Below are 71226 nucleotides of genomic sequence, written 5' to 3' on the forward strand. Positions count from 1 at the left end.
CGGTACAGCGCGACCCCAAAATATCAAGGGTCCTTTTCGAGAACCTCTTAAAGTTACCGTGGTTTTACTGAGAGTAAGTGGGTATTTATGTAACTGCATGGTTGGAAACATTTGCCACGCTACACGGTCACGGTGGAGGAAGCTCGTCAACTGTTAAATTCGCGTTATTTTTTAAATAACTCCAGCGTTCCGGAACTGTTGGTCAAACGAGGAGCGGGGAAATATACCTGCGCTCACGAGACACCCATGTTTTTTAAGCGTGTCTTTAAAAATGGCTCTTCCCGCCTTTCGCGCGTTCAAAGTGCTCACCGGTGTAACGGCGGCGACCAATCGCGTTCTGCCATGTTGAGGCGAACTAACCAATAGGAGCGCGGAGCAAGGAGGAAAGCCTCGTGCGGCTCACCGATTGGCATTGTGCCAGTCAGCGTTGAAAAGAGGAAAAAAAATAGAAAAAAAAAGAGGGAAGCTGTAGACAAAAGGCTGGGGGTGGCGCTCTCTCCTCAGCCAGGGTGAAATGACAGAAAAAGGAAATACATTTATATACACACACACATATATACATAATTATAGGCCTTGTTTCGTTCCCGCTCGCCGCCGCTGTTGAGACCCGGGTCAGACGTTCCATCAGGGTGTCGAAAAGCGACTCCCTGCTCTCCGCTGCCGATTTTCGGTGGGAGTGGGAGTTCTAGTGGGTGTGAGCGCACGGCGGCGTTGGCGGCTGATGTCAAGCGAATTTGCATGCGGACTTCCGCCCCGCGGCTCCAGTCGTGCTTCGGGCGCCGGGCAGCGAGGACACGCGTGTCGCCCCAACGCATGGACACCTCGCGACCGAGAGACGCACCCGCACGGCCAGCCCCGCAGCGCGAGCTCCACACCTACACCTCACGCGCACTTCCCGCGGTGACAGCCACAGCGCGTGGACGGCGCGCTCCCTGCTGACGCGAGCCCGGCGGCGCGGATCGCACGGATAGGGACACGTCTCGCGAGTGGAGGCGCGTCTTTTTCTTTTCGGCTCGTGGCTACAGGATCCGGCCGGCATCTCCAACATGGTAAAGTGAGCAGTGGCGTGGGCTCGCCGCGCGCCGAGCAGCTGCACAGGAGCGGAGTGTCGCGCTTTGGATACGACACACACACGCACTCCCCCCCCGCGGCAGTGTTACATCGTCTTCTCTCTCTTCGTACTTCAATACCAAGCTGGGAATTAAAGCTTTTATTAACATTTCACTTTTGCACTTTGGATTTTTGGAAGTTTCTCCCTCACTTTCAAACCGTTTTACGATAAAGTACTTTTTTTTTTTTTTTTTTTTTTTTTTTTAAGCCCACGAAGGAAATCGTTGCGACGTTTACACCCCCTCCCTCCCGGAGCCCATCATGGAGTATAAACGAGTATAAACGGGTGCGAACGAGTGTCAGGATGGAGTTGTGAACTCTTCACACACTTGGGATGTTGCGGACTCGCCACGAGCGCCGCTTTCTGAAGCTCCGCTGCTCCTGCCTCGCTGCTGCTGCGTGCGCGCGCGCCTTTCGCGCGATGTTTACACGGATCGCGCTGGTGGTGTAGCCGCGTCCCTGCCACGAGTGGCGTGTGTCCGCGCGCTAGGCTCACGGTGATGCGCGCCGCTCCTGCTCGTCCCTCAATAAAATTCTCTCGCGGTTACGTTGTTGTGTCCGCTTCCACGGGCGCGCGCCGCCTCGCTGAGCGCCGGGAACTGACTGCTGCTGGCGCGCGCTGCTTTATCCTTATTGTTTTCTTTCTTTTCGTTTCATCTTAATAATTTATTTCAATTTTTTTCCCCCCCGTTTTTCTTTCAATTTTTTTGGGGGGTTGATTTCTTTTGTTCTTGCCGGATTCTAAAGGCTCTCCCACGATGACTTACTTCTCCCACGCTGTGATTTTGCTGCTACGTGGACTCTTGTTTTCTGCGGTACTGGGATTGGAGAGCAGCTTCGATCTGCCCAATACGGCCGGCACCGTTGTGGCCGCAGGTAAGAGCGCGCGCGCGCGCACACGCACACACACAGAGACATATGTGTGTGTCACCTGCTATACACGATACACGCAAATACGCGTTTCATGTCTCTGCAGTCCCTGCTTTGTGTACAAGTGATCAGCAGTGAATGATCTTTCTAGAAAGACATCTAGAGGATGTGTGTTGCCAGCTGCCTTCCTACGGCTACGTGTGTTGTTGTGGAATGCACGGAGCCCCCCCCAACATGGTGCCATTGTGTAAGGTGCACCCATATGTGTGTGTGTCCGCGTTCCAGTGTGTTTTGTGTCCATTGATCGGACGTTGCCAAGTCCAGCTGTACTTCCGCACAGCAACAAGTATGATTGATAGGTGACTTGCCAGGGAAGAAGGACCCCCATCCCTCCCCCTCTCCCCTCCTTCGCCCCTGGCAGAGCGGACTTCTCCTCAGGATTTCCTTCTCCGCGAAGCGAGCCTGAAAAACCCCAGCGGATTTGGGGCGATGCGGTGCAACGCGATGACTTTGCAGTTTGGGGGGGGGTTGGGAGGGCCGTAGGACTGCTGCAGTGTATCGCGGAGACCGCGCTGTGCCGAGGATGGGGGATGTCAGGGATGCTCCGTGCACCGGAGGTAGATCCCACCGGTGTCTCCCTGCTACTGGGGACTCCCCCACGATGAGGGCATCCCCAGCGCCGGAGCGCGATCGTCCCGCAGCCCACGGTGGGGGCACCGAGGCCGTCGTGCCCCTCGTAATGTCCGCCTGCTCCCAGCTGGAGGGTTCCGCATCCTCTATCTGGGGGATACCTGCCTTTTTTTTTTTTTGGGGGGGGTGGGGTGGGAATCACATGACCGCTGGGTGCAGTAAGTTTATATGGTTGTGTGGTTTTTTAACTTGTGAAAAATTTCTACATATCGTCCTTTGTGAAGGATATTCGCAGGTTGCTGAAGAAAGTCGGTAGATGAATGAATATCGCTGACGTTTGGGCCCCGACTGATCTGTGCTTTAAAACAACAGAACGGGGGGGGGGGGGGGGTCAAATGAGGATAACCTGTCAAAATACACTGGTTTACTTTAAATTACCATTTGTGCATAGCTTGAACTCTCTAATTATTTTGCAGGTGATTGTCCATCATGTCCCTCATGGACAGTAGGACTCACACGTGTGAATATGGCTGAACTGTCGAGCCCTGGTGGAAATGGAAGTACTGTTACGTTCTTATGTGATGTTAGATTGATAAACTAACGGTTTACATTCCTGCTGCTCCTGCAGTGTGACAGTTATCATTCCATTGCTAAAGTGGCATTTTCCCCTCTTAACGTGCAGTTTTTTGAAAAACCGACGTGGAATTATGGGTCGACGGCCGCCGGTCCGTCGTGACCGCGAGCTCTTTGCTACGGGACGGGCAGCGTCCTGATGCTGGGACTCTGAGCGGAGGATTCCGACAGACGGGTTCGCTGGAGTGAGACGACCGGCTGGATTAACGAGCGGGGCTCGGGTCCCGGGTCCGAAACCGTTCGCCGCATTACTGCACCTTGGGAAAGTTCTGGAAAGTAGCCGTTTTCTCAGGGTAAACCAGAGGACTAAAGTACCTGGGCGCTGGTTCTAACATCAGTGCTGAGATTTCCTTTTCCAGCAATGCTTGTCATGTCCGTCGTGTGAAGCGGAAGGTCACCGGGTCAGCTCTCCGGCGGCGCCGTGGGAGAGCACTCTGCAGCGCGTCGCAGCTCGCTGCGTTTTACCCCATCGGAGTTACTCTGAATCACGTCATTTCTCGGTGCTCCGATTGGCACGATAGCCGTAGCTGGAGTTTCTCATCGTAACTTCTAACTGCAGAACGCGCGGCTTTCGACGCAGTGGTAAGAACCCAGCTAAGGGTTCATGAAGGGCGCTGTGGTCGGTGTTCAAGGCTCCAGTGGCACTGAATATCACTTACATGGGCCTGGCACTATGATCGTACCATGCTGTACCACACTTGTTTTCACAGAGTGAAACATCGTGTGATAATCAGTAAACGGGACCAAATTCAGCTGGTAGTGCACTGATTAGAGGAGCTGCTTTTGGACCCGAAGGTTGCAGGTTCAAATCGCACAACCAGCTGTTGTACCCTTGAGAAAGGTACTTACCCTAAATTGCTGCAGTAAAGTTATCCAGCTGTGTAAATGGGTGAGTAGATGTGAATCGCTTTGGGGAGCGGCGTCGGCTAAGTGAATAAATGTGCGTTCCTGCTAGAAATATAATGTGCGGGAATTTTATGAGTTTTTTTTTTTTTTTTTTTTTTTTCCTTTGAGCGAAATCTTGAAAAAGTTACGGGGAAAATTGTGCACCACTGGAAACCCTGAATGTTCACTCCAGTTGGGATTTTGCAGCCCCTCCAGCCCAAGGAGTTCCAGACATCAGTCATGTGAATTGGCGACTCCGTAGCGCGCGCGTGCGCGTGTGCGTGTGCGTGTGCGTGTGCGTGTGTGTCCTACCTCACACCCCGTGTTTCCAGGATAGGCAGCCCTGCGCTGGACAAGCACTTGATGGACATAGAGAGACAAGTATGTTGTAATGAATGCCCCCCCCACTCCCATCCTAGACCTCCTCTCCCTTTGGGAACCGCGGTGTCCGGAGGACTTTCGGCTGCGCACAATGGATGACGTCAAGCTTGCGTTCTCACGATGCTCCCTTTCCCCTGCCCTTTCTGAGCAGCTCCTCGCACTCCTTCCTCATCATTGTGTCGTGGCCCCGGACGCCGCCGCGCGATACGATGGCCCACGGACGGGACTGTACTTTCGGGCAGCTGTCCCTCTTCGCCGCCGAAATAGCCTCGCGCTGCGTGCCTTCGTTTCCTGCTGCATTGTTGCGTCGCTAAAATAGCTCCTAGCACGGAATGCGCTCTAAATTTAGGCCCATTGTTTTAAATTTAGTCGCGTGTACTATGAATACTGGACTCTCTCGTGGCGCTGCTGTCGTACGGCCTCTGGCTCGCTTCGAGCTTCCGAACACAACAGATGGTGTGTAGCTGCTGAAGTTGCTGACCCACATTGGTGAGGGATCCCTGCAAAGCGGTGCGTGTTCTTGGAAGGGTCCCAGTGCTCGGGTTCGGAGCCATCGGTGCCAAAGCGTCGGGTGCTGCAGGGCCGTGCCTCTCTAATAAGCCGTTAATAAGCGGAAATTCTGTGAGATGTTGCTCGACCGAGAGTCCATCCATGAGCTGGGTGTTAAGAAAAGGGAGCAAAACCCCACGTGTAAAACTGTGAAGATGAGGCCATGTCTTGGATTATATATTTGCATTAACATTTATTTATCAGATGCTTTTCTCCAAAGCAGCTTCCAATGAACCCTCTGTAGTGTCACCAGCCCACACACCTTGTTCACCAAGGTGACTTACACTGCTAGATACGCTACATCACTCATCCATACATCAGTGGAACACACAGTCTCTGTCACTCACACACTATGGGGGAACCTGAACAGCATGTCTTTGGAGTGTGGGAGGAAACCAGAGCACCCAAAGAACATTCAAACTCCACACAGGCTTAGCGGGGATCAAACCCATGTCCTCTCACACCACCCAGGCACTGTGAGACAGCAGCACTACTCGCTGTGCCACCCCGTTTATTGCTGTGAATGTTGCAGCGGAATATTTTAATGTAATCCTTTATGGCTCTTACCTGCCCCATGTAATTTGGACGTGTGAAAAAGGGGCTCTAATATCTGTCCTAACAGCGGTTATCCAGCAATAACCTGGTGGAGTAATTTAGCGATTGCTCATCATTCATCGCACAAACGGAACATGGGTGTACAATAGATGAAAAATGATACTTTTGTTTTTCTCTCATGCACAGAAAGAACGGGTCTGTGACGCACTACTGCTCCGCGTCTTTTGTTGACTGCATCGTCTTTTGTGCCAAGTTCTCGTCACTTATGCGGTCGACACCTTTGTCCGAGGCAGCTTGAAATGCTAAATTTGCATACAAAGCTGTTTACAGTCTTGAACGATTGATACATTGCGAGATGAGGTGCGTTGCATAATGAAGAGTAAATAAATTATTTTTTTTTAATAGAAACATCAGGGAGAGTTTTTAAAATAATTTTACTGCCTAGTTCTGTTGGGCTTTGGGTTCTTTTAGCCACAGTGACCTGGCAACTCAGGTGTGTGCTCAACAGATATGGGGCTGGTGCGTGCGTGCGTGCGTGCGTGCGTGCGTGTGCGCGCAGGTTTACTTTAGTCATGTTTCTCCAAAGTAACTTTTAGTGTCAAGTTACCTACAGTTAGTTACCTTTTTGTACAGCTGGGTGGTTTTTTTTTTTTTTTTTTTTTTTTTTTTAATTAATTGGAGTAATTCGGAGTAAGTACCCTGCTGAAGGTGGCATTCCAACCTGGGACCTCGGGGGTCCAAAGCCGGCAGCTCTAAGCACTCCGCTCCCAGCTGCCCCGTATGTTGAGTTGCCGTGGACTCGCCGAAGGCGTCTTCGGAGTCTCTTCGTCGGCACCATCCAAAGTCTTCAAGTAAAATTGGACACTTTTGAAAAGGCGTAGTGAAAAACATGTTGTACTCGGAGTACTCTGCTTTACTGTGGTTATTTTGCTGAAATGAGTCGCGAAGGACGACGAGGTCCATAAGAGGACGAGTTATTAAAACGCTGGAATTCTCACTGTCTGAGAGCCTTGATTATCGCAGGTGACGTTCGTAACTGATTCCCTCCTAAATTGTACCGGTTCACCTACATGTGTTCTAGTAATTATAGGTAAAGTACTCTAGTTGGGTAAACGGTGACCACACTCATTGATTGACCTTTCTGCATAGTAGTTAGAGGTCGTCCTGATGCATGTGCAATTTTTGTTATTCTCTTTAATTTTTTTCCTGCCTTGCTTTTGGAGACGTGTCGCCGGGTGACTCCTGGCGACCGCCGAAGGAGCCCGTCGCTCACCGAAGCTCTACAATGGCTGTTTCAGCGGAAGACAGCAGTCGCTGTGTGTAGCTGGAGATGATGTCGTTTCTGACCTCATCCTCACGAGATGCCCCCGCCTCTTCCCGCTCCTTCCCTGGCCACGATGTCGAACGCGCTCGTTTCGGCATCCGGGAGCCGAGCTCAAGGAATCTCGAGTCGTCTGTAGCTAGGGCAAGTATTTTAGAAGTATGAGTAAAGTTCTCGACTTATGCGCCAGATTCTCGTTTGTAACGCCGGCGCTCGGCAGTTTGCCGCGCTCCTAATCCGAGTCGGCTGGAACGGTGTCATCTTCCGGTTTGCGCGCTGACTGGGTGCGTGCGGAAGGGCCGCTCGTACCGTCGCCGTTTCCCGGCGCTGAGACGACGTGGACGCGTCACCCGATCCCGGATTGAGGGTTTGCGGCCGGCTCCCGTTTCCCGGCGTGCGGAGGATAGTGACGGGTGCGTTTCTGGAGGCGCGGGTCACGAGTCGAGCGTGACGTGGCTGCGGGCTCCAGCTAGTCGTCCTCGCCGGACGCCGAGGTCCGTTCGGCAGTGACCGTGTACGGTCAGAGTCGTGCAGTCGCTCCCCGCTCCGCTTGCCCGACTTTTGAAACGAGGCAAGGGATCCGCCGCGCATCGCTCGTGTGAAGCCTGACGGATCCGTCGCGCTGCAAAACATTAAAACCGAAAAGTCCGTTGTCGGATTTTTCTCCGGAATTCCTTAATGACGGGGGTCCTCCTTCGCTCACCCGCACGTCGGATCCCCTTCAGACAGGAATGCTCCTTCAGCACCACGATACGCCAATAACCGGTTTAATTTTTCAAGTGTGGCCTTTTTTTTCCGAAGCTACGTGTCCAAAGCCGTTTGTTGCCGCTTATTGAAATTCGAAAGAGCTAATGTGTCCGCTTCTCCAAAATAACTTATGTCCTTAAAAAATGCCTATTTTAAATAGTCTTTGTGGGGCAGTTGATTTTAGGTTTTGCTTATTACAAGACACTCCGATTCCCGCTTCTCGGTGTCCCGGCCGACTCTAATTGGAAGAAACCGAAATGTAGTTCGAAAGTGAGATTTACAGATCTCGTAACGCGTCGTCTTCGACTGGCCCTTCTAACACGCTGTAATCGAGTCGATAATTAGACGTTTAACAGGGGACTGATGGGTCCGCGATCACCGCTGTCTGCCACAAACTTAGTATCGGATGAGTGAGACGTCATGTAACCGCAATGGGAGACTAAACTACCACTAGTTCATGAGATACAATGAACAAACATTTAATCAACGAGTTATCGATTGCGTGAGAAGTTAGTGTACGTTGATAATTCGCTAATATTTCAGCAATTTTTTTTTTTTATTTGTATAATTAATCGTTTGTAGACTTATGATTACAAATTGCTGTGCACATATATGTATATAGTTGGTAATTAAGAAATAGCAGGTCATTGATTCAAAATGCAACATCGGGCACCAGATTGTAGATTCTTTTCTCACACCGCATGTTTCCACCTTTCGGGCTTTGGGTGGTATCAGGCTCTTTCAGTCCAGTGCTGCCCATGCCAACCAGAAAAGTGGGCCACTGACGTTAGTCCTCTGCACTCGCTGCTGTCCTTGTCCCGCTGTGGGGGGCAGCGGGGGGGGCGGCCACACGAAGTCCGCCGTCGATCCCGGATGTGCCGTGCGGGGATTCGTTCCCGTCTGACTTTGGGAGATGGCTACACTTCAAGGGCATGTTAGCACCTAACTCCAGCTGTCAGTAGGTGGTTGAGCTTATAGGGTTCCCTAATACCATGGTAAAATGACATGGTAATCCATGAGGTTTTCTCAGAAAGCGTTAATATTTTGGTTTCTCCCTCCGGAAGATCGCTTTGCGTGTATGAGGAAGGGCGCACAATGACACCGACGGTGTTAAGTATAATTTGCATTTATTTAATTCATAGGAAGTTCATTTCGAATGATTGGGACCAAATGAACCCGCAACTTATCGGTGTCTTTGGCGAAGTAAATGAAACGGATATCAGCATGTGACGTTGGCCAGCAGCCTGCATTTGTTTGACGGTCACGCTTACGCTGGACATGCTGATGAAAGGAGTGAGTTTTGCATTTTTTGTAGCTTAATGACACATTTATTTGAAGCGTCTTAGTTTTGCTCATTGTCTCCACGGTGCAGGTTTTTTTTTTTTTTTTCCCCCCCCTTTCCTAGTTAAAATCAGCAGAGCTAAAGCCATTCTGAGAACTAGACTTATCCCTGCTTGTTCCAAACTTGAGTTAAAGGGATTTCCTCTGTAGCGAGAGAAGGGGCCGACACGGTCTGGTGAGTGGCAGGTGAGGGGCTTTATTTCTTAGTGTTTGTCACACAGGGACTAGTGAGGGGAGCCAACGGGGGTGCGGGGAACGCGTGCGGATCAGGAGCGGTTGGTGAGGAACGTGGAGAACGGGGTCGCTGTCGCACTCGGCATCAGTCGCAGCCCGAGGTCGTCGTCGTCGCCCCCAGGAAGCCCTCAGACTCTCTTTCTTCGCTGTTGGAGGCCGGGAAAGAGATAGAGGTGTCGATTATTCTCCGCTGTCCCGGCTCCGCCCCCCCTTCAGACTACCCCGGCGTGCTACGTCCTCCTTTTTCACATCTTTATGAAACTCCTCTAGATGTTCATCTCATTTTCATATAGTGCCGCAGTGAGCCAGAGCACTGAACAAAGTTCCAGGAGAGCACAAAGATCCAAAAGATACAGGCATCGGTTATTATAGTAAAATATATAATGGGCTGTTTGGTAGGCCAAGTGGTAACAGAGGAAAGGAAAACAAAAGAACTCTCCACAAGCAGAGTGGGGAAAAAAATAAGCCTCTGGGGGTCCAAGTGCCAGTGGGCACCTACCCCTGCTGGGCATTGTGTGTGGTCACATGGGACCCGTGGGTATAAATCTATCATATCAGTCTAGGCAGAGCTGAAGATGGAGGGCGTGTAATTACAGTCTGTGTCCAGGTCTGTGGTTGTTGGTCCTTTTGCTGGTGGTCGGTGGTCGTGGGCTTCTGATGGTAGATCCAAAGTGGTGTAGTTGGTACTTATCAAGGCACGGCTTCACGAAGGGGAAACGGCATGGAGGGATGGTCTCGAAGGTTGCCAAGACTCCTCGGCGGAAAGAGCAAGAAAGAGCAAAAAAATACAAGTTGCTGGAGTCAGCTACCGAAATACAACGTTGGGTTTTGCATCTAGTTTTAAAGGCTGCAACAAAAGGGGCTTTACTGTAGTAGGAAGGAGTGTTCTGCATTTATGGTCACAATGGTTCATTGCTCTGCCGCCCACACTTTTCATATTTATCTCCAGAGTTGCAAACTTCTACTGTGTTAGCATCCTACTAACACAACAAAAAGCGTAAAGTCCCGGCTATATACGAGATGTAGCCAGTGAGGGGTTCAAAGAACTAGTGATGTGGCAAAATTTCCGGGAGCTGGTGACGATCCTGGCTGCGACGTTCTGGACGAGCTGGGCTGGATGACGGAGGCGGGGCTGCGAGATAAAGAGTTGCGGTGATCGAGCTTCCTGGATAAAAAGGCATGTGCTTTAGTAGTGCTCTAACTTGGAGATACGTCTCAGTTGTAGGAGGCAAGTCTTCGGGAACCGAGTCGACGTGGGGTTTGTAGGACGGCTCTGGGTCGAAGACGACTCCAAGATTCCTCGCAGAAGATGCCGAATGCTGAAATTCGGTCAGTGGGATTCACCCAAGAAAATTTTCTGCGTGGAATTTCTGGTCCCAGGAGCAAGATCCTCGTTTTTAATCTCTGTTTATCAAGGCAATATAGTTGGCGCCCACCCAGTCTGTGATGTCATCGAGACTGGTACTTGGTAGACTGCATATCTGAAAACTTGATAGACAAGCAGATCCGTGTATCAGCGTAGGAGTGGGAATTAATGTTGTGTTTTGATGATGTTACTTAATTCGATTGACAATGAACAGCATTGGTCCGAGCACAGAACCCTGAGGCATCCCGTATCGCACAGTGACGGCGGTGCCGTGGAGGAGGTTTCGTTAAGAGACACGGATTGAAATCTATTCAGAGTATAAGACTCGAAGGACTTGCGCACGGTGCCGGAAAGGCCTGCGGACGTGTCCGACGTGTGTAAGGGCTGTAATCGATGGTATCGAAGGCTGCAGGGAGATCCTGGAGGAACGCTGATGTGAAGCCAGCATCCGCTGACAGGAGGATGTCATTAGTGACTCTGACCAGGGCAGCGTCAGTACGGCGTAGCGGACAAAAACCAGATCGAAATTCCTCGACCGCACTGTCGCTGGCTGGATACGAATGAAGCTGGAACAGCCTTTTTCGAGGACGTGTTGATACTGCGAGCAGTTTTTCAGCCCATTAATTCAACTGAATTATTTTTAATGAGAAATACAGAAAAATGAGAGTAATAAAAAATAAATAAAAGCATCATTCCATTTTCAGATAAGATCGTTAAAAAAAAAAAAAAAAAAACCTTTTCTTGCCTGGGAAATTGTCATTTTCTTCCATACTTCTTGGAAGTGGCATGAAGAAGCTACCTCTGTTACTGGTCTTCAATACAAAAAGGAAACAAGTGTTTGGCTACGTTCTGCTGAGGGATAGAAGTGGTACTTATCTTTTCCGGAACTTTACATTACACGGCTTCTTCAGTCTTGAAAGCGCGGAAGTGTTTATATTGCAGGTAAAATGGATTTATAATTGATGATGTTAGAGCAGCCGCCTTCAGATCGGAAGGTCACCAGTTCAAATCCCACCTACAGCTGTCGTAGCCTTGAGCGACCCTAAATTGCTCCAGTAAAAATTACCCCATTAACATGGTCCTTGCTACTTTGCATCGCTCTCAAGGGTTCAACAGGACGGCCCGTTCTTGGATGCGCTGTCGAACCCTTGAGCGACGGCCTTCGCCAACGTGCCGTTACGGCGCTGTCGGGACGTACCCCAACCACCTTCCCTCGCAGATCCCCTTTATACGTTCGACTCGTGGCTCTCGTATGCAGTCGGGCTGCTAGGTGTCTTCATCGCATGTGGCGCCTTCTTCAGTTGAAGATGATTATATCTTTTTTTGCCCTTAAATTGCACAGAAACGTGTCTTATTTTGCTACAAAATGATACTTGTGTGTAAACCCACAGTGATGCAACTTAAATACAGCCTCCGATACAGCGTGTTCCATAAGTCCCTGTTGCTTTGGGCTTGTGCTTCTCACTTGGGCTGCGTGGAAGTTTCAGCACCTGCCCTCCCGTGTCTCCGTTCAGGGAGAGTTTATTTTTCCGCGGCTCCGAAATGTTTGCTCGATCGGCCCTTTAATTTCAGCCCCCGGGCTGAGCGAAGCCCCCGCTCTCTGCAGGTCCGTGTCCAAGAACGGGCCCTGCTGTTGAACCCTTGAGAGTGACGGAAAGTAGCATGGGACAGCTGGTAGTGTAGTGATTAGCGCTACAGCCTTTGGACCCAAAGGTCACAGGTTCGAGCCTCACCTCTGGCTGTAGTACCCTTGAGCAAGGTGCTTACCCCGAATTGCTCCGGTAAAATTTCCCAGCCGTATAAATGGGTAAATAATTGTAACCTCAGCACTATAAGTTGCTTTGGAGAAAAGCGTCAGCTAAAATTATTAAATGTAAATGATTACCCTACTTAATTTTTTCATTGCGATTCCTCACATGCTCACTTTTTATAGCGTTCCAGAGTTTCTTAAAAGCTATGAGCAAAAACCCGACATAGAAATGTCATGAAGGTTGTGAGGAACGCGGTACGGCGTGTCCTTTGGACGTACCGAGGTCCTGGGGGGTAAAGGGCAAGGACCCTGCCGTTTAAACCCATAATGTGCAGGTCGCTCCGGGTTTGGGTCGTGCTCTAAGCAGGGGTTCGACTGTGTCATCCGAGAGGCCCGTAAGCAGGTCAAGGAGATGGTCTGCTTGTGTAATGCGATTTCGGGGACTTTCCTGACCCCCCCCCCCCCTCCTTGGCAGGGGGTCCAGGGCCGGTGTGACTTTCTCCGACATGCCATCCGGCAGAAGTGCAGAGACGCCCAGCTGCTCCCAGTCAGATGAAGGACTCGGATTGAATGTGTGAGTTCAAGGGGCGTCTTTAAAAGCGAGGGGTAAGAGCACGGGACCAGAGCGCCTTGTCCACCAGGGAACTAGAACAGGAGGTGGGATTCAAACCCATATCCTTCAAGTCCAAAGGTGGCAGCTCTAACCACTGCGCCACCTGCTGGCCCACACTTATGTTTTTATTTGAATTTGTGTTGAAAAAGCACTTTTATTTTTGCTCATTTGATGCTTTTACTGTAGAGCGGCGTACAGTTTGACGCGTCGATGCAGCGGGATGTCCTAGCAGGTGTTCCAGAGCAGAGCCGCTCCTGGGATGGGAAGTGGCAGCGTTCTGGGCGTAAGTCGCTGTCAAAAAAAGGCCGCTCGCGTGGTAACGAACTGGGAGTGTCCCGCCGAAACGGGATTACCGCGGCAAAAGGTGCGCCCGGACAGGTAGAGAGGGACGGCCGCGCGCCGGCGCTGCCGACGAGTCGTGAAAAAGACGCTTTCTGGGCGTCGGCAGCTCTGAACCCGGAGAGAGGATATTCCGCTCAGAGGTGTCAGTGAGAGAAACGGAGAGGGGTTTTACCCCAGTGAGGCGTTTTATCCCGGCGCTGTTGCCTTCTCCGCGGTGGGACGGCGCGTTTGCGTGAGGAGGCCTGCGGACGGGGAGCGTCTCCAGTAAATAGCGAGAGGGATCACGGGTGTGGATTTACTGCGCTTTGTTTGACTTGGCTTAAGTGCCGTTGATACTCCCACGGGCACATGGGCGCGTTTCGGTGAAGCGTGTGCGAGCACAGCCTTTATTCTGTGTGTGTGTGTGAGCTGTGGGACTTGTGTGTCGTGTTTATGTTTACGCTTATTCACGCAGCAGATGCTTCTCCAGCGAGACACACGGTTAGACACGCTACACACGACTCCCTACTGTCGCTCGCCGTTTATACAGCAGGGCAACGAAACACACGCAAGCACTATGAGCAGTCTAGAGTCACCAGTCCACTTAAACGCATGTCTTTGGACTGTGAGGGGAAACCAGAGCACCTGGAAGAAATCCACACGCGGACTGCGATGGGTTCGAATCGACGGCCGAACGCCCGGCGCGCGTGTGGCGAGGCACCGGTGCTACCTGCTGTGCCATCGGGTCGCCTTTTCATAAGGATATCGCCAAGCGCGGCATCGCGGACGGTCGAGCGGGTACTCGGTCCTTGTTTTGGGCACCTGGAAAGTGTCGGTGAGGGTCATTTAGCTGATGCTTTTCTCCAAACCGACTCGCTGCCTATCACTACAGCTGGCAAATATTTAGGGGAGCAATTTTGGGAAGTACCTTGTTCTGTTCTACAGCAATAGGTGGGATTCGAACCCACGACCTTCGCGTGTGATGGCAGAAGCTCTGGCCGCTGTGCCATCGTTGACTACGTTGAGACCGTTGCTGAGTATAAAGAGTGTGGAGGAGTGAAACTGAAAGCTGCTCTGTATGATTAGACCTGCTGCCACGTGTGAGACAAACTGCGCGCTCACACACACACACACACACACACACACACACACACACACACACACGATCAGAAGCCTCTCCGTGTGTTTTACAGTGACGGTGTAAACTAGACTAGATACTTTTTTCTCTAGTTTCTGAATTGTTTTGATAAAGTAATTTAGAACAACTGTCAGTTTCAAGGCTCCCGGCATGTATCTTTGTCTAGTGTGTGTGTCAAATAGAAGCTCCTATACTGATGTGAAACACGGGCCCTTACTTGGTTTTACATGGCCGCGCAGGGGCCCTAACGCAGCGCGCCGCGGCGGGGGTCCGCTCGGGGACGTGCGCTCGCGTGACGGAGACGACTGAACGTGGAAAGGCCTTTTTTAGGGAAAGTAACTTTGTCCAAATTCCGCAGGAATAAATATTTTAAAGCGATCAGTTATGAGAAGCGGAATCTCCTCCTGCTCGCTCACGTCGCTCTTACTTAACGTCCTCCTTTCCCGGAACCGTCCCTTCCTTTCTGGCGAGGACCTCGTTTGGCGTTTCTCGCACTCTTTGCAGTGACGCTTTTATTGCTGTAGGTGCAATAATAAAATCCAATATAATATAATATCATAAATAATTGTGCCGCATGCATGGGGGCAACTGCACATTTGGGATGTCGTGTTTGAAACGGAATCCCGTGGAAAGTGCTCGGCGAAAGGAGGTGCGTGCGTGCGTGTTTTCTGTCTCGGTGCGAGTGTGAGACGTTCCTCACCCGCAGGACGTGTCGTGAGAAACGAGCGCAGTGCAAAGTAAACAGTCGCCGCACCACCAACTCGGCTCCATCTCTCGGGCTTCTGTTCCTGCCCTTCGGGTCAGCAGCCCCCCCCCCCAACCCCCACCCCATCGGCTCGGCCCCGGAGCAGGAGAACAGAGCGACCTTTGTGTTTGGGACAGCGGTCGGCCGCTCGCTGAGGTTCCTCCTCCTGGCTGCTGGCTGAAAGAGAAGGTTCTCGAAGGCCTCGTCCCGTCGAACCCGCGACCCGACGTCCCCGCATTTATAATGATCGCGCGGTGCAACGGAAATTTTATTCCATCGGCTTTGCTTTTTTTATTTGCATTTTCCATTCGGTTTTGTCGGATTAAACGTAACGTTGGCGTCAGTTCATATTGTTTGTCCGTTTGTAGAAAAACATGCCACCGCATTCTTGAAACTGGCAACATTTCGGCGAATTTCGGCACCGGGTTCCGAGCGCCGAATATTCCAGCACCTTTTAGGATCTGATGCCTTCTGGAACGTTTTGGACTTTCTACGCTGTTCTGGTGCCTTCTAGACTCTTCCACTGGCTGCAGTGTTTCAGGGCTTTTCTAGAACGTTCCAGTGCAGAATTTCTATGCACTTTATTTGTTACTAAATGGCATTTAAAATCTCCCAGTATAGTTTTCCTAATATGTGTGAGCAAAAAAAATCTCGATAAATTTCATAAAAATAGTGAAAGCGAGGTTCTGTGGCTCAAAGTGACACCGGTGGGTGATACATTTGTCATAATCGGTGCAACAAAGGACATGACTTTTGTTGCGTTATGAGCCGTTTGAATCGTTTCGCTGCTGTTCTGTTTATTAAGTTACTCGCCGATTTTACATCATCGGTTACGAATGTTTTTACGGCGGAACCAGAACGTGTGAGGGTGCAGCTGCAGGGCTGCTTGTGCGCATGAGATGAAGCTCCGTGAGAAAGTGGTGAACGCATCCCCGCCCGCTGGGGTTTTTTTTTCTATATATAATTTTTTTTTTTTTTTAAATTTTATTTGTACACGGTGTCTCTGATTCGCAGCTTGCCGTAACTTTGCACGCTCGGCCCCAACCCAAACAGGATGTCCGAGTTGGAACGCGCTCTGCCGGGCCTCCGGGACCTTTGAGACGGAGCTGTTCTCCGCGCGCGAAGGGCCGCGAACGCGTTTTCCCCCGACGGCTCAGGATCGACGCGAGTCGCATCGCGGCCGGAACCTCGGCAGGACGTCGGAGCCGAGGATCGATTCCCTCCGGCCGAGTCCGCGATCCGGAAGGCGAGCGACGCGACGGAGCCCGACGGCAGGAACGGGCGCGACGCGGAGCCGTCGGAAGCGATACTCGCCACAAGCACGTGGCGAACGTCACGATGCCGTACGAAGAAGATGTTTCGGAGCGCCGTCTCATGCAGGACGTGGAGCTTTTCGTGTGTGCGGACGGCTGGAGACGTTGACGTGTTGTGGGCGAAGCGTCTGGTTCGATCCCATCTGCCTCGCGAACCCATTTCGGCATCATCTCCTCATTAGTTAATAAGCTCCACCAAATGTTCTCTTTACACTTCTTTTACACCGTTTTTGCCGGGTGCTCGAGCAGACGGCCGTTTTCGGCGCCGAACAGCAGACGTATAATCGCTGATCTGTTAGAGACGACGATCAATCCACTGATTGACCGTAACGTCAGCGGAGTGCAGTTGGGATCACGGTGAAAGCAAGCGGCCTGCTGGGAGTTGACCCTTGACACCCTGCCCCATGCAGCCTGTTAACGCGGGGGGCAGGGGGCATGCAATCTCTCCGGTGGGATTGGAACTTTGTCCGGCATCAGAGCAGCCCCCTTAGCGGGCCACCGATTGATTGAGGGGTGAAAGAACTCGTATTTACATTAATTTTTCACCGTGGTGACTTACACTGCTAGATACAGTGCTTACACTGGGTCACTCATCCATATATCAGTAGAACACACACACACACACACACACTCTCTGTCACTCAAACACAGGATGGGTGAACCTCAACAGCATGTCTTTGGACTGTGGGAGGAAACCAGAGCACCTGGAGGAGACCCACCCAGAGAACATGCAAACTCCACATAGACTGAGCGGGGATCAAACCCACGTCCTCTTGCACCACCCAGATGCTGTGAGACAGCGCTGTGCCACCGTGCCACCCAACTCTTCACTCTGTAGTCCAGACCTTGGGCCCCTTTACCGGGGGTTCAGGCTAATTAGACGCGAGTTCCGAGACGCGCCGTGCTGTGGGGTCGCGTCCTTCCTTTGAACCGCGAGTCCCAGGGACACAGGCTTGCCTCGCTTTGGCTCCTTTTCTGGAAGTTCTGACTGTACCTCCCGGAACCCGTGCGCCGCGCCGTGCCTCCTGCTCCCTCACCCGTGCGAGATGTGCCTGTAAGGAGGCAGGAGCGCTGCGCCGTGTGAGAGAAAGCAGCCGTCAGGGTAAAAATGGTGTAAGCGGGAGGTTTTCTGCAGATGTGGTGCGGGCGCCTGGCGTACGGGGTGGTGATGGAACTGATGGGCGCCACGTTCTGCCACAGTGACGACTGAAATGTTTTTCCCCAGGACTGAAGGAGCTGCTTCTGGTTTCTCAGCATCTCATCCCATCTCATCATGGCCTAGATAGTAGATAGATGTTGTTGCGGTGCCTTTGATTGTCGACGTAGTCATGTATCTCTTGACTGTACCGAAGCGTTCGGGGTTAAGCGGGCGTGTTGACGTTCTTCTGCTTACAGCCCTCAAAACCAACACATCTGCTCCCCAGCGTGTTCGAGACCCGATCGCTCGCTGCACCCCGACCACGCTGCTCCACTCCCCTCCTCCGCCTCCGCCTGCCTGGTGGTCCCACGCGTAAGAGGCCCAAAAGCACAAAGGTTTTCAGTTCCGCACCACATGTGGTGGGATGACCTCCACCTTTCACTCGGAACTGCTGAATCCCTCTCGTTGCCCTTGAAGGGGCTCGAAACGCATCTGGACTCACTTCTGCCGTCATCTCCTGTGTGCTCTGTAAACGCGTACTATATTGTTTCGTAATTGAAACAAGCCCCGATGCGCTGTTGTGTTCATCTCTGAGATGCACGTAACTCTGGAGGAAAAGCATGTGCCAAATGAATAAATGCTAATAGCTCATAACACGGCCCCTCGTGAGTGCGGAACTGGTAGCCTTCAGGTTCCACAAGTCCAACAGCTTAACCGCTAACCCACCGTGCCGCCCTCGTGTAGCTCGTGTCGGATCACGGCTCTTTGCTTCTGCCAGCGGAGGCGTTCTTGGACCTTGCCGAATGTCTGGACGTTCGCCCTCTGCCCACCTTTCCTCCGCGAGCCGAGTCCCGAGCCAGGAACCGACCGAGCTGGGGGCAGCGTGACTTTGAAACCAATCTACCTCCTTCTGCCCTGCAACTGTGGTAACTATGCCAGCAGCACTAGGGTGGAGACTCGTGCGCTGCTGTTGCGGGCACCTTACCGTGCTCCCAAAGTGGCGCGCGTCAACTCCTGGTTGTTCCAGTGTAGCCGCAAGTTCAGCAGCAGGAAAGGGTTTAGCAACGTTTCGCTTGTGTGCTAATCTGCTTACACATTTATACCGATGGGTCATTTGTTTGAGGCGCTTCATGGTAAGTACTTCACTCAAGTGACCTGCGGCAGGTGAGATTTAAACGACGGTCTTCCAACTGCAGCGCAGTGGTTCTAGCCGGTATTGCTACTTGCTGCCCGTACGATCTGTATGTTTAAAAATTTGTGGTTGGTTGGTAGGTATGTGGATGGATGGATGGATGGATGGATGGATGGATGGATGGATTCATTTGGTTGGTCAAATGATTGGATGGACAGATGGACGGACAGATGGATTCAGTTGACTGATTGCTGGATGGATGGTGGATAGATGGACAACAGTATCGAAGCAACTCCCAGTGTTTGCTGTGCTCTCTAAGAACTGCACTTTCGCACAAGCGGAGCACTGGCCACCGGCACCGATTTAAAGGACGCCGACCCTCGGCTACCTGCCGGGAGAACCGTAACGGCCCCGGCCTGGTGGACTGCTGCGCCCGGGCGCCACGTTGCCGCAAAAGGACGGAAGCGGGGTCACGATCGCGGCGAAAAGGAACTCGGGCCTAAATTCCCCACCAAGTTTGCGTCTATAATGTGGGAAAGTAAACAGCCCCAGTTCGCTCCTTGCAGACCAGCCTGGTTGGCAAGGACTGGTAAACACAATAAATAGAGTAAACACAGTAGAGGAAGTTAAAGGGTAAAAGGATGAATAATCTACCGAAGGCTGAAACGCGAGGGTCTGGACCCAGTAACGCGACCGAGCGGTCGGCGTTGCGGTCGCGGTCGGTATGTTCGGCTCGGTAGCTAAAGAGGGGTCATCGACTCCGCGGCTCTAGTGCCCCACCGCTCGTCCCTCTCCTGGGGCTGCTGGAGGGCTCTGGTATTTGCGTCTTAATAGCTGCTGATGAACTGAAATACTAGCTGCCCGAGAATCTTTATTTACACTCTTTTATTAGTCGGCTGTTCGCGTGAAATACTGCCCCCCCCCCTCCCCTCGTCTTAAAGGGGCAGCATCAGCAACGTGGATCCTGGCTTCCAAACCCTCGGGAGTCTCTGCTGCCAGGAACAGGCCGTGGCCCCGGGGCGGTCGTACCACGGCTCCCTGTGCGTAACATCGCCTGGCTTCTATGATGATGATGATGATGATGATGATGATGATAAAGCTTTAGTGCTTATTTTAAAGTGGAATTCTCAGATGACCAGCTTAACTTTGTACAAGTGATATTTAGGGTCCCGCAGGGCCTCGAGCTGCTGCGCGACCGCCACCGATCGCAGGAAAAGGAAAGATCCGGAGAGCTTTGCTGTACTTTGCGGTGCTGCGGGAGCGCCGAACGCCGCCGGGGACGAATCGCAGCTCCTGCTATGGCTCATAGCTCCATAGCTGCAGTTACGATATGAAACTGCAGCCGTTTCACCGATTCGCTCGCGGCGTTCATTTGCTCGCTTTTCTGTTCAGCTGCACGCCGTCCTCATGTTCGTATCCGGTTAGGGTTGCGAGGAAGTTGGTACCTGGTGCAAACAGTCCTCTTCCGCCTACGGGGGTGATGTGCTCCCCCAAGACCCTTCGTGAGGTGAGATCTCAGAACTCGCACACCTAATTACCACTAGTTTCGGTGTTTAAAAAAAAAAAAAAAGCATTTGTTCCAGAGCTTCAAAACGACACCCATTTCTACTAAAATTTCCCTAAATTTAAAGGGACAGAACGTCTTCGGTGGTTGACACTAATTATCGTAATGCAACACAGCAGCGCAGTTTCCCTTCGTAAATCGTGCCACGTTACGGCACGGCTGCGGGTCCGCACCTCCTCGGCCGTTTCGTACGCATTACGTACCGTAACCGTACGCTTAACCCTAAATTGCCCTGACGGCAGGGCTGCGAAGTGGGTACGCGAAGCCTTCGACCCCGACTCGAGTCACCTAATGACCGCTTCCGGCTCCGCGACTCCGCCCCCGCAGCGCTGGCCAAAAGCTGCGCGTTATTTTGGGGGTCGACTTATGCGGCGAATAGAGGCCTAACCCGCCGGCGCATACGATACGTTTAGTCGGAGTCGGTACGCTTTCACGGGCTCCGACTCCAGTAACCCGACGATCGCGTCCGACTCCGACTGCACGGCACCGCCACGCGGCGCGAGTGTGTGTCACGACGCCGCATAAAGGCAAAATCCGCGTCGAACCCCGTCACCAAGTAACCCTAACGGGCGATTCTACAATAAACTTATTTGTATGAATGAATGAAACGCTTATAAAAATATTTAGGAATTTCTTGTGTTTGCACACACGTGTGTTACGTTCCCCTGCTGCGTGGACGGGGGGATGATCGTAAGGAGTCGAGCGCATCGTTAACGATAACGGTGTCGGCCAAATACGGGTTAATAATCGCCGCGAGTTGCTTTGGAGAAAAGCATCTGCTAAATGAATGAATGTCTTCAGCCGCTCGGATGTCGGGAGGCACGCAAAATCCAAATTCGGACCTCGTAAATGCGAAGAAATTTCGCGCTAAAGGAAACGCGTCGTAAAGTTCTCGCAAATGGGCGTATTTCGGGAATGACCTTATATGAAATTGTCGTTGCATCCGATTTATTCGCTCCCGCAGCAACGTGTTGAGCTCACGTTCCAGCCTCTGGAGCGCGGCACCTTCCGTCAGACCGAGGCGTATCTGGTCCTGTAGCTCGCGCCGTGCGGTCCCACCGACGCGTTTACGGCCTGGTGTCCGTTTACCCCCCCCGGAGGCTCCCTCCTCACACGCAGAGATTATTGTCTCCCCGGTGGACTTAGTCACCTGGGGCCCCTGCTGTCCAGGAGCGAGTCCAAACCCGTGAATCCGAGCAGGCGCCCCCCCCGCCCCACCACCCCCGGATCCGTGTCGTCAAGAGTCGCCTTTCTGAATTCCTCCCTGGAAGCGGGCGACTGTGAAGTGGCGCCGACTTCCTGAGGTGTCAAGGGTCAGCTTTGCACCAGGGGCCCGAGACGGCTAATTTGCCTCAAGACCGTCAGCGATGGGACACATTGTTGGACTTGACTGCTGTCCGGCCCCTCTGTCCATAGCTGCGTGTCGGAGGAGCCCCGACCGTGACCTTAGTACCTTAGTACGTCGCTCGCGTTTTTCGTTTCGTTCCGGTGCCTTGTAATAGATTCCGTTGGCGGCAGGAAGTGCGGCGAAGACACGAGAGCGAAACAGGAAAGCGTTTCGCTCTCAAGGTCGAACCTTTTTGCATAGCATGATTTCATAACTTGTCTCGATTAGGTGTTTCTTTTCCCCTCGTCTTGGGCTCGACGGTTTCCGAGTAGCTAAATGGGGAACCGAAAGGGCGCGAAACCTTCCGTGGAAACGGCCCCGGGACTTCCTTGCCGAGGACGGCGCTCGATGTGAATGTTTTCACCAAACAAGGTACTTGACCTGAGCTCTCTTTGGCGAGCAGCGCACTTGACTCGAATTTTCTCCCGCGGTTACGCTGCAACGTGAACAAATTAAATAGTGTTTTTGCGGGAAACGACCCGAAGCCGGTCAGACGAATGACGTCGCGAACGAACGGCGTGGCGAAGCTCGGGAGCGGAGCGCCGGCCGCTCTCTCGTTTCGGCTCCCCGTCCCCGGCTGCACCGGAGCAAAATGAGGGACTTCGGCAAAGCCGGCGGACGGCTGTGGCGCACGTGGCCCGACGCGTCACAGCCGACAGATTGACTACCGCCATTTGCTCTCTTCTTTTGTTTATGCAGATGAGGCGCAATCAGATGGTTACGTAGGTTACGCGCCCGCCCACGTCGCTGCGCTTTAAGGTCTGCTTTTGAGCGGCACCCCCTCCGCCGCCGGCCTCGCACCGCTAGGTCTCGGTTCCTCGTTTTGGTGCCACATGCTGCGTGTTCGGCTGCGTTAACCGAGCTCCCACGTCTGCGAACTCCCTCCTCCTCTCTCCTCTCTGCGCCACCGTGAACTATATTGGCGCCCAGGGACTCCTGCTATTGTTGCGATCCCCGACGTAAACCGCATCCTGGAAGCCGAAAAGCGGCGGGCTATTTTTAGCGCACGGCACGCTGGTCTAATTTTAGCTCTTTTTTAAGATGCATCTGTGCTTAGCTTGCATCTCCTGGAAAGATGTGTCACTCCGGGGACTTCCTGTCGCATCCTGTCTCTTGTGTGTAAATGACGTCTCGGGTTGCGCTGCGTCAAGATCGCACTTATTTTTTCCCTTCTTAGCGGGTGGCGCCAAATACACCTAAAGATTGACAGGTGGTTCCTTAGAATTAGATTGATGAATTTCTTGGCCGTCGTGGCTTGTGGAACAAGTCGTTACGAGGTTTGCTTTGCCAAGAACCCTTCAGGGCGTTTCCTCTGCCTCTCTGGACTGCGTGCCGGTTATAGCGCCACCGGGTGGCCGGCCGTTCCTTCCCCAAATCTCCGCCCAGTTGGGCGTCCTGACCACCTGTGGTTTGGCCTGCAGCCAAAGTGTCGCCTTGCTGTTGTGCTCAAAGTCCTCGTTGAAAACATTTGCCTGTGACACGTAGTGTTAGCTGTGCAATAGAATTGTAAGGTAATATTTACATTTATTTTCTCCAAAGCGACTACCAACGAGCTCTGTGTAGTGTTATCAGGCTACACACCCTACTTACCGCGGTAACTTACACTGCTAGATACACTACTTACACTGGGTCACTCATCCATACATCAGTGGAACACACACACTCTGTCATTCGCACACTATGAGGAACCTGAACAGCATGTCTTTGGAGTGTGGGAGGAAACCAGAGCACCTGGGGAAAACCCACACAGACACGGGGAGAACATGCAAACTGCACATAGACCGAGCGGGGATCGAACCCCTGTCCTCTTGCACGACCCAGGAGCCGTGAGAGAGCAGCGCTACTCGCTGTGCCGCCCGTAATATAGTTTTACTGTCTGCTTATGGTCTGAAACTCATAGGAAGTGTGTATATATCCAATTCGGAATTTGAATAAAAGATGTTTTGGGAGAAGAACAATGAGGAAAAGTGTCTTTTAGGGAATTTTACTCGGGACTGAAAGCTACAGGAGGTTCACGGTGCTGGAAGGCCTCTTGCTCACAACTTTTTATTTTTTTTTTTTTTTATTTTGCTATGAAATCCAATTTTGTTTTAAATTGTCAGACGTTTTCTTTTACATTCTGCCCGGAAAAATATTTCACATTTGCTTTTGAATTCTAGCTGCTCGGCCTACATTTGTATACGTGCAGCGTCCCGTCCGGTTTGTGAAATTCCCTTTTCTGATATGTCTGTCTGTTCGTCCGTTTGTGTCTTAGCAACCTTCAGCAAATATGTGTCTCGGTCCAGAAAATTGAACAGAATTATTGGTGTCTTGATATGATGCAGGAAAAAAAAACTTCTTTTTTTGCCAGTTGTCGCCTTTAACTTATCTGATTCAACAATATCTTAGTTCACAGTAAACTCAACATTTAATGAGTTTCGTTGACTGAATCTTATTAAGAGAGAGGATTTTCATAACCTTCTTAAGGATTGTGAAGGTAATTTCTGATTTTTCTTTATTTATTTATTTAATCATTACAGAGGCCAAGTGTGTTTCCAGCCAGTAAATCCAGCATCACCTGTTCTTTGATTCTCCGCCACCTGTACTGTTTTCATGGTTGTTGATGCTGGCTTTTCAGATGCACTTTCTGCACTGGGCGATGAGCACGTTGCTCAGTTTGTCTGCCGGTTTCCATGACAACTGCCCTTTATTTTTCAGACCCTTGCCATACCGTGATCCCGCCGTGCATGGGCGATGCGGACAGGTTCAGCCTGGAGGCCTTGCGGCACATTCATAAGCAGCTGGACGATGACAACGATGGGGGTATCGAGGTCAACGAGAGCGTGGAGGTGAGCCGGGCTGCTGTGCGTAAGGGTGTGAGAGTTTTGACTGGCTGCGTCGCCTTGGAAACGAGCGCCTTGCCGAGCAAATTAAATCACGTAAGAGAAAAGTGGGAGTTCTCCGAGCTGCGACGGATTGCTCGCCGTCTGGAAAGAAATGTTACGAGCGGAAGGTTGTGCCCCTTTGCCTTCCGAGCCCGTCGTCTTTTCGAATGCATTTTCCCTCCAAATTGAATTGTGGCCAATTAGCCCTTTTTACGCTTTCCTACTTGGAGCAGGGATCTCAGGACAGCTAGGTAGGGCGAACAAAGTCACGCTCCTCCGATGAGCATGCCGTGAGCCGCTTGCATCTCTTCCCTTCGCGCCGCAGGCATCGGCGGGTGAAGAAGCGGGCTTCCGGGAGGGCTGTTCGCCCGGTGCGAGCAATGAGCGGGAGGGAGGGAGTCCCACCCGAGGGAAAATGGGGCAGTTTGTATTTCCCGACGAGGGTCGCTGATGGCTGGAGTGGCGCGCAGGTTCCGGCCATAGGGCGCATGGCCATTTACAGAGACGTCGCTCAAGTCTTATGTGTCTCGTTGGAAAAAATCCGCACCGTTGGCCACGGCCATCTCGATAGAGCTCGTGAAGATTGCTCCGAAGTTACGAAGCTGAGGCTGCGCCTCCTGCCAGGAGGTTGCGCTGCGCTCGGAGTCGAGCGCTCCGCTCCACGTTCATGTGGCCCGCAGTTTCGCGAGGAGAAAAAGTCCCGAAGCATTGGTGAGATATTTATTCTGCCCTCGAGGAGCACGGTTGTTTTTGGCCCTGGATGCTCTGCTTGTGTCTAAACATTTCAGATTGTTCAAATGTCTAAAGCCAGCAGCTCCTCGCGGTCGAGAAAAGGTCTGTCGGGTACCTTCTTTGGCCCTTGCAAATGACAAGGTCGGGTTGTATTTTTCCACGCGGTATTTCATCACCACGCGTATCGTTGGATCGTGTCAATTAACGCGCTTGTGGGCGTTGTGGCCAAAAGCGGCTTGCGGACCCTCATCGTTCAGCGCCCCACGCTGTCCATCCCGTGTTTCGCTACCTCCAAATATCAGTCTTTCTCTCCTCCATCCAAGGCTCTTTGCGAAATGTTTGTCTTTGTAGAATTTTTTCTATCACACACAGCTGACAGATTGTTTGAATGTCGGAAATTATTGCGCCACCGGGATGCTTGCAGTTCACGGTCATACATTTTTCCACATCTGTGATTTACCAAATGAGGGGTTTCGGTTTCCATCTGAGAAAGTGGAGAATGTCCTTCTGAGGGCCGTCCTGCCGCGGTCTTCGGAGGTCTTGAAGTGCCGGAGCTGCCGTTTTCCATACGTTTCTCAGCTAAGCTGTGGCCGGACCACGTCGAGCAAAACCGGCGGATGGTGAGAAGCTCCTCTCGGGTTGCTTCAAACCGTCGCCTTCCACCGTATCGTACCTCCAGCGTGAAAGTTCTGTTCCCGAATGACATCGCCGGCAACTCTTATCCCAGACAAACATTTAGAATCTAAGCAGAGACTCGTGACGGGTTTCCCTTACTCTGCGCTCAATGTACGCGTGTCGTTCTGCGTATTGCAGCGGCCGTCTTTTCGCCTCCCTGGGGTTTACCGGCTCTGGTCACAGCTGTTTACGTTCACGTTTACCACAGAATCTTTATGCAGTGAATGTATTTGACAGTTTCTGCTTAGCGTTTGAACGACTGTGTAAGAGGAGCCGGAAAGATGGAAATTTACAGCTGAAAACGAGGAGGAGCTCTCCAGAAACCCCGTATTCCATGTGGGACCCTATTAAAATCGCAGTGATTTACATTTCGTGTAAATTCTCTTAAACCTGCACTTTAATCCCAAGCTACACTACAATTTTTCTTTTTTTTTTTTTTTTTTTTTCTTCTGCTCCATTTATCCGGCAGGATCCTTCCTGATTAGACCGATACAGGGTCGGACATCCCCACAAGGTGAGAGCGCCAGCGTTTTGGTCACGAAAGCCAAAGTCGTGCACGGAGCAGCCCTCACAAGGTCCACGCTTACCGTAGTGAACCGCTGGTGCTTTCTGAGCTCTTACTGGCTTAAGGAAAGCGGGTGAAACTATCGTACCTCCATGTGCAGCGGAAGAGTGGAATGGCACTGATTTATTTATCACATACTCACACAGGGAGTCAATGAGGCCGTGGGAGGGGGCAGCTGGTAGCGTAGTGGTTAGAGTCGCTGCCCTTGGATCCGAAGGTCGCAGGTTCGATCCCCACTTCCGGCTGTAGCAGCCCTGAGCAAGGTACCCACCCCAGTAAAATCCCCTGCTGTATAAATGGTTAAATAACAGTAAGGTTAACATTGTAGAAGTCACTTCAGAGAAAAACATCAGTCAAATGAATAAATGTTAATTTGAGTATCTCCGCTGAAATATTGTGTGTAACAGGAATCTTCCGAACCTCGTACATCGACGTTCCGTTGTTTGGATGAAGTCAGATAAGCATCGCTGCCGAAGCAGCGATTTCCTCTGTTGCCCGTGAGCATTTCCTCGCTACCTGTTGCAAGGTTGCACTCTTTCTTTGCGTGGTTTTCTGATTTGCAAAGTGCGATTTCTGAGTCTGACTTGCAAAGTTTTTGCACGTATTAATTTGCAACCTTGATTTTTTTTGTTTTTTTTTGAAGCAGAATAAATGAAAAGGTGACGACGTCCTAAAGACGCCCTGATTTTCATATCGTCCACTCCTTACTGAAAATCTTTTTAAAAAAAAAAAAAAATGTAAAAAATGAGAAGTTGCTGACAACTTTATGCAGAAACAGCAGATTATTTTACCCCAGTAAAAATCAGTGGGAATTGATGCCCTGCTGCAGTTTGTATGACCAACTGCTGAAGCAAGAGTCAATATCAAGGTAATTACTGAGCAGAATAATATATGTGTGTGTGTGTGTGTGTGTGTGTGTGTGTGTGTGTGTGTGAGAGAGAATGTGCCGGAAGGTTCCCCTTCCCCACAGCTTTACCACGATCCTTTTTAACTCACTTCATGTGGGGGGGAAACGTGGGAAAGGAAGCTGAACGCAGGGCGAGTGAAACCGTACTTTGCGGCGAAGACCATGACCGAAGCTCTTGAGCAGCTCATTGCTCTCGATGGGTCTTGCAGAGCAGAGCCGCCGGACACTAGACTCGGGACGCGTCCACGGCGACGCCCGCAAACCCGCTCGGCGTGATGGACGCGTCCTCGGGACGGCGGCGGAGCTCAGCAACAGCACTCTGATATCCTTGTTGAGATGATGTTCCTCGAAACCCACGGCTTCCTCACCCACACGGCGGACTGGCTAAGAACCTTCACTCCAGGCGAGAAGATCGCGGTTCCAGTCCAGTGTTTTAGCGAGGACCCCCGACAGGACGATACCGTTACGTGAAAGGGCTGTTTAAGCAATTCTCAGACTCAAAGTGGCCACCGTGGAAGTTTTGGGCCCTCAGACCGAGCGAAATGACCGTTTCCCTTTTTCGCTGCCCGTCTTCTCGCGACGACTCGGAACAAGACGCTTCCGGGGTCACCGCAGCAATTCTTGAACAGAACGACTTTTATAATACGGCGGTCCCCCCTTATTCACCGTTTCGGTTACCCGCGGTCAACCGCAGTGCGCAATATTAAATGGAAAATTCCAGAAACAAACAATTAATAAATTTTAAATTGCGCGTCGTTCGGCGTAGCGCGATGAAATCTCGCACCGTCCCGCCCGTGACGCGAATCGTCCCTTTGTCCGGCGTATCCACGCCATATCCGCTACCCGCCCGTCCGTCACTTAGTAGCGTCTCGGTTATTAGATCGAGTGTCGCGATATCGCAGTGCTTGTGTTCAAGTCCCCTCCCCTTTCTTTTTTTTTCCAATAAAAAAACTGTATAGAAAAAACATAGTATGTAGAGTATGCGGTTCGGTACTCTCCGCGGGTCCAGGCATCCGCTGGGGGTCTTGGAACATGTGGGGTGGGGGGGGGGCTACCGTAACCTCGTTATCCGAATGCGTGCCGTCGTTTTTCGTCAGTTATGGGTGCGAAGGATCCCGCCTCCTCGAGGGCGAGCGCGTTCGCTTGGCCACCTGCTCCAGGTGCAGGATTTACTTGTTCCGCCAGTCGCTGCGAGCGTGTCGGTGCGAGAGGCCCGAGGGACGGCAGGTGCGACGCGTCTCCCTGCCAGGCGCTCGCTGAGCGGAATCGAGTTACGCCTCAGTCAAATACCAGAAAGAGAACCCACGTCAGAGCACAGGGCCCCGTCTGAACATGCAGACGCGTGTGTGTGTGTGTGTGTGTGTGTGTGTGTGTGTGTGTGTGTGTGTGTGTACGTGTGTGTACGTGCGTGTGTGGGTGTCTGTATACTCCTACATGCGGACAGTCACATGATCACACGTGTCGAGGAGCTGCTTCCCGTTGCCTCCCAGGCTGGAACGCTCTAGAACGTCCCGGACGTTTCCGTGGTGTGTGTGTGTGTCTGGGCTCAGCGACGTGGCTGTGAGAGACGGTATTGAGTGGAACTGGACGGCGGACAAGCCAAACATTTCCTTCGCATCCCAAGGAGGAGAATGCTGGGGTGTGCAGGAGCCGGGGGGGGTTGGTGGTGTCCTGTTTCAGGGTGCTGCACTTTTGCGCCCCCGCGTGTGTGTGTGTGTGTGTGTGTGTGTGTGTGTGTGTGTGCGTGTGCGCGCGCAGCATGGAGGAATTACTTGTCCAGGTGCCCCTGCGCCACCCGAGGCCCCTCGCTCGCGCACGGAGACCCGACACGCCGGAATGTTGTGACTCGTTGAAATACCTGTGGAAACGCATCGATGCTCAGCACTGTAAATATACCGCCATTTACTGCGGTCCCTGCGAGATGTCCTATTTTTGGACGGAATGTTTTCTTGAAGGGACGCGATTAAAACGCCGATAGTGGCGCTTCCTTTAATAGACCGCTTGCAAGGTGACCCCTCTATTAGCGGAGCCGCAGCCCGAAATACGTCCCATCGCAGGACATCGCAGAGTCGCGGGAATTTCTCGGCGCTCTTATAGATCCGTGGCAGACGTGTTGGATATCCAGTTTGTAAGGTTTCTGGGTTGGAATGAAAATGATAAATGAAATAGACTCTGATGTTTGTGGAGTTACAGTAGAACGGGACCTGGGAAGGAGCTAGTGGATGTCCTGGGGGTCGAGCTCCTCCTGTGCTGTGTCGTCCAAGAGGACATGAAACGTCAGTGACTCTGTGACCCAGCAGATCGGTCCAGTCCAGTCCAGAACAGAGGAGACCAGGACACGTCTCTGGACGTCTCGGCGCAGCTGGACGGGGCATCTCCATCGTTGGCAGAGTTCACGTACCACCAATGCATTGAATTAAATTTGGGGGGGGGCTGGTGGCGTAGTGGTTCGAGCTGCTGCCGCTTCTGGTCCAAAGGCTGCATGTTTGAATCCCAGCTGTAGTAGCCTTGAACAAGGTACTTACCCTAAATTGCTCGAGTAAAATTCCCCAGCTGTAAAAAATGCATAAATGAACATGAAATATTTAAATAGTAATTAAATGAAAGGATAATTGGAGAACAGTGCCGGATAAAAGATGAAATGTGATGGAGGCCCGCTATAAGTCTGCGTTTCGAACGCCGAGCTCTCGCTCCCGTGCGAACGTGTGAGGACGTGGACGTGACGCCCGGGGTCGGTCCCCTGCGTCCTGCGGCGAGTCGGACTGTTCGGCGTCACGTGGGAGAGCCGGTCGTTCCGAGAGTCGGGCTTTTCCCGCGGAGAAGCCAGATGGCCGGAGCCGTCCGTCCTTCCCTCGTTTCCGTCCCTCGTTCCGTTTTCGGCTCCGCTCTCGCCCCAGCGGGACACCCGGATCGGGTGGACCTGCCTCTCGTATCGGCGTCACCCGTTGTCCTCGGTGTCGCTTCCAGCCCTTGTGTGCCCTGAATTACTATGTTTGTGATCCCCCCCGCCACCCCAGCGAACGCAGCTTCGCTCCGTTCCTCGTCCGTGGCGGCGCTTCGCCGTCCTACGGGCCTCTTCACCGCCGTGTTCACGGAACCCGGCGGCCCCCGGTAGCTCCAGGTGCGCCGGGGCGGGTCGTGCAGGGTCACGCGGGTGCGGCCGGGCTCCTTTGCATGGCGCTGAGGGCAGGGCAGCTGTCGGTATCGGCGCAATGCAAAGCCGTTGTGTTGATTCCCCCCCCCCCCCCGCTGGTGCAGCACAATCTCACTAAGTGTTGCTTCGCAGTAAATGTGCAACGAAACATAGACACACACACACGCACACACTTCATACCGCAATATTAGCACGTTTTCTGGCAACTTCAACGAGTCACACCTCAAGTAGTTCGGTCCCTGCGTCACTAATAGTTCAGTAGTATAACAGCATGGTTTTTTTTTTTTTTAAATTTAATTTCCTGTTTGTTTCCGGTTCTGTTCCCCCCCCCCCCCCCCCCCATGTTGTGGGTTTTCTGCTGTGTTGCCCTGTTGAGTTTTACTCTCCAGCTCTGTTTACCAAGATGTTTGGTCAATTAGGACACTAAGTGTGTTACAGTATTGGTTTCAGAAATAATAATAATAATCCAATTTCAAAAACTGCTTCTCTTTAGCAGAGTCCCAGTGATCTGGAGCCTATCCCAGAAGCTTTGGGTGCAAGGCAGGTGGGGAGGGGGGGGTACAGCCTAGATGGGATGCCAGTCCATCACAGCGTGAGCACACACACACAAAGGGCAATTTAGAATCCCAGTTCACCTGAACTTCATGTCTGTGGACTGTGGGAGGAAACCAGAGCACCTGGAGAAAACCCATGCAGACATAGGGAGAACATGCAAACTCCAGACATTGTGAGTGGAGGTCAAATCGACGTTCTGCATCACCACCCATGATGATGATGATGATGATGACAATGATGATAATGAGCACCAAAGCCATGCTGCCACAACTGGGTAAATTGAAAGTTGTAGACCTACAAGGACCCAAGAGATCTTGTACGGTGGACAGGCAGCACTGTGTGTAAATGGAGAGACGCTTCCAGATGTTGACCAGGATATCAGTAAAACTGGTGTGTTTCGGGACTTGTGTCACTGATCGCTGTTCGCCGTCACGTCCTTCCCCTCCCTCCTTCACTCTTGTAGAAACCAACAGTGGACGTGACTCTTGCACGTTGGCGTATGACCCTTCTGACCTCGAGTGACATATTTACTGTGTAATCATCTAAGCTTCTCACCTTGAGCTTGGGCTCCACACCTCAACGTCTGGTGTCGCTCAGCTCATCACGAGTGGCTCATTTTCCTCACTCTCCTCCTTGTTACTCCAGTTCATCATAGAAGACATGAAGCAGCAGCAAACCAACAAACACAGTAACCTCCACCGAGAGGACCAGCACATCACCGTGGAGGAGCTGTGGAAGGGCTGGAAGATGTCTGAAGGTACGGGGGGGAGTCTAAATGACCGCACCGTGAGGACCGTGTCCCTCGATGCACTTGTGTTTACTCTTGAGTTGCACCCCACTTTGGAGAAAAGTGTCTGCTAAATGGATAAATGTAAAAATATCGATGAGCGTGAACCTGAGAGTCTCTTTCCTGATAGATTACGTAGGCCGCGAGGCCTCGAGGTCTTCGCACGTTCCTCGGGTTCCATGTACTCGTCGGAAGGGCTTCGCCGTTGACCGAATCTTCCGAGGGACGTATTTGATTAGATGCTTTGGTTAGGAAAATACCGAGGACTCCGAGGCGCCCATCGGTGGCGCCTTCGGCAAGCGGCTCTCGCTCTGCGGGGACGGGCTCTTCAAACCGAACCTAGCGGGTCGACGAGGAGTTCGCTCTAGCGCGACCGCGGTGGCCATGCTGACTCTGTATCCTTCACGCAAGTTCTGGACTTTGCTGCCGCTGCACAATTTGACCCGGTTCATGTGGACTCCAATGGCCGGATGGTCTCGGTTAACCTGTCGCCTCTCGGGGGCCCAGCTCACTGCTGTAGCTGTTTGTGTCTTTCACTCTTTCGCCCACAAGGCCTGCTGGTTCTTGTAGTGCGGACGTTTGATTTGAGGTGAGATCCTTTGTTGCCGTCGTGTGCAATACGATGAAATTTTGTGTGGCAGCCCTCAGAACAACAGCAGCAGAATGAAAGAATACTAAAAACAAGAATTAGATTGAAACTTTGAAGTCCTTTCATGTAGCTTTTCTAATGCTAACGTAGCCTCTGCTTGTGGGGGAATGTATAGCCTACCGCACCAACTGTCGTTCACATAGACGCGCAGTCCTCCTCCTCCGCTCTTCCGATTCGCTTCCGATCTCGTCCTTCTTGTTGGCAATAGACCTGGAGGTGGCGAGGAACAGGTTTGGAAGCGCTGGTCTGTACGGGTTAGCCTCTAGCCGAGCAAGTGGCCCGGGCTCCAGTTCAACAAGGGTTGATGATGCTCAGAGGCCCATTACATTTTGCTGACACTTATGGTGTTAGGCCTCCTACCGTTACTGACCCATTTACATAGCTGGGTCATTTTAGAGGAGCAATTCAGGGTAAGTACCTTGCTCAGGGGTACTACAGCTGGAGGTGGGATTTGAACCTGCAGCCTTTGGGTCTGAAGGCAGCAGCTCTAAGCACTACATTTACACGGGGACACTGCCTGCCGTCCCCCTTTTCTAGATGCGGAACAGGACCGAATCAGGAAAAGAAAAGTGTTTCATAACCGCAGTTTTGGCAGGTCAATGTTCTACTGAACATTCTCCGCATCCAGCGAAGCATCAAATGCACCGGAACTCATTCAGCTGCGTTAATCGTCCCGTCTCGCTCCCCGGGCCGCCGCCGCCTCGTCGCACGGACAGTCGTTTCGCTCCAGCTGGGTCGCGTGTGGAATTCGCCTCCTTGTTTCGCTCGTGTGCGTTTCAACAGAGTCCGTCTCCCTTTTCCCTTCCAGTGCACAACTGGACGATGGAGGACACCATCGTGTGGCTGAGGGAGTCGGTGGAGCTGCCCCAGTATGAGAAGAACTTCCGGGATTTCAGAGTGAACGGCAACACCCTACCTCGGTGTGTGTGTGTGCGTGTGCGTGTGTGTGTGTCCGTGCAGCAGCCATGATGCATCCCAGGAAACTGAGGGGTTCTGATTTCTGACACGCTGTGCAAAACGATGGATTTGCGGAAATTATATGCATACACATATAACATATACACACACAAACATGGTTCTGCTTAAAAGTATGAGAACCCTATAGAGGCAGTCATTATTCTTGTATAATATACACACACACACACACACACACACACACACACACACACACACACACACACACACACACACTGTCTGAAACCACTTGTCCCAAGGGGAGTCGTGCCAAACCGGAGCCCACCTGGCAACACAGGGCGCAAGGCCGGAGAGGGAGGGGACGCACCCCGGATGGGACGCCAATCCGTCGCAAGGCACCCGATGCAGGGCTCGAACCCCAGACCTGCCGGAGAGCGGGTCCCGGCCAAACCCGCTGCACCACCGCACCCCCTTGCATAATACACACACACACACACACATTTTCAGAACCGCTTGTCCCTCACGGGGTCACGGGAAACCGGAGCCTACCCGGCAACACAGGGCGTAAGGCCGGAGGGGGAAGGGGACACACCCAGGACGGGACGCCAGTCCGTCGCAAGGCACCCCAAGCGGGACTCGAACCCCAGACCCACCAAAGAGCAGGACTGCGGTCCAACCCGCTGCACCACCGCACCCCCTTGCATAATACATTAAACATTAAATAAATGTTACATATTCAATTAAACATATAAAATTTATAAATGACTGATTTACACCCCTGATTCTACTTACCTATAAAATTATTCTCATAATTAAAATACATTATAATTAAAATAAATAAAATAGTAGTATTAAAGTAATATTTTAATTTTTCATTATTAAAAATTAAAGTGTGCGGACCCTAATTATTCTTGTCTAAAACATTACACCAAACTTGTAAAATCTCAACTTATAAAATGTATAGATGACTGACTTACACACTTGACTCTACTCACGTACTTGGTTTAACCGGTTCAACTTGTGTGTTTCTACCACACACACGATTTCCTCTAAAGTGACATGTGGAATTGGTCATTACACACGTAATGTGTCACAAGAGAAACACTGTACCTCGTTAAATGACCATTTCATGGTAAAACTGAGACAGAAGGGCTTCCCGCACTTTCAAGCCCCACTCTGTACTTGTTGCAACTATTTCAATAAACAAAAATAACATTAAGAGAAATGAACCCTGGAAGCGGGTGCTGCTGAAAATCCCAGGCTTTTCTTTTGTTTCGCTGGAAGTGTTCGTGGGAAAGGGGGGGGATGGGACGATACGAAGACGGCTTCGCGCATTTCCTCCTTCCTTTATTTTCTCTTTTGTTTTTGCTCTCAGTGGCTGTGCAATTCCGAGAAAATCAACCGAGAAGGGTCCTTGTCTTAATTGTAGTCATCCTCAGGCTTGGCAGCTCAATAATTATAATAACAACAACTCTGTTTTGTCTGCCGGTTTGGAACACACACTAAGCCAGTGCCGTCGAAGGGCAAACCAAGTTCGGCGCAGCCTTTCGTACCTCCGGTGCGGCCGAAGCAGACGTGCCGGTATCCCATGACGCATCCCGTGTCGTCTGCTGGCCTCGTTTGTCCGCTGCTGGCTTCGCGGAGCCCTTTTTGGAGGAAAGAGGTTTTCATCCAAGGGCTCATTCAGCTCTGGTCTATTGACTTGACGCTTTTCTGCCGGTCTGAGCTCTTGAAGGAGCAGTGAAGCCCTATTATTGTGTTTGCCAACCCAAAACAGATACGGCCGCCCTGATTGCTGCTCTGCTGTCAGTTTGGGTGCAAAGTCACCCCGTTTCTGGAACATATGAACACTGTAACCACTGTAGAAATATATTTACTGGTAAATAAGTGATATTTGCTGACTAATAGCAGTTTTGGATCGTTTCCCACGCGCGAAAGGTGAAGCGTGAAGGTTCTCGGCTTTGGCTCCATTGCAGCGGAACGACCTCCTCCTCCCACTCAGAACTGCTGAATCTCTGTCCACGTTTAAAAAGGGTCTTAAAACTCACCTCTTCCAGACTCACTTCGCCCATCATCTCTTAAGCTCATGTAAGGTGTAAATGTTCATGCTCTATAACTTTAAGATGATGCCCAGGTAAACCTTTACACAGCCACTCCTGTAATGTACCATAGTAAATATTTATATGTATCTCAGAAACGAAAAAAAATTACTAGGAAGGTGATCAGGAATCGTTGATATTGATAAAGATTTATGCAGCTACTCGTGAGAAGAACGTCGGTTCATACGGTGGAAACAAACAAACTCACTGCACTTCAGAATCACACGTCTGCATCTAAGTGCCTCTTCCTGCTAATGAACACTTTGTATTTTCCACGAGATGTTTGTCGCTTTGGAGAAAAGTGTCTGATAAATAAATACATGTAAATGTTTCTGACAAAGTTTTCTACCTTTCTCTCCCCCATCCCAGAATAGCTTCCAATGAACCTTCATTTATGACATCCCAGCTGAAGATCGTGGATCAGAGACACAAGCAGAAGCTTAATCTGAAGGCCCTGGACGCAGTGCTGTTTGGACCTCCTCTGCGTACGTTTACGCCTGATGGTGACTCTGGTCTCGTTGTAGAACTGCAAAGCTTGTTCAGGTTTAATACGCTGTTGGTATCTGGCAGTCTTTTGGATTTATGTGGCGTCGTGTTTATGCTGGATCATTATAATCAATTATGGAAATTGCACTCGCCGACATTAGATGCAAATTTTTGTTCTTGTTCTGACCGCTCCAGAAGGCTTGGTGTCACCAGCATGCAAAAGTTGAACAAGTGCTCAGCCAAGCGCCCGTTTCCCACGTTTTCGTGTTTTGTTCCAGGCCCCCACCATAACTGGCTGAAGGATTTCATTTTGATGATCTCTATTGTCATCGGTGTCGGGGGATGTTGGTTTGCATACGTGCAAAACAAGTCTTCCAAGGTGCACATTTCACGGATGATGAAGGACCTGGAAAGCCTGCAGAAAGCTGAGCAGAGCCTGTTGGAACTGCAGAGCCAGTAAGTTGCCCTTGGAGCAGTGATTCAGCTTTCGAGAGCTGGGTGCCCTTAAATTTTATGTGGCCCTGAAGTCAGTGAGGGGGCTTTAGAGTTGGTAAGTCCACTTTGCAGTAAATGTCCCCTGAAGGAGAATTACGGCCAGTGAGCGGGTTAACAAGACGGTGACGCAGCCCTGAAGTCGGCGATTGGGTTGAGAAGAAAGGAGGGGGCCGTTAAGCCATTGAGTAGCTCATCGGGACTGGAGGGCAGAGAAGAAGTCCTGAATTCGGTGAGTTCAAGACATTGAAGGAGCCCTCTGGTCAGAAAGTGGATAGTTAGCATAGTGAGGGAGCCTTGAAATCAACGAGGGACCCTTGGAGTCAGTGAGGGACACTTGGAATCGGTGAGGGACGTTTGGAGTCAGTGGGGACCCTTTGGAATCGGTGAGGGACGTTTGGAGTCAGTGAGAGACCCTTGGAATCAGTGAGTGCTTCATTGACACACTAAGGGGACCTGAAGTTACCAGCTCATTGTAACTTATAAAATTAATAACTTCACCTTGGTGACATATAGATAAATCAAACAAGCAATTAATTGATTTCGTTGTTGATGGGCTGTTTGATGGTGACTTAATGTACAATGTTCTACGCCAAGATCCGAAGAGTTAAAAAAAAAAAAAAAAAAAAAAAAAAAAAAATGCTTCACCACGGCAAACATGCAAATTAATAAAAATGAACTTCGGTAATTAGGACTGGAATGATGAAAGTACCGCATGGGTATGAAATCCTGAAAGAGAAAGAAAAAACCAGACTACTGCATCTTTCCGGAAGAATCCCGAATCAGTTGAGGAGGAAGCATTTCTTACAGGTTTTAGAAATTTCTTGAATGTCATTAATTCACTCACTGAGTCTTGAGGACAATAAAAACTGCAGAACCCGACAAAAGCACACGTACAATAGCAAATTTGCGTTCGTTCTCACTCGCAGAATCCATTTCCTTCACTTTTTGATGATGGCGGTGCAAAGCGGTGAACTTGAGAATAGCTACCGCCCCCCGCTGGTCAGAGGTGGACACAACAGGCTTCGGCCGCTCCAGCTTCCTCGCTTCGATAAAGCAAAGCCATGTTGTTATAACATTATTATGCATCGGAATTTTAATATGGGTTGCAGCTGTCTGGTAAAAATGCTGAATTTACCCTTCAAAATGCGACATGAAGTCAAACCGATTATCTGAAGTTTTGTGGAAAGTTTACGGAATGATTAATTGAAAACGAACGTATTAATATTCATCGGTGTAATTGCGCGACTCGTTTCGGTCGCTGCTGGACGGGTCTAATATTTCATTTGTTAATTTACTCATTTATTACCTGATGTTCACTGAATGGCTGGAGAGAGAAGTTGTGTTATGATTGATAGCGATTGGGAAGAGCTGGCGGGATTGGAGCCGCCGTCTTTGGTCCCAAAGGTCGCAGGTTCAAATCCCACCTCCAGCTGTGGTACCCTTGAGCAGGGTACTAACCCTAAATCGCTCCAGTAAAATCACCCGGCTGGATAAAAGGGTAAACGACTGTAAGTCGCTTTGGAGGAAAGCGTCAGACTGATGTTAAACGATGGGAGTGAATGTGCTCGAACCCGGGCCGCGGGGTCTGATTGTGTGTGTGAAGGCTGGAGAAGGCTCAGGAGGAGAAGCGCACGGTTGCCGTGGAGAAGCAGAACCTGGAGCAGAAGATGAGGGATGAGATCAACGGGGCCAAGAAGGAGGCTCACCGGCTGCGGGAGCTGCGGGAGGGGGCCGAGTGCGAGCTGAGCCGCCTCAAGTACGCGGAAGAGGAGCTCGTGCAGGTAGCGTGACGACGAGCCGCCCGGCGTCACCTGGCGTCGCACACCTGTCCACCTGCAGCGCTTCCCAAGTGTCGCGACGGCGGCCGCGGACGGTCCTTATGGCCCGGTGACCCCGAACGACCTTTACACACAGCATCGATAGTCAGTCGTTTTCGCATATGGTTCATTCGTGTACTTTTACTCAGTTAATTACCAACACTTAACGATCGTTGTACTTTTCGGCTCCACGCACAGCGACGTGAAACAAAAAGCGCACGTGGATTAGAAGTAACCCGCGGGAAATACCGTACCCTGTAGGAGGTAGACCTCGGCCTCCGGTAAAAAAGCAAACGGAGTCACTAGAAACGCCGCGCGTCGTTTCGGAGAAAAGCATCAGCGTAACGAATAAATGGACAAAAGTCATTGTGGGAAAAGTGACCCGGGGGGTCGCCGGCCCACTGCGCCACGGAGCTCCTCGCTCGGCTTCCGCTGACTTGTAAAAGCAGATATTTGGATTGCAGTTTAGCTCACCGACTGTGCGTGTGTCACCCGGGAGCGTATTTACGTTTGCGGCGACACACAGCCATTAATAACTGCTATTTACAATTTAGACCTTTCTATACACTGTGGTAAAGTACCCTGTTCGCCCAGCTGTACAGCAGAGCGGTGTAACACACACACACACACACACACACACACACACACACACACACACACACACACACACACACACACACACACTACACGTCCAGTATATCCTGCAACCCCACAGAAGAGCAGATCTCCGTTCGCACACTTGCTGACTCAGCAGTTTTGGGTCGCTGGCACGTCTCGCTTCCTTTCCTGCCAGTTTGGTCCCTTCGGACTCCCTGCAGTTTGTTTGCCTCCGGGAACGGAGCGGAGCGGCTGCGGTTTGTTTGCTCTGGGGGTCTCGCGCCCCGCGTGGCCGGTTCTCCGCAGCATCGAGGCGGTGACCCCGAGGCCACGTTTCCGAACGGTCCCTCGTGTCGCAGGTTCGCATGGCGCTCAAGAGGGCCGAGAAGGAGCTGCAGGCCGAGTGGTCGGTGCCCGAGGCCCTACAGATGTGGCTGCAGCTCACCCACGAGGTGGAGGTCCAGTATTACAACATCAAGAAGCAGAGCGCCGAGCTGCAGCTCACCGTGGCCAAGGACGAGGTGAGCGCACCCGCCGCCGTGATTTCGCTTCCCCCGTTGCCGTGGCAACAGACCACGGGTCCTGAGGTGAGCACCACACAGCTGGTGTCAAGGGCGAGGTAAGAATGGTGCGAGAAGGTTTTACAAGGAAGGGGTTTTCCTGGTAAGTACCTTGCTCAAGGGTACTATAGTAGGAAGCGGGACTTGAAACTTTGACCTCTGGGTCTAAAGGCAGCAGCTCTAACCGCTACGCTACCAGCTGCCTGATCGTTTCTGTCACTGGGCGTCCGATTCCCGGCGACCCTTCCATCTTGGGGGGGGGGGGTTTGAGAGGTGACCGTGGCCCCCGAGGCCTGACGTTGACAGAACGTCCGTTTCACCCCAGCGGGCCGTAAACCCGGCTCTGGTGCGCGGTGCCGGGTTCGAGGAGACGGCGCCGCGTCGACGGGTGATTTATTGCTTACTGGTGACGAATGACGTTCATTAGAGCCGCTCCGTGGAAACGCTGGGAGCCGTCGGAGTTCCAGAGGACAGGACTGTAGAAGGGAGGATCGAACTTTGTGTTTGGGATGAGCATCAGATACAGTCGAGCTCTGGAAGAGAAGCTCCTGTGAAACCGAATAAAGGTTTAAAAAAAAAAATAAAATGAATGAATGAAAATACCGTATCGCTCGCTTATCCTGAGCAGGGTCACGATGGTGCAGGACCTATCCTGGAATGATGCGACGCAAGGCTGCAGGTTCGCCCTAAGCGGGACGCCACTCAGTTAGTTACTGAAACTAGTTTGCTGGCCATGTCAGAACTGCAAGGTAAATTGTTTTTACCTTTTACTTTTTTCCTAATGCATCATATTATAGTAAATAAATAAAAGCAATCAAACCGTATGGTTTCAGACACGAGTGACGAAATATTGTGAAACAGTGACACGTGACCGCCCCGCTCATCCGGGGTGCGGTACGATACCACGCTTACCACACTTTTCTGCGCGCATCTCTGCTCCTTTTCTCCCGCGTTCACGTTGCGCTGTTCTTTACACTTTGGTTTACTCTACTTTCCCCACACGTGACGGTACATGTTGAGTGAGTTTAGAGGACGAGGTCTACGACTTACACCACTTTTACCACAGTGTTTACCAACCACAGACTACCCAATCAGGGTAGCTGGTGGTTAGAGCTGCTGCGTTTGGACCCAAAGGTTGCAGCTTCAAATCACGGTTGTAGTACCTGGGATTTGAACCTTTGAACTTGAACATTTACTTTTTTAGCAGACACTTTTCTCCAAAGCAACTTCCAATGAGCTCTATGTAGTGTTATGAGCCCACACACCTTATTCACCACGGTGACTTACACTGCTAGATACACTACTTACACTGGATCGCTCAATCATACATCAGAGGAACACACACGCTCTCTGTCACTCACACACTATGGGTAAACCTGAACGGCAAGTCTTTGGACTGTGGGAGGAAACCAGAGCACCCAGAGGAAACCCACACAGACACAGGGAGAACATGCACACTCTACACAGACTGAGCACGTCCTCTCGCACCACCCAAGCGCTGTGAGACCGCAGTGCTACTCACTGTGCAACCCCCCCCGCCCCCGTTGCTCAGCCTTGAGCACAGTGTTTACCCTGATTTGCTCCGGTAAAATTACCCATCTGTGTAAATGGGTCAATAACTGTCGGTAGTTTAACACTTCTATTGCGCTTCGGCTCAACGTGAACTTGGCACCTTCTGTCCCCTCGCCCTGTTTCAGGCAGAGAAGATCAAGAAGAAGAGGGGCTCGGTGTTCGGGACCCTTCACGTCGCCCACAACTCCTCTCTGGATGAGGTGGACCACAAGATCCTGGAGGCGAAGTAAGAGGGCGGAGCGACGGCGTCAACGTCGCCCTTGTGCTCTTCGTGTTGGAGGACCTTGCCCTGTCTGCGCTCAGAGTGCAACGCGCACCACACACCTTCCTCTTTGTTCAGCTGCGCACACACTGCCCTCAAACGTGGCTCCGAGTGCCCCGTCCCTGACCTCAGGCCCTTAACCGCATTCCGATTTCAGCTTCCGCTTGGCAGCACGTCTAATAAGAGGTCGGAGAGGTTCGTGGGGAGCGCGTGACCCTCACTGGTGTGTCCACCCGCAGGAAGGCCCTCTCCGAGGTGACGGCCTGCCTCCGTGAGCGGCTCCACCGCTGGCAGCAGATCGAGAAGCTGTGCGGTTTCCCCGTCGTGCACAACTCGGGCCTCTCCAGCCTGACGACCGCCCTCTACTCCGACCACAGCTGGGTGGTCATGCCCAGGGTGTCCGTGCCCCCCTACCCCATCGCCGGCGGCGTGGACGACCTGGACGAGGACACGCCGCCAATCATTCCACAGTTCAGCAGTAAGTCCGGCGGAAACCGGCCCTTCGCTCGATTCCGTCTCGCGGGTTTATGTTCAGCTCGGTTTCGTTCCGTCACCCAGTATTTCTGACCGTGTTTTTCCTTTTCTTCGCGAGAGGGGTCACACGGTCCATCCTTCCGTCCATTCCCATTAACGTCTTGCCCAGGCTGGGCTCGCGGATGGATCACAGTTATGTCAGGTTTCCTCATACATCACTGCGTGGAAGTATGGTAAACCCTTGTGCCCCTTGGTTTTACCATGAAATGGGTGTTTAATGAGGTACAGCGTTTGCCATGTGACACAGTAGGTGTGTAACGACCAATTCCGCATGTTGCTTTAGAGGAAATCGTGTGTGTGGTAGAAACACACAAGTTGAACCGGTTAAACCAAGTAGGTAAGTAGAGTCAAGGGTGTAAATCATGGTCATTTATTCATTTGATCAGTTATGTAAAGATTAAGTTTAGTGTTATATTTTATACAGGAACGATTAGGGCTCACATACTTTAATTTTTAATAATGAAAAATTATTCAAATTAAATAAAATATAATTTTAATACTACTTCTACTATTACTACTGGTAACAATAATAATTTTATTTGTTATTTTAAGTTTATTCACCCCCCCTCCCGGGTGCCCTGACAGTTGGGTGGGGGCTCTGCAAACACACTCCCTGCCAGGACAGTCACGTTCCCTCCATCCCGGGCCCCTCGAGGTGGGCAGTGATCGTGTGGCACTTGGTTTTTACCCCCCCCCCCCCCCCCCCCCTTTTTACCACGCTGACCTCAATGACCTGAGTGTCTCCTCACTGAGGGTTCATCGATGTCCTCGAGGTTCCCTCCCAGGAACGCCACTCTCTCCACGCTAAAGGTCGTCCATCACCATGTTTGCGTGTCCGTCCTCCTCCTCCTCACCTTGAGCACATATCTCCGCCAGGGATGCAGGTTCGAGCGAGGCTTTCTAAACACCGCTCTCCAACTTCGCTTCTGCCCTCACCTTCTCGTGAAGCCCCGCCCGCGAGTGAGCGCATCCGGTCGTGTGTGTGTGCGCGTACGTGAGCATGCCGCTGACCACACCCCCCTCCCACTGACAGACCCTCTGATGAGAACCCCGCTGACCCGCAGCAGCAGTCTGTGCCGCTCCCGCCGGAGTCTCCTCGGCTCGCCCCCTCCCGGCCTGCTGTCCGCCGATCCCGACCTCGTCTCCATGGCCAGCGCTTCGCTCTCCCTCCACGCCGAGGAAGAAGAAGAACAGATCTTCTTCACGACAGACCGTAGGGGGTACGGCCGCCGTGTTCCGGAGGGGATTCGGGGAATGTGCAGGAGTGGTAACGGTGGGATGTGAGCTCTACACCGCGTTCCGTCCGCTGTTGTTGTGGGGCGACACTTTAAATTAGTTGTAAATTTAATTTAAAATCCAGGAAGTTACTGTACGTCTCTGTATTTTTTTTTAATTTTTAGTTTTTTTTTAATTGTAATAACAGTAATGCTGGGTCACAGTGACACAGAGAAAAGGGCAGCGACACACTGTAATATTGGACACTAAAGTACTAAATAAAAAGTATAAACCTAGGAGAGCACATGAGTGCTTCTCAGACGTGATCAAGTGCCTTTGAACGGAAAGTACAGCATGTAGCCGTGTGTTCGTTCAGATCAAATAATTTCACGCGGTAAAAGGAAATTCATCATTAGGGTCCCGCGTATGGGAAGAGAAATACGAGGACAGGCCACGCCTCCGCAGTGCTCTTAATGAAAAATCGAGTTTAAAAAAGAAAAATCTGTAACTGCACTGAATCGCAACGGAGAGGAGGAAAGAAAATAAGAGGCAGACGGAGAGAACGAGAATCTCGATATCTAACAGGAACACACACACACACTTTCTGAACCGCTTGTCCCATGCGGGGTCGCAGGGAACCGGCGCCTAACCTGGCAACTCAGGGCATAAGGCCAGAGGGGGAGGGGACACACCCAGGACGGGACACCAGTCCGTCGTAGGGCACTCCAAGCGGGACTCGAACCCCAGACCCACTGGAGAGCAGAACCCGGTCCAACCCACTGCGCCACTGTGCCACCGCGCTCCCTCTAACAGGAACAATTTGCTTTAAGTACGTGCACTTCCGCTGGGCACGCGCACACACACCCGCACGCACGCACGCACGCACTCTTTCGTGTTGCAACGCTAACGTGCTCCCTCCACCCCTGCCGCTCCCCGCAGCGACACCCCGGACACGTGCTCCGACTGCGACTCGCTCGGCTCCTCTGCCAGCCGGAAGCAGCTGGCCCCGCCCCCTTCGGGCGGCCAGGACACGCCCACCCGCCGCATCTCCCGGGAGGAGCTGCTGGCCCAGGAGCTGTGCGCGCCGGACTCGCCGTGCCCTGGCGAGCGGCCCCTCCGCGGCTCGCCCGACCTCACCCGCGTGGCCGAGTCCCAGAGCATGACCTTCGGCAGCCCCGCGGTCAAGGCCGTGTACAACGGCGTCCTGGAGAAGTCGTACAGCCTGGGCCAGCTGCCCGGCGCGCTGCCGGACCCCGAGGGCAGGTCTCCCCGCGACAACAAGCTGCAGAGCCAGACCTCCCAGGACTCCAGCGAGAACGGCGACAGAGTGAAGAGGTCCTCCTCCAAGATTAAGAGTTTATTCAAGAAGAAGAAGTGAAGGGGGAGGAGACGTTGTAGCCTTAAAAAAATAATAATAATTTAAAACGACGACAAAAAACAGACTCGTCAACAAAAGCCAGAACATCCGATCTGTTATCGTTTTTATTTCTTTCGGAATGGAATGTAGCTCCGTCTGGTTGGCCCAGATCAGAAGCCCTCTTCGTTGCCTTGTTTTCGAGTTCGCTCGCAGCCGACAGCTGTCGAAGGTCAGAGCGCCCCTCCGAGCCCATTTATTGCCGTTCGTCGCATTCTGTTCAACCCAGACGCCACTTCCGCTTCTCTCCTCTAGGGAGGTTCATGGTCTTTGAGCTTTAGGTGAGTTCCTGTTTACTGAGGCTGAAGAGCTTGTGGACTTGGAGTTTCCTGCAGAAGATCACTTTCCACACTTTGTTGCACTACCACCTTCCTGTCCAGGAGAGGAGAGGAAAGGAGAGGAGAGGAGAGGAGCGCTGCTTGTGGATTTGTCACTTATGAGTGGAAAATAATAGGCAGATAGACAGACAGACAAATAAATGTGTGTGTGTGTGTGTGTGCGCGTGCGCGCGTGTGTGTGTGTATATACACACACGCGCACACATACTGCATTATATATGTATATTATATAGCACACATAATATATATATATATATATATATATATATATATATATATATATATATATATAGTTATGCACAAAGATATATATTATATATATATAGTAGAGTTCTGCATTTGTTCTTTGAGAGGTTTTCAGTCATGGGTTTTTCAACAGAGCGAAGATAATCAGGAACATCATGAGGTCCCCTCTGCCCCCCCACCCTTGCTTCCAATTATAACGTTACAGCATATGAAGCTCTTTCGCCGGGATTCAGCACAGCTGAGCTCGTCCAGCCCCGCTGCAGGCACCCCCCCACCCCCCAATACTGACCTGTCTGCGACGGCGTTGCCCCGTGTCGCGCAGATCTGAGGACGTTCGCTGTAGTGGCTCCTTGAAAAAGAGAGGGCAAACCGTCCCGGTTGCGCTTCGGCGAGCGTCGGCGGTGCGGCGCACGCTGCCGTTTCTGAGGGCGACGAGCAGGAAATCTGTTTACAAAATGTTAGGGTTTTGAACATTTGGTGTGTTACTCTTTGTATACTGTAGAATAACTGAATAAAAATGGAGGCATTGTGCACTCTGTTGTGATTGATTTTTTTTTTTTTTTTTTTTTCCACGTCTTTCATGGTTTTTGGTCGACTAAAATTTGTTGCTGGCTGAATTTCAGAGGATGATGCTGTATGTCAGGGCTATGTATGTGCTGTCATGTTACCGCAGTTGAAATATTTTCGGTTTCTCCAGCCCTGCCCCGCCCCTCTGCACGCGGTCCGGCTTAAAGGGCCGACTTTTTCGTCCCTCGGCCGTCGTTAGAGGGGGGCGGCGGCTGTTGTGTACGTGGTGGCTCATTTACCCTGCTAGTGGTGCAATACCGTTCCCCCTCGGGGTTCATGACAACGGAATCGTGTTTCGTACTGAAAACGTATTAAATCCAAGTTTGTGTTGTACAGACGCAACTTTGTTTAGGTCTTTTAATACTAAACACACATTTGCATTCGATCCAGAGACAGTTAACACTTAAACAGCAGTTATTCCAAAAGATTGACAAGATATAAGCTGTACTAGGCATAACAAAGCAAAGCAAAAAAAAAGAAAAAAACTCCTTCGTGTGTCTTCTGTATTTAGCTACGATACATTTGAACATGATACGTTACCAAGAGCATGTGGTGCATTAATAAGATGTATGACGTATGCAATTCTATTAATATATTTCGTCAAGGTAGATGAACCACTATTACTGCTTAAAAATAATTTCTTTTCGTAAACGAGACTTGCTGTGCAATTATTTTTTGTGCGAACACAGTAAACGCCACCTATTAAATGTGTCAAATTTCTTAAACCTCATTCAATACACAGTTTAGCTGATATAGAAAAAAATTGCTCAGTTTTGTTTAGGTGAATTTTTACATTTTAAAATCCGTTTCCTTTAACTGGGTTCAGTATAAAAGTTCTTCGCACTTATTTACTAAATGTTGTGAATATCGTTTTGATAAATTTATATTTTGATTTGACATTTTTCTTATTAGTATATTTTCTAATACAGATCTACACATTTGCCAAATTCCGTATCATATATTTTTATATTTGATATCAATTTTTGCATCTTTTTAATCCTATATTAGTCAGTGGGCTACAGATGCAGGGTAGTCATGGTCAAAAAAGCTAAATTAAATCTTTTTATTAATTTTCTTTATTTCCCTTGAATGCACCGCACTTCATTGTCTGAAAGACTTATTAAAGGGCTCTTTTAAAGGGAAGATATAAAATATCCCAATAGATATATAACAGGGCTGACAAGATTAGTGACATCAAGTCTTTTGTATCACTAATTCTGCCTTCTTAGGTCTGTCCTGCTCTCTTTCACTTTAAAGTTTTTTTTTTTTTTAAATCACTTTTAGGATTACACAGAGCAGTTGGGCTAAAACTCAGACTGTAAAGGACTAACTAGTATGTAAGCAGCTAGTAACTAGTTGAAGGTATTTCCATTGCTGATATTCCCAGTGCTCGATTTTTTTAAGTGTAAAATACTTGTTTTCAAATTTGTTCATATTAAGGTGTGTGCATTTTATAAAAAAACTGTAAGGACCTTTTGCAGTCCTCGACTTTTATTTAGATGCAGTTTTATTTCCCAGTAGAAAATGATCAGAATTTCCTTTGTGAACCACAGACAAAATCTGATTTTTATCTGTATTTTATACATGTGATAAACTGATGTATGTAACTAGACAATTTTCAGATTGTAATTTAGACTGATTTAATGATGTGAACTTTTGTGTACTGCTGGTAAAGGGCTGCTATCCAGGTGGCAACAGAAACATCTGATCAGATTTGTGAAACAGATTTACCAATATTCATGCAAAAAAAACCTTAATGTGATAAACATTATTATTGTGATAAACATATTATTATTATTATTATTATTATTATTATTACTTAGTTGCCACTATGTTATTGAATTTGCCCTGCGTTGCTGTGTATTGTATTGTTCTGAGTTTAGTTTTATTATTTATTTATTTAGTGTCTTTTAAGGATTTGGGTACAAATTCACGAGCATTGATGTAAACATGGACTTAGGGAGAGCCTCGCAGACTGGCATGGGTCATCGCTCCGTCACCTTGTGCCAAGGCCTGGGGGTCTGATCATCAAGAAAGGCACTGGAACATTCTACTGCAGGAGCCAGTGTGGTCAGGGGTCGGAGGTCATCTCGGTGGGGGATGGGGGGGGTCTGTCGTTAACCGTCCCTTCGGGGAGGGCTGTGAGCAAGGGGTGGGGTTCAGCTGTCCCGCTGAGAGGAATAAACGCAACCATTTTCACCCCGAACATGTGCACGTTTTTATTTGTCTGTGCCAAGGATGGCCCGGACGTGTGAACATTGTGCTCAGAATAATAAACAATTTTTTTGCAGAAAGAAAAGCCATAATTAAATTCCGGTTTTGTGATGTCGAATGGGTGTGGTACTCCTGCCGTTTCGGTCCCTCGCAATATTAGTGCCATCCTTGCCATCTGCCTTGTTTTCCATCACCGTTTGCGTCATCGCGGTAATATTTGCGGGGCACGGATGAGACCGAAGTGCGGCGTGACAACTGTAACGTAAATAATATAAATGATGTGTAGCGAGTGAAACGCTCACCATTCACAGCTCAAACTCGTGTGAAGACAGGAGTTGTGACACATCGTTTATAATGTTGACTAGTTGAATCCTCAGGTATAACTGGAGACGAGAGTGACTACGGCAAGAACTCAAGCAACAGACCAACATCAGTTCAGCAGAAATACAGCAGTTCCCCAGCTAATGCGCTAATCGGTGCAAATATTAATGAAAATCGATTTAGACATTAGCCAAAGTGCATTTTACCCCCACATATAGACTCATCTGTGCAAGATTTCCGGGAACCCTCTTAAGTTTTAAAAATTCTTAAGAACTTTTAAAGCCCCGCATAATGTTTGAAATGGTGAAAATACACACTATTTATCAACAATTCACTAATATGAAAGTGAAAATAAAGTTACACAAAATACCTTCTTACCCTAAAGTCATGGAAGTTCATCGGGTCCGTCAGGATGTGACGTAAAATCGTACAAATCCGATTGGTTGCGGGTAAGGGCTGCTGCGTGCCGATTGGCTGAAAGGAGACCGGGTAGCCTGCAATAGGCTCCCTGCTCCATTTGGGCCCCGAGGACGCTCCGGGACGACGACCTGGGGCAGCCGGGCCGGCGGGATGCTAAGAAGGCGTAACGTGACGAGTGAGACGCGAGCCAATCCGGTTAACTGCTGTCGAGGGCAAAAGGTTAGCTGAGAGGACGTTAGCTGAGAGGATGTGTTAGTGGAAAGGAAGTTAGCCGAAAGGAAATGTTAGTCGAAAGGAAGTCACCTGAGAGGAAATGTTAGTCGAAAGGAAGTTAGCCGAAAGGAAATGTTAGTCGAAAGGAAGTCACGAGAGGAAATGTTAGTCGAAAGGAAGTCACCTGAGAGGAAATGTTAGTTGAAAGGAAGTTACCTGAGAGGATATGTTAGTGGAAAGGAAGTTACCTGAGAGGAAATGTTAGTTGAAAGGAAGTTAGCCGAGAGGAAATGTTAGTGGAAAGGAAGTTAGCCGAGAGGAAATGTTAGTCGAAAGGAAGTCACCTGAGAGGAAATGTTAGTTGAAAGGAAGTCACCTGAGAGAAAATGTTAGTGGAAAGGAAGTTACCTGAGAGGAAATGTTAGTCGAAAGGAAGTTACCTGAGAGGATATGTTAGTGGAAAGGAAGTTAGCCGAAAGGAAATGTTAGTCGAAAGGAAGTCACGAGAGGAAATGTTAGTTGAAAGGAAGTCACCTGAGAGAAAATGTTAGTGGAAAGGAAGTTACCTGAGAGGATATGTTAGTGGAAAGGAAGTTACCTGAGAGGAAATGTTAGTTGAAAGGAAGTTAGCCGAGAGGAAATGTTAGTCGAAAGGAAGTTAGCCGAGAGGAAATGTTAGTCGAAAAGAAGTCACGAGAGGAAATGTTAGTCGAAAGGAAGTCACCTGAGAGGAAATGTTAGTTGAAAGGAAGTTACCTGAGAGGATATGTTAGTGGAAAGGAAGTTACCTGAGAGGAAATGTTAGTTGAAAGGAAGTTAGCCGAGAGGAAATGTTAGTCGAAAGGAAGTTAGCCGAGAGGAAATGTTAGTCGAAAAGAAGTCACGAGAGGAAATGTTAGTCGAAAGGAAGTCACCTGAGAGGAAATGTTAGTTGAAAGGAAGTTAGCCGAGAGGAAATGTTAGTGGAAAGGAAGTTAGCCGAAAGGAAATGTTAGTCGAAAGGAAGTCACGAGAGGAAATGTTAGTCGAAAGGAAGTCACCTGAGAGGAAATGTTAGTTGAAAGGAAGTTAGCCGAGAGGAAATGTTAGTGGAAAGGAAGTTAGCCGAAAGGAAATGTTAGTCGAAAGGAAGTCACGAGAGGAAATGTTAGTCGAAAGGAAGTCACCTGAGAGGAAATGTTAGTGGAAAGGAAGTTACCTGAGAGGATATGTTAGTGGAAAGGAAGTTACCTGAGAGGAAATGTTAGTTGAAAGGAAGTTAGCCGAGAGGATATGTTAGTGGAAAGGAAGTTACCTGAGAGGATATGTTAGTGGAAAGGAAGTTAGCCGAAAGGAAATGTTAGGCGAAAGGAAGTCACCTGAGAGGAAATGTTAGTCAACAGGAAGTTAGGTGAAAGGGCGTTAGTCGAAAGGAAGTTAGTTGAAGGGAAGTTAGCTGAAAGGAAGTTAGCCAGTGTGGCTGTTAGCCAGGGGTCCACTGTATATGAGAATATATGCACAGATAAAGAATAATGACTGGTAAAAACTCAGTCTCCATGTGGCTTCTCCCACCACTGCTTCGCCTTTGTGTGATTTCAGAGCAGAGCACTAGATGTCAGCAGTGCGATTTAAAACAATCGTTATCGTTTCCCGCTAACCGGGGTACACGCGTGGTCAGAGAGACGCAGTCGACAGCACCGGTCTGGAAATGAAAGATCCCATATAAATCCATTACTTTGGGAACAGGTTACATCTCTTGCATTTATTCATTTAGCTGACACTTTTCTCCAAAGTGTCTTTCAGTCATTTACCCCTTTCTACAGCAGGGTAATTTAACTGGAGCAATTTAGGGTAAGTACCTTGCTCAAAGGTACTACAGCTGGAGATCAAACCTGCAATCTCTGGATCCAAAAGCAGCAGCTCTAATCATGATGGTACCAGCTGTCCCAGAGAGCTTGGAGAAACATATAGGCATACTTTATTAACCTCTATATGACAAGCAATGATTCAGTCAGGCTCTATTTGCACCCCAGATGGGACTTGAACCCACAATCCCTGGCTTAGAAAGCCAATGCCTTATCCATTAGGCCACTGGGGCCTGCTTTTCAGGTCTAATCTCTTGAGACTGAACCTCGAAGACAAGCACTGCCAAACAATTTGTGCACTTTTATACGTAACTATTCATGCTCAATCGACATCGCAGTCCAAGAGAACTAGGCTATTACAGCTGCCTCATTCAGGTACAATGGAACCGGACGCAGTGCGCTGCTCTCGAAACTACCTGTGAAAGGAGCATTGGGTCAAAACCCATGAACTCTTGAACCGGAGCTGGTAAAGCAATCAGTCCCAGTCTCATGCAAGGGATTGTGGGAGATTCCTGGACGACCGACTGATAAAAGACACTTACGACGAGCGCGTCTCGCCGTACAGCTTGGATTTGAGGACGAAGTTAAGGAAACAGGGAACCTGCTACAAGATGGGCAAAAATGCTCACTGTACACGAGGCCCTGTGTGTTTCATTTCCATCTTCCAGCACTATGTGTGTGTGTGTGTGGTAATCAGCGCCATGAGGTTGTTGCCCAGCTGGGGGGTCTTCATGGTGCCTCTGGAACCATTGACATCTGTTCATTTCGCTGACACTTTCCTTCAAAGCGACATACTGTGTTAAGCTACTTACAGTTATTTACCCATTTATACAGCTGGGTAAGTACCTTGCTCAAGGGTACCACAACAGAGGGGTTTGAACCTATAACTCTCAGATACAAAAGCAGCAGTACTATTTATTACGCTGCCAGCTAGGTGGGAGTACCCCCGCAGTACAGGAGTGTGGCTCCCCAGTGTGTCCACAGGCGATGGACACACACATGCACACGGACACGGCATAGCGCCGCTGTAGTTGCGTAACCATGGCAACCACCAACGTGGTGTTCGTTCGTAAGCAGGGTGTTCGTATAAACGGAACGCGACCTGAGAAATGACATGCAATCATATGATCTCTGCCTCTGTGGACGAAGGAGGGAAGAGCCCTGTTTGAGGATGTGACTTCATGGAGCTTCACGTTGAGAAGGTGCAGAAATAAATGGGACAAAGACAGGTTTCTGTTGTCCTGAGTAAGAAACTATGGACACTTTGATTTGTTTAATTTGGACGTGTCCGGACTGCTGTGCTGTGGGGTCGAATCCCATCAAGGTCGTCACTTTTGGACGCTCCAGTCAGACCTTCTGCATTCGGTGAAATAACTACTGCTTCTAATACTGCTACTATTTATAAAATATCTTCTATGTGTGACTTGCAGCCTCTTTGGCTGCGGTTTCCCGTTTGGCGAGTGACTTATTTCACGTGACAGAACCGAACATCATCAAATGAAAATATCGTGGATACTTTTGCCTGCTGAGGGTTCATTACATGGACAATTAGCTTGATTTCATAATCATTACGTGTGTGAAGCCATTAAGAGGACGACGTTGCATCGGAATGTTGATGAATCCCAACCTGCACTGGTCCACCAGTCAGTTTGTCTCGTTGAGATGAGCTCACGTTTACGAATATAAATAAATATGTTCCTTATGTATAAATGTGTGGAAACTAAGTTTCTAATTGAGAGAATTAATTTGGGTCAGATTATACAGTGTGATGATCTGTGTAATGATCCCTTCTTTCACACCTACTTAACAGGAACGCACATACGGTATATATGTGTATGTGTGCTACTTCGAAGTGTGTGAAGCCCTTGTGTCCCTTGGTTTTACCATGAAATGGGTATTTAATGGAGTACATTGTTTGTCATGTGACACAAGAGGTGTGTAAGGACCAATTCCACATGTTGCGTTAGAGGAAGTCGTGTGTGTGGTAGAAACACACAAGTAGTGCAGCTGTAAAAATAAGTGAAGCCCAAGTTGACCTGGTTAAACCAAGAATCAGGGGTGTAAATCATAGTCATTTATTCACTTTATGGATGTAATTTAAGAATTTAAGAATAGTAATTGTTTTATTTTTTAAATTTACTTTTAAATTATTCCAAGAATAATTAACGTAAGATTCAACATTTAGATTTTATGTTTATTTTAATATTTTATGCAAGAACAATGACCATCCCTATAGAGCTCACATACCTTCAAGCAGCTCTGTATATTTACATTTACATTTACATTTATTTATGGCAAATGTGAACCCCAGAGAGCAAGTATTAGGTTCAAATGTGTTGTTTTTAATCTTATTGCCTCTTATTCCCATAACTGGAGAAGAGAAGCATCCGTGTGGTGATTTGAGCAGGTAGCCGAATGGTGCAGTAACTGTACTTAAAGTGCAGACGTTTCTCTAGGTATTGAACCCGGCACTTTGCTAATTATAAAAACATAACAGAAAATAATTTACCTCCCTCCGGCGCGTCGAGCAAAGTGCGTCCGGTTAATAACACCCGCGCTATTTCTGCACTTTGCACTCATGCACAGCGAAACCCCCAGTGTTAAACGGACTCCGAGGAAGTTTATATGGTTCGAATAAACAGCCCTGAGAGCGCGTTTAGCTCCGAGTCAATTTAAGAGCGGTGCTCTCGCCGCTGCGGACCGCGCGCACGGGAGGGCCGTGAAAGGTGTTGGGCCTCCTGCAAAGTGGCGCGAGGGGATTGACGGTGTGAAACATGGCATCGGCCCTTTTCCCCCAAACGGTCCCTCTCATAATAACATGTGGTCCCATTTCAATTTAATAGCAGGGTTTTATTCCCCTTTGGCCTTTCGGGAGGGAAGCGCCTACGAGGGAACCCATAAACACCCCTGTACATGGTGTACGTCGCAGGCGGTCAAACGGGGCTTTGGTACCCGCAGGTACGAGACGAGGAGAGAGCGAGATAGGGAGAGAGAGAGAGACAGAGAGAAAGAGAGAGAGAGGGTGGGGGTGGGGGTGGGGGTGGGGGTGGGGGTGGTGGAGGAGGTTCACCTTTGCCCCGCGAGATGAGAAAATGTGCGTCGCCCCAGCTCACATCTCTGCCTCTCTTCCTCCAGAATATTCTCAATATATTTTCAGGGTAATTTTTTTTTATTTTTGAATTATTTTTTCACTTCTTCAAATAAGTTCAGCCAATTCCATACATGTCAAACACTGGATTTGATCTTTCAAACAAAGAGCAAAAAGTTTGATTTGAGCAAGTTAAGAGCAGCCTGGATGAATAAAACATGCGCTTCCTTGAAGTTCTCCTCCCTGATTAAATCTGGGCTTCTTTGGTGCCGGCTCCCGCACGTACCGCGGTAAGATGTTGCGTGTTCGCAGCCCAGGTACAAAGCAAAGCCCTGCTGTCCCAGCGCAGCTTGTTTGCTGCGGGAGGAGTATGTGGAAGCCCGGTCCTGAGGAGGTCCGTAGCAGGGTTCTTCTCACGTCCACACATCCCGTGACCAGGGGTGCCGAGGCAGAGCTTCCTTTTCAAACCCTGCAGATGTTTACAGATGTTACTCAGGCTGGAGGGGAGTTCACTTGTCACTGCAGTTGCTGTGTCAGTGTCTCTGTCTCCCTGCAAGTGCAGTATCTGGTCAGGGTCATGGGGGTGTGGAGCCTATCCCAGACTCTCTGAGGTTTGGGTACATCCTGAAGAGGACACCAGTCCATCTCACACACACACACACACACACACACACACACACACACACACACACACACACACACACACACACACACACACACAGCAGTTTGGAGTGTCCAATTCACCTGCACATCTTTGGACTATGAGAGGAAACCAGAGCACCCAGAAGAAACCAGCACAGACACAAGGAGAACATGCAAACGTCACGCACACTGAGCTGGATTCGAACTCATCCTCCGAGTGACCCAGGCGCTGTGGGTGCGGAAGCACTACCCGCTGGGCCTCCCTACATCCCTCCATCTCACTGTGGAAACACACCCCTCTGTTTGTCCCCCTCCAGCGGCGGCCTCTGCTCCCTCCTCAATGCGCAATGTCTCTCTGTTCGTGAAGGTGAGTGCGTCAGCGTGCGCGTGACTGGTCCAAACGCTCCTTTTCGGCGCGCTGCTCAACCTGACGATTCAGCCTGAAGCGGAAGGAAGAGGGACGTACGAGCGCGTGACTCCAGACACAGGTGTGTGTGTGTGTGTGTGTGTGTGTGTGTGTGTGTGTGTGTGTGCGCGCGTGTGTGTGTGTGTGCGCGTGCTCATCTCTACGTTTCATGCAGCCCTCCATCCCCCCATCCCCACCCCCTTGCCCAGCAGATGGCAGGCTTGTTCCGCACGGCGGGTCGGCCCGGCACGGCCCCCTCAGCTGCTGCAGCGTGAGATAAGGCTGCGTTTGCTCCAGCATCCATAATTAATGCTGCTGCTGCTGCTGCTGCTGCTGCTGCTGCTGCTGCTGGTGGTGGTGGTGGTGGTGGTGGTGGCGCGATGGCGGCTACACAGCGACTGGGGGCTTTTATGGTGTAGGGTGACACCCTCGCCCTCCGTCACACCGCAACAGCGCAACAATTACACCTCGCTGAGGCAGGCAGAATATGACTCCATTAGTCCAGTGTGGCGAAGAAGGAAGGAAACAAAAAATTCCCTTGAATAGAGACAGAGGGAAGGATAGAGGGGGGGAGAAGTAGAGAGAGAGAGATAGAGAGAGAGAGAGAGAGAGAGGGAGAGTGAGAGAGAGAGAGAGGGAGAGTGAGAGAGAGAGAGAGAGAGAGAGAGACGGGGGGGGAGAGAGATGGAGAGAGAGAAGGGGGGAGAGAGAAAGAGGGAAAGAGAGAAAGAGGGAGAGAGAGAGAAAGAGAGGGAGAGAGAGAGAGAGACGGGGGGGAGAGAGATGGAGAGAGAAGGGGGGAGAGAGAAAGAGAGGGAGAGTGACAGAGAGAGAGAAAGAGAGGGAGAGGGAGAGAGAGGGAGAGAGAGAGAGAGAGAGAGCGAGGGAGAGAGGGAGAGAGAGAGAGAAGGGGGGAAGAGAGAAAGAGAGGGCGAGAGAGAGAGAAGGGGGGGAGATGGCTGAGGATCAGGAAGCCTGTGGGGTCGAATAGTGGACCTCTACCGTCCTCTCGATGCATTAGTGTCTCAGATCCGCCATCCTTGTGTCCATTCACACCGCTGCCAAAAGGGGGCGCTGTCACCTTGTCAGGCTCTCCTCACACCTGTATGAAGCAGCGAAGCGGAGCCTGATGGGTAACCGTGAGCTGCTCGACTTCTACAGACACGGACGCAGAACGTCCGCTTAGGATACGGATCCGAAAGGCTGCTGGTTCACGTCCCGAGAGGTGCTGCGGCGTACCTGTGAACAAGGTACTGACTTGACTCCATCGCTCGTTTACCGGGGTAACTACTGACAACAGCTGAACGTATTAATACCGAAAGTGTCACATCCGCTCGACACATTGGCTCGACGAGTAAATGTACCCTGACTGCAGTTTGGGGGAACAGCTGCCGCTGTAGCGCTTAGAAGTGCTGGCTTTGGACCCCCGGGTCACAGGTTCGAATTCAACCTCCAGTCAAAGCACCCTTGAGCACGGTACTTACCCTAGATTGCGCCAGTAAGACCACTGAGCTGTATGTGTAAGTACATTAACATCATAAGTGGTTTTGGAGAAAAAAGGTGAGTTAAATAAATAAATGTAAGTACAGACCAGGGAGCAGAGGTTTGGATGTGGCTTTCTGGGTTGAGGACGCAACCTCGGCAAACCAGCAAGCGCAGTGCATGCCCGGGGGGACCATCCGTGGTTGAGCGCATCTTTCGGTGCCCGTCGGCTGTTAGAAACCATGAGCTCGCGCCACCGGAACCGGAGCCGGAGCCCGAAGAAGCTCCGATGGGGCCGGGCTCGGCGAACGCAGCGCCATGCGGAAAACGAGCCCGTTGCCATTAAATGATTCAGCCGCTGTAAATGGCATTGAATTAAAAATGAATGCCAGGTCCCACGCTTCCCAAGTTAAAATTACACTGCTGATTGCTAAACGGCCCAACTTAACGGGGTAGGGGGGTGGGGGGGGGCGATGGAGTTGCAAGCTGAGCAGCGAAGCATTGAAATGGGGGCGACCGCTCCCTCTCCATTCCCGCGCCGCCCCTTCGGCCTCCCGGTCCCCCGGAGGCGTCCGCGTCGCACCCTACCGGTCGAACCCGGGACCGAGAGCTCGGTTAACAAACGACATACGGATCGCTAACGGCTTCCCGAAAAGCAGCTTTAATTGAGTGACGCCGCCGGATTATGGGATGTGACAAATTACACCACAATTATGTGCGGGATATCAAAGCTCGGAGAGATCCGAACACAGGAAGCGATCGCACACGATCAAACAAAGGCTGTCAAACCTTCTCGTCCATAACGCGAGCTGATGTCACGATTCAGAATAACTGGTTATCACATGACAGGGAGAACAAAGCACACGTACGCCGTCATGATGAGAAAGCGCACGCGGGGACCGGCGCTCGAGGCGTCGACGGGGCACAGGATCCCACCATTTCTTCTTTTTCATTGGTTTCAAGCACAGGACTGGTTCGCAACCCTTTAAGGATGGAGATGGTAGGACAGGACAGTCCACGTACGTAAAAGAGGGAGGAAAGGTTTGCGCAGCAGTTAGAGCTGCTTCCTGTGGTCTCTAAGGTTGGAGGTTCGAGTCTCGCTTTTGTCTGCTGTACCCTTGTGCAAAGTATTTACCCCAGATTTGTGCCATTAAAGAAAAAAGTAATAATAATCACCCAGTTGTATGAATAGGTAACAAGTTGTAAGTGCCTTAACATCGCAAGTTCCTTTGGAGAAAAATGTCACATAAATGTGAATTTCCAAGAAGGTGTCCAGACATTCCAACATTCATCTGAATATCCGTGCAGAACAAATGTTAATTTTTCTAGAAGAGCAAAGATCAACGCTACATGTTTCTGATAGAGGGACCTTCAGCTGTAGCGCATAACAATTAAATTCACCGTCAATGAAACATGGTATCTTGTTTTAAAAACACACCCACGGACCCCGATCGCTTCCGACACCCCGACCAGACTGCTACGCTCCTCCGCCTCTGGTCGCTTGGTGGTCCCACACGCCAACGCTCCAACATCAGAAATCCGGAGGTTCTCGGTTCTGGCTGAGATGCGGTGGAATGACCTCCCTCCGCCCTTCAGAGCTGCTGAATCCCATAAAACATGGAAGAGGCGTCTCAAAACGCATCTCTCTCAGATTCACTTCTCTTCTGATCATCCATGTGCTCCATAAACATGTACTGTGCTGTCTGTTCATTAAGAAGAAAAACTCTATGTGCAGCTACTGGGGTAATGTGTAACGTACACTGGTTTATACCATGGTATGAGACAAATTGACTGCGCTCCAGAATCACGTGTCTGCATCCAGATCTCGGTTTCTGAAAACCATCTGCTGGATGGAACAATGTGAAGGTAAAACCGCTCTGCAGCACCACGGCACCATGGGTCGGTTGCCCGGAGGGAGTCATGTGACTTTGTCAGCTTGGGACTATCGTACCTTCTCTGAGACGCTCTTACCGGAAGTGGCAAGGCGTCCACCCGTCGATGAGGGTACGGCGAACGTGCTCAACGTGTTCATGGATGAGGAAAGCAAGAGGAGAGAGCTGCGCAGCTAGAAGGAAGGATCTCAATGCATCCAGCAGTCGTGTCCAATGAGAGCTCAGCAGGCATTGGGCCGCCGGCGAGAGAGAATGTCCTTCACAAGATCACAAGGTCGCCGAAAGCGTTCGTCGGCCGTGGGGCGGAAAACGAGGACCAGGAGACCTCGTTCCCTGTGATGCGAGCGTGAGGCTGAGGGTGAAGCCCGGAGACCGAGAGATGCGTCAATGTGACGATAGCCATCTGCTAAATTCCGCTGAGTGAAGCACGGTGGCACAGCGAGTAGCAGTGCTGTCTCACAGGGCCCGTGTGGCGCGAGAGGACATGGGCTCGATACCCGCTCAGTCTGTGTGGAGTTTGCATGTTCTCCCCGTGTCTGCCTGGGTGTGCTCTGGTTTCCTCCCACAATCCAAAGACTTGTTGTTCGGACTCATTTCTCTCTGTACGTTCTCCTTAAAGTTACATTAGTGTTTGTGACACTCACATCTCTTCCCCCAATCTTGGAATCGCAACAAAATTCCACCTATTTACTTGCTCTTATGCATAAAGTGTTTTGAGAATGAATTTTTGTCTCTTCAGTCTCATCCGTGAACTTTCTTCCCTTCTTCAGGACCGAAAGGATGGACGTATCACCTCATGTCTTCATCTTCTGCACCACAGGGTGAAATGAGGAGAAACGGGGGATTGTCCCGTGGTGTGGCTGTTGTACCCTTCTGTGCTGCGGATTTAGGGAGAGGCTCGGCACACTGGGTTCGCGACCCCACGGTCCGGCGGCACGCAGCCGGCACGTCGCTCAACTCATCGGCATGTGTTGATGTTGCCGCTAAAGAGGACGAGGATCATTCTTCTCACGAAACATGTGGCGTAGTGGTTAAGGGATCTAATTCTGGACCCAGAAGGCTGTAGGATGAAATCCCAAAGGAATAGTGGCTCGTCGTGCAGAGAAATTGAACGGACGGATGAAGAAGCTGCTATACGGAACCGGCGTGGTCATTGGGGGGGTGTAGAGCGAGGAGAGGGAAAGACGGGGAGAAAGATGCAATTGATTGAGAAAAGCAGGCTGTGGTTTAACATCAACAACAAAAACAACAACAACGACATTCCCAGAATGCTCCTTAGAGTGGAGGTGAGGGGGGGGTCGGGGGGGTCTGCCAGGGCTCCAGTAGAATTCCACCATAGTTTCTCCCACTGATAATACCTGTGGGTGTCACTCCCAATTCTGCAGCTCCTCACTCACTTACACCTCTCTCTCTCCCCCCCCGCCGCCCCCATTCCGACACCTCTGGCTCTCACCGCGAGGCGCCATTAATGCTCCCGTCCTGATGTTACACTCACTTTTATTCTGCACAAACACAGTTACACCGGTGTAAGAGATGGAGGTAAAATCATTGTAATAAGAAATATTTATTAAAAATAAGATTAAAATAAAATTTGTCTGTTTGTTAGATATGTCCCATAAAATAAAACTAAAAATTATAATTTATCAGTGAGACAATTATGAGACTAATATGGACACACCTGTATGTGTGAAGTTCTCTAAAATCTCAGAGCAGTAATAAATAATTCCTCTTTTCCCTTAATTGATAATCAGTTAATTTGTTCTTCAGTTAAAGATTAATTAAGGAAATGCAGTAAAAGGTACTTTTTATTCTTACTTATTTTCCCGCATCTGGGGACCCATCGAAACGGCTTCCTTCTCATACACTACGAGTACAAAGTGACACGACTGGGTGCTTCGGGTTTCTGTGTTTTTCAGGAGTTGCGTGGTGATTAACAAGAGAGCTTCTTAATCTTACACATTTATTCATTTAGCAGATGCTTTTCTCCAAAGCAACTTATAAACTTAAGGTACTTATGACTAATACAGCAGGGTAGTTTTTTTTTACTGGAGCAATTTAGGGTAAGTACTTTGCTCAAGGGTACAGCAGCCAGAAGTGGGGATTGAACCCACAACCTTTGGCTAGCTCCTACACTACCAGCTGTCCCCATAGTGTGATATACATAGGAAGAGGTGCAGCAAAAGGCCACTTAATAGTAGCAGAATATGCATACACACACACTTTCAGAATCACTTGTCCCATACGGGGTCGCGGGAAACCAGAGCCAACCCGGTAACACAGGGAATAAGGCCAGAGCGGGAGGGGACACACCCAGGAGAGGACAGGACAAGACACCAGTCAGTCACAAGGCACCCCAAGCAGGACTCAAACCCCAGACCCACCGGAGAACAGGACTGTGGTCCAACCCACTGCGCCACCTCACCCTCTCACATGGCAGAATATTGTAGTGAATATTAAGATGTAAAACAATTCAGGTAATTTAAAAAAGTTTTGTTTTTATATCATTTTCTTCGTGTGGAAAATCCCAAAATGTGCAGTCATGGGTGTGACAAAGTTGTTATCCCTTCACAGTCAGTCGCTGCTTGTGTCACCTTTGGACTGTGGGAGGAAACCTGAGCGCCCGGAGGAAACCCGCGCAGACGCGGGGGGAGCATGCAAACCCCACCCCGTTTCAGAGGGGGTCGAACCCACACCCTCCAGCGGTGGGGGGGGTGATGTCCACGGCACCCGCATTCCACCAGCTCCGGCGAAGCCTCGACTGAAGTCTAAAACCTCAAGCCCCCAGTTTCCAGGCAAACCTGCTTCTTTCTCGTACCCCGTTCCGTACCACGGTCGCCCTCTGGTTTTACTACTGCCCCCCCTTCTTGGAGCCCTGTGAGAGGGACAGGTGACGGGTCCAGGGGACACCACCCCGCTGTCCAGCTTCGGAGTCCCCCAAGCTCCCTACACACACACACACACACACACACACACACACACAGAGAGGTTGCCTGTACACACATTTTAGGAAAATGACATTTTAAAGCCCCCCCCCCAACACACTCCATTCTTGTTTCAGACGGTTTGGAATTATTAAAGGTTAATATGTATGAATCTCTCATATTCTCTCACACATAAACTCTGTTATTTTATACAACGGCCTGCGATGCACGTCGCTTCTCCGCAAGCGTCACGAAATGTCAAAGGCCATCGAGCTCCTGATTGATTCTGACCCTTTGTATTAATAAGACGTCAAGAAGTGATTCGTCGCCTGATTCTGGTCATTTTAAAGCTGTTTTCTCAAACCCTCGAAACACTAACAAATCATTTCTGGATAGTCACACTTAACTCACGCAAATATGAAGATTAACGAGCGTTTCAAGAACTCGGCCTTATCCTACGGAGATGTCCTTCGGACGTATTTCGAAGCGGGAGCTTTGGAACGCGTCGTAACGCAAGTGCTGGAATTTGCGGAAAGCGGCCGGTGCGGAAACGCCGAGCGGGAACGAAGCGACGCTCTTTTTAACGTCCCGTCGTCGAAGCATTTCGGAGCGGGATTACTAAGTAGAGTAGGGGCGGCTGCCACGTGCTCATCCGAGTCGCGCTCTCGGAAAAGGCGATAAATACACGAAACGAGCGTGAGACGAGAGGCGCGGCGGAGCTTCGCGTCTCGTCTCGACGGTGTCTTTCTTCGGCGCGTCGGCCGTCGCGTAAATGCAAACTTGATCGAAATCAAAACGCGGAAGTTGTCGTCCGCCGGAAATATTTGCACGCCTTTTTATTTCCCGCTCCCTCCACGTGCTTCCGAAGCCGCGCGTCACAGTACTCGAATGCCACCGATTTTTTATTTAGAGTTTAAAATCAAAGCCGCGTATCGAGTTCTGTGTGCGACTTACGCTGACGATCGCTTTCGATCGACAATAACGCCCGTGTTTCCTGCAGCAGACGCCAAATACGAGGCCTCCGCGCTACAACGTTACCGTTTTTTTTTTCGAGGAAACGTCTGATGCTTTTCTTTTAAAAAAGCATCAGATATTTCCTAAAAAAAGCTACCGTAGCCAGCAGGGATGACTGATAGGGTAGAGGTTACATCTGCTGCCTTTGGATCCAGAAGTTGTAGACGCAAGCCCCACCGCTGGCTGTAATTCCCTTAAGAAAGGCACTTACCCTGCAGTGCTCTAGTAAAAATTACCCAGCTCTACGAACGGGGAGCAGGAAGGCGCTCGGGACCCGTCGACATTCGGATAAAGTTTTACGCAGCTATTCGTGTGATGAACATTAGTTCGTGTGGGGGAAAGTAACTAACTGCACTTAAGAATCATACATCTGCATCCAAGTGCCTCTTCCTGCTGCTCTAACGAACACTTTGTATTTTCTACGAGATGTTCGTCGCTTTGGAGATAAATCAATGTATGTAAATATCACTAATAAATATGCAGATACTGAACGTGCACGTGAATTTTAACGCGAACGAAAGCCGCAGTGCGTCACCGCGAGAGACCGTTAGTGAACGCGAGAATCCGGGGTCGCCGAGGTCACGCCGGCAGGTCCGCGGTTCGACCCGAAGGGCCCCCGTCGGCGCGGCCCGACACGTTACACTCGCAGAACAACGGTCCCTCCGCTCTCGCCTCTCCTCTCCTCTCCTCTCCTCGCCTCGTCGACCACCCCCCCCGGGGGGGAGGGGGCGAAGCAACGGCGCCGTCTGCGGCTCACCCTAACTAGACGCGACCGTTCCGTTTCACGAAACGTGATGAAAATGCACCCGGAACAGACGGAATCCTTTCATCTTCTTATTTCTTGTCATGCCAGATGAAACATCTTGGGACGTACATACGGGATTTCGGGAACCTATGTCTTCTCACTGCTATCAGGGAAAAAATATAAGTGTATCTCCGCGCCTTTGTGTTCTTTCAAGTCATGAATTTTGCAGAGACCCATCCAGAGCGCTTACCGGAAGGGAGAACATGCAACGGCAACATTGGCTCTTAGTAAAAACAAATCCTTCCCTGTTTTCATTTACCGTCAAGGCTGTTTTTTTTTATTTTTTCTTTTTACAATCTTTATCCTTTATTCCTTTCTCCGGTATGTAGGCCATAGCGGCCCGCGAAGCGCCGGGTCGGATCGGGCGCGAAGACCGGAGAACGAGCCCGTCGCCCACCTCTGAGAATATTTAGCCAAAGATTGTTTTCCGAATTTATTGCCGCGATGGCTCCCGTGCGAAATTCGTCAAGGCAAAAACGCGGCCGCGCGCGCTCACACTCGCGCAATATCTGCCAATGAAAATATTTTCCCGGAAACGTCTGGGTGGCGTCGTTCGCGGTGCGTTTTCCGCCGCTCTGCTCGCACAGCTCTTCTGATCACTTTCCTGACGCCTCTTTTCTGTTTCTGCTTCTCGAGTTTCCTTCCTGTGTAACGATGGCGGTATGAAGTCACTGTCACACACTCACAGGTTCACACGCGCACTCACGCACACGCGCAAAGTGCATGCAAGCACGTCCCCATCTCTCGCAGGAAGTGACGGGGGGTGGCAGCGGCAGCCTGGGGGGGGCTTGGAGCTCAGTTGTTTTTATGTTAGATTAAGTGTTTCCATGTAGGTGTGTTTAAGATTTACGAGGAGCCCCGTTCCCCCTGCTCCCCCCACATTCGCGCTCCCTTTCCACAGTCAGTCCTGGGCCGCAGTCACCCCCCCCCAGGAAAGAAGATCGCAAGATCGCTCCAGTCTCGAACTTTGAAAGCGACAGGAGAGATCGAGAAGTCGTGACGGACAGGCGCCGACTCCCCCCCGGCCCTTCCTCCCATCCCGATGCCACGAGTGTGAATAAAAGAAAGAAAGAAAGAAAGAAAGAAAGAAAGAAAGAAAGAAAGAAAGAAAGAAACAAACAAAGCGCGTTCACTCATCGCGTCGCTTCGCTGCGAACACGGTAAGAATAGAGGTGTCCGCGTCCGGGCAGATTAAAAACCCTTCCCGTCAGGGTTAATAGCCGCGGGGAAAAGGCCACTTCTCTGCCACAAATTGTCTCACGGATCGCCTGCCCTCCCACGCACATAAGCCGGGGGGATTCGGAGAGGAGGGCTCTCATGACAGGCTGAACATCGGGCCCAGATTGCTGTCACCGCCAACTTGGGGAAAAAAAAAAGCCGCTTTGGACGGGAAGCCTTTGCTTGGTTTCTCGAGTGCTTTTTAGTGGCAAACATCTCCTCTCTTCTTATGTTTCCTTCACAGCTCACAGTACGTATGTTATTTGTGTCATATGTGTCTTTTATATATGTTTATATACATATATAACTATATAGAAGAGCTATATATATACACAGAAACCCCTCGACTTATATATAGTTATATATTTGCATAAGTCGAGGGGTTTCTATATATATCTATATATAGAAACCCCTCGACTTATGCAAAAAGGCCGTTTTTCAACGCCTTACATAAGTCAAAAGTTATGTATGTCAGATTCCACCTCCTCTCCCACCATTCAGCATCATCACGTGCTCCTTTATCGGTGCAGCATCGGTGCAGCATCCTTCACTATCGCATTCACGCTCGATACGGCAAAACCTGGTTCCCGTGCTATAGACCGTAATCTTTGTCCACCTTCACGCTTCCGTATTATTTTCAATTTCATCTCCAATCGATTGCCGGACGCTCGCAAGACGGTTCTCGTTTCCCTTCAAGCGCGCGTTTAGCACCAGGTATCGTGAATAATGGAAAGGGTAAAACATATGTGAAAAAAGCACTAGGCTAACGAGAAGAGACGTGTTCGCGGCTCAAAACTCGCCGGAAGCGGGAAGATGCGGCTTCCCGCCTTGTCTGGTTACGCCGACTCGCGCTTAACGTATTTCAGATGTTTTGCGTAAAATAAAAGTGCTATCTGTAAATAATGTGCATAGCGGGATTTTTTTGAAAACGGTCCAGAGATGCGTTTGGTGCCGCAGCAGCCTGAATGAGGGCATTTTCCCCACGAGGGTTCATAAAATGCGATCATATCAGCATTTATTGATGCGTAATGTACTGTCTTTTTATTTATTTATGGTTCAGTCTTCATTTAGTGCTTATTCATATTTATATTGCTGAAAATTAACATTTTGAAACCTTTTACCTACAGTACACAGTGCAGCTCTGCACACACTACATTAATAAAGTAATTATTAACTGTCATTTTCTATGCGTGTTTCATGAGAAACAAAGTGACAGAAACCTCATTTAAATTCAGCGACATTGTAACTTTCGGGGTGCGATCAATGGGTGTACGGTGAGATCTATTCCAACTCATGTAAATTTCAGTTTTTTCGAAAAGACCCTTTTCTCACGTAAGCTGGAAACTGTGTGTTTACCCTCAATAAAGCTGGTTAGTGATGAACAAAAGTTGGAGTGTAATGTATTTCTGGCTGTTTTTCTCACTGTCACGTGAAATCAGACCCGTCGAGTCCATGCCTCGGTGACCCGGGTCCCGACAGGAGCTTTTCAAATCCGAGCCCAGAGCCGCGGCGCCGCGCGCCGGGGATCGTCGCCGACCGGCTGCGAACAACTGGATCGGCTTCAAAGCCTCGTCCCCGTCCTCCTCCTCATCACCCTCCGCCTGCGGCTCCTGTCCACTCTGAGGATTTAGATCCGGCGTTCCGGTGTGCTCCGCGCTTGACCTTTTGCACTCCACGGGGGACTTGGTTGGGGTGGGGTCTTTTTTTTTACGTCTATTTCACTACGTCGGCCAGTCGGGCCCGCCAGGCTCACCGGCGTATGAGGAAGATACAGATGGGGAAAAAAGAACATTCATTATTACATTAAGAGATGCAAACAGGATTTTCAACGTGCCACTCAAGGACATCGGCAAAGCGGAACAATGAACTGCGGCCTTATTTGGCAAAATGGAAATGAACACTCTGTAGTAAACGAATATTTGAGGTACAGCGGCAGAATTACCAAGTATGGCAGAATAGTGCTTATAGCTGCTGTCTTTGGACTTAAAGGACCACTTTCAAATCCCTCCTCCTGCATTCATACCCTGGAGCCCAGTATTTATCCTAAATTGCTGTACTAAAAATTACCCAGCTGTTCGAACGGGTGAAAACCGAGAAAAGCATCGGCTGAAAGAGTGAACGTGATGTAAATGTACTAATTGCCAGCCAAGTGACACCTTCTCCTGTATGCCTGTTAGAGATGGGATCAAGAAATGGGCTTTGCTTTCAGATGGCGGTAGGCATGGGGTACACATGCTTCGCCAGTCACGTGCCGTCAAGAGAGACGGTGAAGCGCCCGCACCGCGCTCCCATCCGAGAGGATCGAGGGGAAGGTGGTTTCATCTGTGACGATTGCGACCGGTTGGGGGGGACCTGACATTTACCCTCCGGCACCAGGCTGGGAAAGTGTTTAGTGAACCGAATTTCATTTTGCTCCTCGCGCTCTGAGAAAGCTGGTCTCCGGGGGCTCGGTTGCCCCGAACGTGACGGCCCTCCAAAGCCACCGCTAGTGGTCGCCGCTGGGACCCCCTACAGTCTCAGCTCAAATGGTTGGCAGCTCTATCCTGTAATAACTGTGCACAATTTAGTACCCCCTGCCCCCGCCCTGGTTCTAATTAGCCAGCGGCGCATAAACCAATTGCCCAAGCCTGACACCCGAACAGGAACGGCCATCCCAAGGTTACCGTGAGAGCATTTCGAGCCTCTCTTCTTCCCCAAGGTTTCTCCACAAAGCGCCCAGAACACAGCTTCACCTTAGTTCCTTCACTGAAGATCGCGGTCCACGTTTTCCTCGGTCTGTAGGTCGCTATCAAGTCCGAGGATCGTCGCGGCCACCGTCGTCATCTGCATCACCACCACCACCAGCACCGCCACCAACACGTGAGTTTTCCTGCCGGTTGAATCCAGGCCGCTGAAGGCAGATAGCGGAGCGATGATCAAAAGCTATAAACGAGCCCGGTGAAACGCGGCGACGCGACGGCATGGTGGCAGTGGGGTGGGGGATGGGGTGGGGGGCGGGGAAGCAGGGCCTTGCAGAAGCTCAGAGAGGGATAATAATAACGGAAAAACAATAAAAATGAGCTGAAGCGGGAGATCTGCGATCCAGCCTCCCGAAAACAAGCTTCCGAATCCCTGGCTGCTGGGAGCCTCATTAGAAAGCCGAAAGGAGCGAACGCCAATTCCGTCGTCACCATCGCACCGGCGAGAGGAACTGTCATGGCCCGAACGCGCAGAAACCACTGAAGTGATGGCTTTTTGATGGACAGATTTAAGCGGGGGGCTAAAATAAACCTTTTAATGACCCGATGCAAGAACAGCACGCGCCGCAGCAGCCCTCCGACGGCACCGATGCGCACCGGGCCCATCCCTCGGAAGCCCCCGGAAACCGCCTCCCTATCTTCTGCGATCTCCAGATGGATGATTCGCCTTTAATTGTAGGTAGAGCTCCGCAATCGTGCTGCTCCCCTTCCGACAGCAGGAAAGACATTCATTTCGGTGAAGGAAGCGCGCCGCTTCTCCATCTCGCCGGCTCCATCGTAAAGGCGAGCAATAGCAGTAAGGGTACCTTTGATTAGAATTTAATAACTGCGAGGTGCCATAATTATACCCCCATCAATCATGAACTTCTGCCGCTAATGAATGCCGGGCTCGTTATGCAAATTAATAAGTAATATTCTTGTTAATAGTTTCACAATTAACCCACTTTCAGGTGCTGATGAGCGAGAGCAACCTGTGACAGGTGGCCGAAACGTAACGACACCGTGGCTGTGAGAATCCGTAGGAATCCATAGGAGTTTGGAGTGAAGCGGAGTGGAGTGGAGAGTGGGGTGGGGGTGGGGGTGGATTGAGGACTTGCTAAGTGCGACGGGGGGGGCTTGAACAGTGTGATGTAACACTCAGGGCTCAAGAAATAATTTGTAGCACTTCTTAAAATCCTAAATCCAGACACGCAGCCCAGATGTGAAGATGGATGCGCAGCAGGACTATGCCCAGGACTACGATCAGGCCTCGTTTCCTTCTTTTGCACCCGGCCATCTTTACGAGGGGCGCTCTCCAGTTATTAGCGCGAGGCGTGGGAGGAGCCATTCGTATTTTTAGCTCGGACATTCAACCTGGAACTATCCTATACAGCTGCCCGGAGAGAGGCTTCCCGCAGACCCGCTCTCCGTTAGATGCGTAGGTGGGTATCTCTGCAAACATCATCAGCGGCTTCGCACACGTCTCTTAAGCAGCCTCTTTTATTCGCCGAAAGCTACACCGGTGGTTACGTCCGTTGTGCATTTCGGCCGTTCGCTCCGGCGCTGGATCGGCCCCCCGCGCGTTACCGCATCGCAGGCTGCCGACCCCGGACCGCCGGGGCGGGAAATGCATGTTGGGTGCGCGAGGGCAGTTAACGGCCCAATGGGTTTGTTGTCCTTCTGATGAAGGTAAAAAAAAAAAGCCACGGACAGACGCCTTTCGGCTGCCCCCGCAGCACCGAAGCGGCCACGCCAAGCGCGGGGGCCGAGGAGCCGAGCGCGTATGGGAACGTTCCGGTTCCGAGGGAAAAAGAAACAGGAGCGCTACATCAATACGAGATATAAACAATAGCGAGCGCTTCTTTAATGCGGGCCGCTCACGGTCGACTCGGTTCAATACGCATCGATTAGAGACGTTTCTCCCAAGTGGCGTCCGGGCTTACAGAGGATGCACCCTCAGATCTCGACCGCTTTTCATCTCATATTTCAAGCAAATTCCTCTCTTTTTGTTAACATGCAATTTGTCGCAGGTAGTGCAGCCACGGGTCCGTCCGTCGCGTCTCCGGTTTGCACCAAGGTGCTTTGAGTCGTCTTTTGTCTTCTCCTCATTCGCACCCTTTTGGAAACCGTGGGGAAAAAAAAAAGAAAAAAAAAAGACATATTCCGGCAGAGACTGAGCGCCGCCGGAGTCGACGTTTTCTCGAGTGTTCCGCACCTTGTAGGTTAAGCGTGAAGCCCTAAGAAAGATCAGGAGGTGGAGGATCTGATCCGTGTGCTTTGCTCCGATGAACCGACGACAAGCCGGTCGACTTCGTGCTCTTCCTGGAACGCTGAACATGGTGCCGAGGTACTGCGGCGCGGCTAACGAGAGATCCACCCGTCGCCGTGCCGACAAGCCGCAGATTCATATTTTAATACAGACAAACCTCTCCTTGCGTAAATTCGACTTACATAAAATCCGCGTTTACGTGAAAAATTCCCACATACGCATTCTTTACGGACGGCGCTCACGCAAAACATCTGAAATATGTAAAGCCAAGTCGGCGTAACCAGACGAGGCAGGAAACTGCATCTTCCCAGTTCCCGCGCGTTTTGGGCCGTGAACGCATCTCCTTTCCTTAGTGTGCTCTTTTTTCTTTGCACATTTTTGACATTTTCATTTACATTCATTCATTCATTTACATTTATTCATTCTGTTATTTTTATTTTTTAAAATTATTTTTATTATTTTATTATTTCATTATTATTAACCACCTCATTATTCACAATGCCTGGTGCTAAACGTGCACTTGAAGGAAAACGAGAACCGTCTCGCAAGCGTACGGCGATCGATTTGGGAGATGAAATTGAAAATTATGAGGAAGTATGAAGGTGGACAAAGATTATGGTCTATAGCAGGGGAACCAGGTTTATCCGTATCGAGTGTGAATACCATAGCGAAGGATGCTGCACGTATGAAGGAGCACGTGAACGGAACGGCTAGCGTGAAAACAACAATAATAACGAAGAAACGTCAAAGTGCAATAACTGAGATGGAAAAATTTTAAATTACGCAACAACAGCACCCTCTTGTGTGCCAGCATACTACTAGATGTAAGGGTAAACAAGCACAGTACAGTACCGTACACTACCGCAGTAGTCTATTCTCTTAATTAAATTCATGCTTTATAGAAATGTAACAATTTATTTAATTGACTAGGCCTATAGCTTATTACTGTAATAATTCTATTTCATATGTCTGACATTTACTAGATAATTATATTGTGTAATTTTTTTTATGCTCGTGTTTGCAACATGTGCAAAGGAAATGAAACGGCTTGGCTCTGTAACGGAAGGAGAGGAGGGGGAATCCGACACACGTAAATTTCGACTTACGTAAGGGGTTGAAGATCGGCCTATTTGCGTAAGTCGAGGGGTGTCTGTGCTTTTGTGATCCCGGTGCAATGAAATCGCCGTAGTTCCTCTGTTACCTTAATCCTCTAGTGTCCCATTGTCTACAGTCACTTTGCTGCTCATATCTAAGTAGCCAATAACTGTATAATGGCAGCTGTTCCAAAGCGCAACAGCTGGCAGGATTAGGCCTCTCATTAGGTCCCGCAATGGAAATTAGCCATAAAATGAAAAGGAAGAAAAGGAAAGAAAATAACGGGGAAATCGTTGCTGCTCCACCTCCATCACCATACCCATCGAGAGAAGCGATCAAAAAATACAGGTGCAATATGTATCGAGCGCTTTTCCGCAAAAGTCACTTTTTCGGTTCGTTTCCTGTGTGGCTGCAAAGGATGATGTGCAAGAAGGTTTAACCATTTTGACTCCTACCTGTTTATGTAGTACCTCTCCAGATAGGTGGGCTATGGAAATACTGCTTATTGCTATTAGTGACTGAAAATGAACGGGACATACTGGTTTACACCATGATCTACACCAACACAGCTCGCAGGGGTGAGGGATGCGTTTGAACTTTACTTTCCGTTTTTGCTCTTCTTTCCTGGCTCCGATGTGGTGGAAGGAGCTCCCTCTCTCCCCTCAGAACTGCTGAATCCCTGAATCAACATACAAAAAAGGTTCACGAAACACATCTCTTTTGGATTCACATATCCATCGATCTCCTATGCGCTCCATAAACGTGTACTATGTTATTTGTTTAATACTGTATATATGTAATATATATATATAGAGCGACTTGTCTAGTTCACACTAGTTTATGCCATGGTTTGAGACAAATTGACTGTACTCAAGATTCATGCGTCTGCATCCAAATTTTTCCTTTTTCCTTTTTTTTTTTTTTTTTTAACTCTTCT

The 71226-nt window shown here is 50.2% G+C and overlaps 1 protein-coding gene and 1 non-coding gene across 5 annotated transcripts; one reads left to right on the plus strand and one right to left on the minus strand.

Moving 5' to 3' along the window:
• Positions 1-1303: 1303 nt before the first annotated feature.
• stim2b (stromal interaction molecule 2b) lies at positions 1304-45082 on the plus strand. Of its 4 annotated transcripts, none has more exons than XM_029256201.1 (12): positions 1304-1986; positions 24421-24551; positions 31821-31932; positions 33420-33531; positions 35995-36110; positions 36390-36567; positions 38210-38387; positions 39380-39541; positions 41278-41378; positions 41654-41892; positions 42982-43168; positions 44103-45082. In XM_029256201.1, exons 1-12 carry the CDS (start codon positions 1869-1871, stop codon positions 44539-44541), a joined length of 2073 nt encoding a protein of 690 aa, XP_029112034.1. In that variant the 5' UTR covers positions 1304-1868; the 3' UTR covers positions 44542-45082. The 4 variants fall into 4 exon arrangements, with proteins under 4 accessions (XP_029112034.1, XP_029112037.1, XP_029112035.1 ...); XM_029256204.1 differs by lacking the exon at positions 1304-1986 and adding an exon at positions 12925-12978; XM_029256202.1 differs by lacking the exon at positions 1304-1986 and adding an exon at positions 12931-12946.
• A 5818-nt stretch (positions 45083-50900) lies between these two features.
• Positions 50901-50973, minus strand: trnar-ucu (transfer RNA arginine (anticodon UCU)). Its single transcript has one exon. It is a non-coding gene; the product is annotated as a tRNA-Arg (tRNA).
• Between the last annotated feature and the right edge of the window lie 20253 nt (positions 50974-71226).

Source organism: Scleropages formosus, chromosome 11 (assembly GCF_900964775.1).
Source record: "Scleropages formosus chromosome 11, fSclFor1.1, whole genome shotgun sequence".
Taxonomy (NCBI): Eukaryota; Metazoa; Chordata; class Actinopteri; order Osteoglossiformes; family Osteoglossidae; genus Scleropages; species Scleropages formosus.

Excerpts from the sequence above, each read along its gene's own strand:
- stim2b (XM_029256201.1), top strand. The coding sequence starts at position 1,869 with ATGACTTACTTCTCCCACGCTGTGATTTTGCTGCTACGTGGACTCTTG. Across the intron at positions 31,933-33,419 it reads GGGCTGGAAGATGTCTGAAG|TGCACAACTGGACGATGGAG; the intron begins GTACGGGGGGGA and ends TTTCCCTTCCAG. Across the intron at positions 43,169-44,102 it reads TTCACGACAGACCGTAGGGG|CGACACCCCGGACACGTGCT; the intron begins GTACGGCCGCCG and ends CGCTCCCCGCAG.